The 72,089-nt window shown below is 41.0% G+C and overlaps 2 protein-coding genes and 1 pseudogene across 2 annotated transcripts in view; 2 read left to right on the plus strand and 1 right to left on the minus strand.

The window, feature by feature from the left end:
• The first annotated feature begins 28,297 nt into the window (after positions 1–28,297).
• On the plus strand, positions 28,298–35,367 carry LOC150006796 (SLA class II histocompatibility antigen, DQ haplotype D alpha chain-like). The gene is made up of 5 exons (XM_090282172.1): positions 28,298–28,452; positions 33,487–33,735; positions 34,193–34,474; positions 34,721–34,895; positions 35,070–35,367. Exons 1-4 carry the CDS (start codon positions 28,374–28,376, stop codon positions 34,873–34,875), a joined length of 765 nt encoding a protein of 254 aa, XP_090138298.1. The 5' UTR covers positions 28,298–28,373; the 3' UTR covers positions 34,876–34,895; positions 35,070–35,367.
• A 1,770-nt stretch (positions 35,368–37,137) lies between these two features.
• Positions 37,138–37,237, plus strand: LOC150006797 (U6 spliceosomal RNA; annotated as a pseudogene).
• Positions 37,238–70,290: 33,053 nt separating this feature from the next.
• The window catches only part of LOC150006798 (HLA class II histocompatibility antigen, DQ beta 2 chain-like), a 7,004-nt gene continuing 5,205 nt past the window's right edge, over positions 70,291–72,089 (minus strand). The window contains exons 4-6 of the mRNA XM_090282173.1: positions 71,690–71,800; positions 71,212–71,235; positions 70,291–70,618 (exon numbers count right to left, since the gene is read on the minus strand). Of these exons, the coding sequence (XP_090138299.1) occupies positions 70,605–70,618; positions 71,212–71,235; positions 71,690–71,800 (149 nt within the window). The 3' untranslated portion in view covers positions 70,291–70,604. The remainder of the gene's footprint in view (positions 70,619–71,211; positions 71,236–71,689; positions 71,801–72,089) is intronic.

The raw sequence follows: 72,089 nt of genomic DNA on the forward strand, positions 1-72,089 counted from the left end.
ATCACAAAGGTCCAAGGGGGTCTGTTCCACATCCGATATAGTTGCTAGGAGAGAGGAGACACTAATTTTCAAGCTTCTTTGTTTTTAGAGACTTGTAAACTGGCCCCAAGAATCGTGTATGAGTAAGGGTCCAAGGGTCTGCACCATTTGACGTTATCACTATGGGAAGGAGGCTTAGGTCTTCAGCCCTCTTTGTTCCCTTGATTCTGTGACTTAGCCACCAGGAGCCGCGTGCAGCTGCTGGTGCCTGCAAGACTCGTTTGCAAGTTCTTGCAAGCTGAGGTCACAGGACACCTGGGCGGGGTGGGGGCGTGCCCGCTTGCAGGCCCCCCCAGCAGAGGACTTGTGACTTTCACCTACAAATGGTATTGGGAGATCTGGACAGGTACATGCAAAAAATGAAACTAGACCATCAACTTACACCATACACCAGAATAAACTCAAGATGGGTCAAAGACTTAAATGTAAGCAGTGACACCATAAAAGTCCTAGAGAAAAACAGGCAGTAAAATTTCAGATATCCCATACAACAATATTTTCACCAATATTTCTCCTGGGGCAAGGGAGATAAAGGAAAGAATAAACAAATGGGACTACATCAAATTAAAAAGCATCTGCTCAGCTTAAGAAAACATCAACAAAATGGAAAGGGGACCGATCATACAGCGAAACATATTTGCCAATGATACCTCAGACAAGGGTTTGAACTCAAAAATATATAAAAAACTTGTATGACTCAGCACCAGGAAGACAATCCAATTAAAAACTGGGCAAAGGACCTGAACAGATACTTCTCCAGGGAGGATATACAGAGGGCCAATAGACATATGAAAGGATATTCAACATCACTAGCCACCAGAGAGACGCAAATTAAAACCACAGTGAGATACCACTTTACACCAGTCAGAATGGTTATCATCAACAAATCAACAAACAACAAGTGTTGGTGAAGATGCAGAGAAAAAGTAATCCTAGTGCATTGTTGGTGAGAATGAAGCCTGGTGCAGCCACTGTGAAAAAGAGTATGGAATTTCCTCAAAAAACTAAAAATGGAACTGCCTTTTGATCCAGCGATTCCTCTGTTGGAATTATACCCTAAGAATCCTGAAACACTAATGCAAAAGAACCTATGTACCCCAATGTTCATAGCAGCTTGGTTATTTACAATAGCCAAGTGCTGGACACAACTTAAGTGCCCATCAGTAAATGAGTGTATCAAAAAACTGTGGTACATTTACACAATGGAATACTATGCAGCAGAAAGAAGGAACCTCCTACCCTTTGAGACAGCATGGATGGAACTGGAGAATATTATGCTAAGTGAAATGAGCCAGGCGAAGAGAGACAAATGCCATGGGATCTCACCAATAAGTGGAACCTAAGGAACAAAACAAATGAACAACCAAAATAGAACCAGTGGGGAGAGGGGGTGGGGGGGGATTATGGGGGAAAGAAGAAGGGTCTAGTCAAGGAACAAGTACAAAGGACCCATGGACAACAGGATGGGGATTGTCTGGGGGAAGGAGGGTGGGGCAGGGGAGAGCAATGGGGGGAAACTGGGACAACTGTAAAAGAACAACAACAAAAGAACAGTATTCATGAAACTTTATTACTCTTTATTTGTAAGATTGACTCACCATTAGCTGCAGAAACATTGGACACACACACATATAACATGCTACAGTTACAACCAGACTGATGCATTGAGTCTTTTTTTTTATATATATATATATATATAAGCTCATGGACCACTCCTGGAAATGTCGACCTTAACCTTTGACTGTGTGTCAGTGTTTTCAATTCTTGTCTAAACTTCACAGGAGCAGATTTCTTCAAACAAGTAACAGTTCCATGTTGACTGCTAATTCTTTCTCACTTTCCAACTTCTCAACTAACTTTTGGGGGATTCAATATTTGGATAAACTTTCTGAAAAGTGTCAGGAAGGAATACCCACATGAAATAATTATCTGTAATAGGTGTTTATTCTTCTCTTGATATTCATAATCTTGACACTCTTGAAGACGATAAGTCAGTTATTTACAAAATAATCTCTCATTTGAGTTTGTCTAATGTTTCTTCATGAATAGATTCAGATTATATACCTTTCACAGGAATATTGGAGAAGCAATTCCATGTTCTTCCATCACATCCTTTCAGAGGATACATGCTTTCTATGTGTCCCATTAAAACTGTTCATTGATTACTTGATAAAAGTGGTGTCTCCCAGTCCTCTCCACTTTTAATATATCATTGTCATGTGGTAATACTGAATATCTTGTGACAAGGGTCTCTAAAACTAAGTAAATATACTATTTCTTTTTTTTTAATTTTTTAAATTATTTATTTATTTATTTTTAGAGAGAGGGGAAAGGAGAGAGGGAGAGAAACATCACTGTGTGGTTGCCTCTCACTTGCGCCCCCAACTGGGGACCTGACGTGCAACCTAGTCATGTGCCCTGACTGGGAATCGAACCAGCGACACTTGGTTCACAGGTCGACACTCAATTCACTGAGCCACAGCAGCTAGGGCTGCTATTTCTTATAAAACATTTTATTTACTCAAACATTCATTTATTTATGGGTATATAGACTCATGTTTTTCTATCTTATTCAGTGGGTTATAATCCATTGCTATCATTATTTTCACAGTCAAATTTTCCAAAATTTGGTCAGTGGGAGCATTTTCACGCTGTCTTCTGCATTGTTTTGACATGTCCCCATCATGTTTTGAGAACTTCCCTAATTCCTGTCACAAAGACATCCCAGACTTCTTTTGTACTTTTCATGCTTCATACCTATAATCAGTCATTTCTTCAAGTAACCTTGGGTTTTATAAGTTGGAAATGGTATTTAGAAAGCAAGATTTGGATATTAGGTGTGTTCATTACTATTGGAATGCTGCTGCTCTCAAATTCTCTCAGTGCACATAGGAAATACAGGCATTTATATATATATTTTTATAATATCCATACAAATATAAAAATGGTGTGCATGTATATGTACATGTTATATATATTACACACACACACACACATATAAAAAAAAGTTCTCAGACCTCAGATTCCAACACAACATTACGAAGATCGGTCTAGTGTTTTTCCTTTCCTATAAGGCATACATCAGAGATATTGTGAGATTGACTAAAGACCACCACATAAAATAAATACTATAATAAAACCAGTCACATAAACTTTTTTTATTTCCCAAGGCATATAAAAGTTATAATTTATTATAGTTTATCATGTTTGCAATAATATTCTGTCTAAAACATACAAATATCTTAACTTAAAAATACTTTACTGCTAAAAAATGATACTCATTATCGAGCCTACAGTAATTCTAATCTTTTTGAGGGTGGAGGGTCTTACCTTGATGTTGATGGCTGATAACTGATCAGGGTGGTGACTGTGGCAGGTTGGGCTGGCTGTGGCAATTTCTTAAGATAATAATAAAGTTTGTGGCATTTATTGGCTCTTCTTTTCACAAGTGATCTGTCTGTAACAAGTAATGCAGATTGATAGCATTTTTCCCACAGTCCAACTTTTTTCAAAATTGAAGTCAGTCCTCTAAACCCTGCCACTGCTTTTTCAGCTAAGTTTATGTAACATTCTGATTCCTTTGCTGTCATTTCAACATCTTTACCAGAAATAGATTCTATCTGAAGAAACCACTCTCTTTGTTCATCGATAAGATTCCTTATCCGTTAAAGTTTGATCATGAGACGGCAGCGACTCAGTCACACGTTCAGGCCCCACTTCTAATCCCAGTTCTCTTGCTGTTCCCACCACTCCTGCAGTTGCTTCCTCCACTGAAGCCTTGAGCCCCTCAGAGTCATCCGTGAGGGTTGGAGTCAACTGCTTCCAAACATCTATTACTGTTAACATTGTGAGCTTTTTGCATGAATCACAAATATTTTTAATGGCATCTAGATGGTAAATTCTTTTCAGAAGGTTTTCAATTTACTTTACCCAGATTCATCAGAGAAATTACTTTCTATGATAGCTATAGCCTTACAATACATATTTTTAAATAAGACTTGAAAGTCAAAATTACTTTTTGATCCATGGGCTGCAAGATAGATGTTGTTTTAGCAGGCATGAAAATAACATTAATATCACTGTACATCTCTGTTAAAGCTCTTGAGTGACCCAGTACATTGTCACTGAGCAGTAATATTTTGAGAGGAATATTTTTTCTGAATATTAGGTATGAACAGCGGGCTTAAAATATTCAGTAACCATGTTGTAAACATATGTGCTCTCACCCAGGCTTTGTTGTGTCATTTATAGAGCACAGACAGGGGAGATTTAGCACAATTCATAAAGATGCTAAAATTTTCTCAATGGTAAAGGATCATCTGCTTCAACTAAAGTCACCAACTGCATTAGCCCTGAACAAGAGAGTCAGCCTGACCTTTGAAGCTTTGAAGCCAGGCATTGACTTCTAGCTATGGAACTTATAGATGGCATCTTCTTCCAATACAAGGCTGTTTTATCCACATTGAAAATTTGTTAATCAGTGTAGCCACCTTCATTGATTATCTTAGCTAGATCTTCTGGATAACTTGCTGCAGCTTCTGTTTACGTTAGCACTTGCTGCTTCATCTTATACTTTTATGCTATAGAGATGGCTTCTTTCCTTAAATTTCATGAACCAACCTGTGCTAGCTTCAAACTTTTCTTCTGCAGCTTTCTCTCCTCTCTCAGCCTTTGTAGAACTGAAGAGAGTTAGGCCCTTGCTCTGGGTTAGGCTTTGGCCTAAGGGAATGTAGTGGCTGGTTCGATCTTTTGTTCAGACCAATAAAACTTCCTTCATATCAGCAGTAAGGTTGTTGCTGCACTTTCTCATTGTTCACTGGGGTAGCACTTTTAATTTCCTTCAATAACTTTTTTCTTTGCATTTGCAACTTGGCTAACCATTGGCACAAGAGGCCTGGCTTTTGACCTGTCAGGTTATCAACATGCCTTCCTCACTCAGCTTAATCATGTCTAGCTTTCTGTTTAAAGTGAGAGACGCATAAATCTTTATTTCACTTGACCCCTTCCAGGCCATTGTAGGGTTATTAATTGGTCTAATCTCAATATTTGTGTGTCCCAGGAATAGGAGAGGGAAAGACATGATGTAACAGCTGGTTGGTGGAGCAATCAGAACACACAACATTTATTAACTGCCATTTTATATCACCATGGTTCATGGTACCCCAAAACAATTACAGTAGTAACATAAAAAAATCAGTGACTACAGATAACCACAACAAATATAATGATAATGAAAAGGTTTTAAATATTATGAGATAACCAAAATGTGACACAGAGAAATGAAGTGAGCAAATGCTGTGGAAGAAATTGTGCCAAGAGACTTGCTTGATGCAAAGTTGCCATAAACCTTTATTTTGTATTTAAAACAATCGATATCTGCAAAGCAGAGTAAAGTGGAGTGCAATAAAATGATGTATGCCTGTACACCTTCCTTCACTGGCGATGAAGAATCTGGATCCTGTTATTCTTAATTGTTTTATTTCCTTGAACTGTCCTTCAGTATATAATCAAGCTCCCATCTCCTCCCCAGAGCTTTCCCGGCCAAGACACTCTACCCACACTAAGACTGAGCCACCATCTCACACCCTGTGCGGGCCCTGACACCCACAGCAGGCCACACCCAGATGCCATCTTCAAAGTGTTAAAGTTTATACCCCAAACCAGACCGACCTCACCTCACTTGGGCTCTGGCTCCCTAAGCCAGGCCACCTATCAGCACACACTCTCTTCACATTACTTTGACTCTGACACCCTCTGTAGACAACATGTCTTCTCCCATTTAAACACAGGTGGCCACTGTATTCTGTCCCCACCCTCCAATGGCTTCAGGACTGAATACTTCAGGGAGAGAAGAGGGAAAAAAGGAAAAGAATAGTGCTGCTTCCCTTAAATAACCTTCCCTTTTCCATTCATGTCCTACCAGGCCTGAAAGGGCATGAGCAAGTTCCTTAGCATCTAGAAAAAGTTCCTATTGAGAGGCCAGTGTGGCATTGATGACGCAAGGGAGGAAAATGAAATTCATGTTCCAATAAAAGTAATATATCATCCCTCTCTGTTTTAATATTATCTCATGTCTAGGAAAATCAAGTCCCAAAATTTTTATCAGTTATTAGGTTTTCTTTTCTTACCTACCAGGGCTTACTCTACACGGTTGGAGAAGTCTTCTTACACTGAGAGCCTTATACACAGCATTGGAGTTTTCACTTCCATCTTGGGGTTTCCATATTTCTAAGCTGGGAAATGTTGGCCTTGGAATAAAAACCCTAATATGTGACTCTGAGAGCACGGAGTTTACTTCTGTTGGAATCAAGCCCTGATGTCATTATATGCCATAGTAAACCCAAACTGAGGTGTGGAAAAGGTAAGGAAGTATCAAACTAGTTCCCCATGATGACCCCATCTAGAGAAGAAAGGACCCAACTGCACCCTTGGGAGAGTGAGTGAAAAAATACAGAAGAGGGTGAAATTACCTCAGTAGGAATGTCCAGTCATTACCTAAGGGGCCACTTCCCAAGCACCTATGTTAAAAGGGAAAAAAAGAGCATTTTAATAGTAAATGAAATGATTCCCATGTGTTGGAATGCAGTCAGAATTGAAAAATACTCCTGCACTGGGACAAGGGAAGGTCCATGTTTGAGTGAATCCCAGCTCCTCAGTGCCATCAAGGAACATACAGGAAGCAGGGATATATTTTTTTAAGTGTCTAGCCTACCTAATACACAATGCCGTAGTTGTTTATCTCTCACTCCATGACCCAGGGGCAGGGATGCTTATCTACAGAGTAGGTCGTGCTTTATGGAAAATATAGACCTCTCTTTGTGGCAGCTGGCTCCAACAGCCCTCCTGAGTCAGGGCTGTGTCCCAAATTGGTACTGGTATTGGCATTCAGCAATCTGTCTCTGGAGTAGCCAATATAAAAACTTTCAGGAGGAGCCACTAGCAGGTTGTGGTATCGTGGACTCCGTGTTAGCCTGGGAGACAATTAGTGCAAACAGCATTGCAGGGCACAGCAGCCAGAGGAAAGGTGAGTGAGAAATATGAGGCAAGTTGGCAAGTTTCTCTGAGGAAAATGGGTCCTTGCTGCAAAAGGCATCATTGTCAATAGGGTTCTAGCATTCAGAAGAGATCCTGGACTTGTTATTAGAAGGTCTGGGTATAAATCATATCTTAACATCTTGCTAGCAAGTCGGTCTAATTTCTGAGCTCTGAGGAAAGATACCTCTCTCAAAATTTTACTCAAAAATAACTAATAAATATAAGTGCAAATATTTTTGAGTCTATTTCTAGACTCTCTCTTCTGTGTCATTGATTTATCTGTCCTGATGCCAATACCAAAATCTCCTATTTACTATACCTTTATAATATCTTGCATCAGATACTATAAGTTCTTTAAGTTTTTTTTTAGAAATGACTCAGAAATTTCTGTAGAAGAGAAGATAATGATGAAGACAAAGATAAGGAGGAAGAGGAAGAACAGAAAAAGGAAGGGGAGAAGAAGGTCCAACACTGCTGGGATAGTAATTAGGACTGTATTGAATCTATAATTCAACTTAGAAGAATTAACATTGTAATGATAATGAAACTTCTATTTAATATTATATTGTCAACAAAAGAACATTCAGCCTATAAGAAAGTCTTATAAGAGTTTATTTGAACCAAGTTTTGAGGACATGCTAAGAAGCAAAATCTCAAATGGATTGAGAAAATGCTTCAGAGAATGACAGTCCTGCAGTTTATTTTATACATTAGAATAAAGAAGTTCAGAGAAGGAAAACTCTGATTCCAAAAAACCTCCGCTGCCTTGCGGCATACCTCTTCAGGGGAAAGGCTAAGGGAGTAAACCCCGACAGAAAATCCGGAGCCGGAGTCCCTAAGGCGGTTTGACGTTGTAGTCAACACCGTCAACTCCTGCGGCGCACCTGAAGCCAAGCTGTATTGACTCCGTCTTTCCCTTGGATCCTTCAGCTGCGAAGAGAGGGGGGGTCTGCTGCATGGGCAACAGCAGACCCTCCATATCACCCTGCCCAGGCTCTGTAGCTTCAGCTTCACTGGAGAGGACACTCCAGCGTCATCGCAAGATGTCGATTCAACACGGGAGGAGACAGATACCGTGTCACTCCCGAGTCGGACTGCACAACCATTCTCGGCGGTGCAGATAGACTCTTAAGAAGCTACACCATCGTCTCTCGAGACGGACGGCTGCCGACGACGAGAATAAAGAAGTTATAAGGAGGGTTACATGAAATCCTTTGATGGTAGATTAAGGAAGCAGGAAAAAGCATGGAGTGCGAGAATCTCTAGGATTTGATGAAAGGCAAATGGAGAAACACATACTTTTACACTGGTGGGTGTGGGATAGTTAATTATGTTTACAGCACAGAGAGATGGTACTGGGAAGCAAGATAGCAATGAGGGGCTCTGTGGTCTCATGTTCTGGTGGTCTTGTTCTCTGATGCTGGGGGCTGTGTCTTCGAGGGGTAGGTAAAAATTTACTCTAACATTTTAAGGGAATGTTATCTTAGATGTATAAGGACAGTGAACAGAGCTCACTTAAGGCAAAGATTAACCTTTGCTAAGGAAGTTATAGGCCTGAGACATGACTACCTGCTGTGACCTGTCCAGTTAGGAATTTGTGATCAGACCATTCTGTGTAGCTACTTCTGGTCACTGAGCTTGTCACATCCTCTGTGGGGGACCCCTGAGCTTGTCAGGCTTATTGTATCATCCCTTTGTCATTCCCAGTATATTATATCTATGTATTTAGATTTTATTGAATTTCTCTCAGCTGTATTTTGTGGGTTTTGATTTAGAGGTCTTCCATATTTTTTATTATAATTATTTTCAATTATATTATGTTTTTTGATAACTTCATTACTGGCATTTTTTCATTTTTATATTAAGGTACAGTATATGTACACTGAAATTCATCCTTCTTAGTTTACAATTTTGTGAGTTTTGGCAAACGTATACAACATATATAAACATAACCACAATCACGATACAGAACAGTTTTAGGTTCCAGTACAATAAGGCAACATAAAAGGATCCTGAATTCATTTCCTGCCACAGACACACTGAATCTGGTTACATATGGAACAATTTCTCTGAAAGAAAGCCCCAAACTAGGTGAGCAAATCCTATACATTGGGCAAACAAGGAAAGAACACATTGAAATAAGTAGGAAAGGCTGAGACACACTCTCACAATAAGCCCCACCTCCAGTGCAGCAACTCACACTCAGGAGGGAACTTACAACCTGGAGCTTCTTCCTGAGCAGGGAAGAGAGTGAACCTCACATCTAGCACCCCAACTTTTAAGACCTGCACCTGGGAGACACACCCCAGACACCTAGCTTTGAATGCCGAAAGGATCTTTGTCCACAAGACCCTCAGGCTATAGCAAACTGAGAAACAGTTCATAAAGAGCTCATGGGGCCCAGTCCAAAGGCATTCAACAGAAAGCACCCAGACCTTCCTATGAAAGAGGCTAGTTTGCTCATGTTAAAGCATTGGCCTGAGTGACAGGCATCTGATTTAGCACAAAGGGTCTGCTGAAATACTCTCCAAAAATGGAGGCGTCCTCGCACCATCCCTCTGCCTGGCTCCAGGTCACCAGTGTCCATGAAGAACTGCACCAGGGCTGGGGCTTGTGAGAGTGTGTCTCAGCCTTTCCTACTTATTTCAATGTGTTTTCTCCTTGTTTGCCCAATGCGTAGGATTTGGTCTGCTCACCTAGTTTGGGGACTTATGAGCGGAGAAAGGAAGGCAGAACAAAGAAACCAGAGGGGGCTGTGGGCTCTGCTGAAGGTGCTGTGTGTGAGCCCGCACAGTCTGCTCCCATAACAGTCTCGAAGACTGTCAATAGTCTGGTGGGGGGGTTCCGTTTTTTTCTTTTTCTTTTCTGCATCTTCACCTGAGGATATTTTTATTGATCTGAGAGAGAAAGCGAGAAAAAAACACTGATGTGAGAGAGAAACATCAATCAGTTACCTCCAATACGAGCCCTGACTAGGATCAAACCTGCAACCTTTTGGTGTAGGGGAGGACGCTCCAACCAACTGAGCAATGCCGCCAGAGCAGTGGTCTGGATTTTGTTGGTCCAAAGTGAAAAAATCTGGAGCTGAAATGCCTGAAGGCTGGAGGCTGCTGCTTCTTTGAAGTTAGCTCCTAGAATCCTTTAAGCAAACAAGCAGTTTACCCATGGCTACCTGCGAATTTACAAATTATTATTTACAGAAACAATGTTACTAGAATGGTGGACTGGGTTACAGACTTGTCAGGCACCTCTGATTTTTGCAGCTGCTGCCCAGGGATCATGTATTCATCCCCTGGCTCTAGTATCAGGGCTTATGTTCATAGTGCCTACAGAACTTTAACAAACAGAGAAAGAGTCCTTAACCACCTACCACCCCCCAGGACACAACAAGAGGTAACAGATTGAGGTACCAAATCTTTCTGTGAAAAAGGCCTATGGCTTATCTTCATAACTTCAACCTAAGGGGAAGCTCCTAATTAAACACACATCTAAAGGCCAACTGTAATCTTGTCCAAATGCCTTACAGGCTGGGTGTTATCTTTGTGCTCTCTCTGCCTTGTTTCAGTTCGCTGGTATCTCCTGGAGGGGAGCTGGTGCAAGCATCTGACACCTGGTGGTTACACGTGATGCCCTGGTTGTTGTGGGTGCTGCTTAGGGAATACCCCGTGATCACCTGGCTCTTGTGGAGCTTGCATCGGTAAGTGCCACGTGACTATAACAGAGAGACAGTTAGTTGTTGGCCGGCCACCACCCTCAGGGCAGAGCACAGACACAGCTGACTGAGACACACTCCCAGTCTTTCTGAAAGACCGTTTGTTTTGGAACATCAGCCTGAGGGGTCCCTTCTGGTGTGGCACATATCTAGGGTCATGCTGAGCTGCTCTCCAGGCAGAGGCTAGTGTGCACCACATCTGTGCTTGCCCTCTGCCTCACTCCCAGTCACCAGTATTTCCAGGGGGAGCTTGTGCACTCATATAGAGCCCCAATTTTTGCATCTGCCACCCAAGTGTTAGGGATAAAGAAGCAAGCCAGTGACTCTCAAACCAGTAGGAGATAATTAACAGATGAATCATGGAAAAGGGGCAAGGAAATGACATTCCACAGCTCCTCATGCATATCTCTGGGATCAAAAGGAGGAAGATTGCCATCGCCAAACACAGAGAAATAGGAAGATGTAGCTAGATAACTTTGCAAATAAATTGGAGATAGACCTATAACTAGATTACCCTTAGTTAATCACACCCTGAATTAAGTAGTTAATTGCATTAGAATGTGAACCTGGTTTAAACAGCAATGGAGAAACGGGGGAGGAGAGGGGAGAGGGAGCTAATTGTGTTAGGGAGGGGGAGATAATCACAATATTATAACTTCACGTGCACATGCTCCTGGCTGACTGCATGCCCGACTCTGCAGACTCATGAATAAACGCCTCGCTTTGCTGCTCAAGTCCTGTGTCCCGGTGTTTTATTGGGAGTGTTTCTCACACAAGAAACACCTCTTGATTATCTGCCTCTGGTGCCCACAGTGTTTGTACTTGATCCTGTAAAACTGTGAGATGGAGGGGCAGGTCCTACCTGGCTACACCCCAGGCAGAGGAGAGAAGGAACATACTAAAATGCTAGTCTTTCTGTGAAAGAGGCCTGTTAGCTTATGTTCATAGCTGGGGCCAGAGGGGCAGGCTTCTAATTACACACACAGCTAAGGGATAACTAATCCTTTCCAGAGACCTTGGAGGGCAGGAGCTATCTTTGTGCTCTCCTCTGCCGTGCTCCTAAGTACCATATCTCCTGTAAGGAAGCTTTTACCTGTCTAGTGACCCATTTTTAGGCCTGATGCCCTGGTTGTTGTGGGTTCTACACAGTGATATTTGATCACTTGGCTCTGGAAGCCAGAGGGCCTTGCCTTTCTGGATCCCATATGGATGCAACAAACAAAGATACAGTATGTGCAATTCCAGTTATGGGTATTTATTCAAAGAAAGTGAAAACACTAACTCAAAAGATATATGCACCCCATGTTCACTGAAACATTATTTATAATAGCTAAGACATGGAAACAACCTAAATGGCCATCAATAAATGAACAGATTTTAAAAGTTATATATATATACGGTGATCTCTCACTTTTCGAGGGTCATCATCATCGGCAGCCGTCCATCTCGAGAGACGATGGCGTAGCTTCTTGAGAGTCTATCTGCACCACCGAGAATGGCTGTGCAGTCCGACTCGGGAGTGACAATCCCTGCCGCACTTGTTACAGGTGAAGGCAGATGGCTGTTGTTGCTGCTGTTGACGCTGCTTCCGCCTCGATCTTTTCTGGACCGCCTCCTCGTTGCACGCAGCCTCTGCGCGTGACGTACCTTGTCTGACCGCGAGCCTCCAGGCTAGGCGGTCGTCTGCTTGAACTTCCCATGTGTTGAGATTGATGGAGCATTGTGTCATATCCTTTTTGCAGATGTCTTTGAACCGCAGTTTTGGGCGCCCTGTCATCCTCTGGCCTTCTGCTAGCTCGCCGTAGAGGAGGTCTTTGGGAATACGGCCTGCATCCATTCTTTTGACATGGCCGAGCCACCTGAGGCGTCTCTCACTAAGAACTGCATGCAAACTGCTCATGTTGGCTCGCTTCAGCACCTCGGTGTTGGGGACCTTATCCTGCCAGGCGACATGCAGGACGCGTCTCAGGTACCTCATGTGGAAGCTGTTGAGTTTCCTTTCGTGCCTTGCGTAGGTGGTCCACGTCTCGCTGCCATAGAGGAGAGTGCTGAGTACGCAGGCTTGGTAGATGCGCAGTCTGGTTTTCTCAGTGAGGCTGGAATTGTTCCACGCTCGCCGGTTCAGTTTGGCCATAACTGTGGCTGCCCTGGCGATTCTCCGATTGACCTCCAAGTCAACTGACAGAGAGCTCGAGATGGTGGACCCGAGGTAAGTGAAGTCGTTGACAACCTCCAGGGTGTATCGGTCGATGGTGATGCATGGGGGAGTCCCCGTGCCTTGAGCCATAACGTTCGTCTTCGTCAGGCTGATGGCTAGTCCGAACTCCTTGCATGCGTGGGAAAGGCAAGTGACTAGCTGCTGGAGTCCCTCTTCGGAGTGCGATGTCAAGGCTGCGTCGTCGGCGAAGAGCATCTCACGGATGAGCACCTCTTTGACTTTGGTCTTGGCTCGTAGACGGGCCAGGTTGTAGAGCTTGCCATCGGATCTGGTGTGAATGAAGACACCCTCGCTGCAGTCCTTAAAGGCGTATTGGAGGAGCATGGAGAAGAAGATTCCGAACAGCGTAGGGGCGAGGACGCAGCCCTGCTTTACTCCGCTGCTGACTGGGAAGGCCTCAGAGGTTGCGACGTTGTAGGACACTGTGCTGTGCATGTTGTCGTGAAAGGACATGACCACAGCAAGCAGATGTGGTGGACAGCCAATCTTCCGTAGCAAGCTGAAGAGTCCGCTTCGACTGACCAGATCAAACGCCTTTGTGAGGTCGATAAAGGTGAGGTAGAGTGGTTTATGCTGCTTGTGACACTTATCCTGCAGCTGGCGTAGGGAGAAGATCATGTCCACTGTTGATCGGCCAGCTCTGAAGCCACATTGGGACTCTGGGTAGACGCAGGAAGCAAGGGTCTGCAGGCGGGCAAGAGCGACCCGGGCGAATACTTTGCTGACGACGCTGAGGAGAGAGATGCCCCGGTAGTTGTTGCAGTCGCTGTGGTCTCCTTTGTTCTTGTACATGGTGATAATGTTGGCGTCTCTCATATCCTGGGGGATGTAACCCTCCTTCCAGCAGAGACAGAGTAGATGGTGGAGCGGCTGTAGCAGGACTGGTTTCCCGGTCTTTAGGATTTCTGGAGGGATTCCGTCGCTTCCTGGTGCTTTCCCGCAAGCGAGGCGGTCGATGGCTTTGCCGAGCTCTGCCGCAGTAGGTGGGGTGTCTAGCTCCTCCATGACTGGTAGGTCTGGGATGGCGTTAAGAGCAGTGTCTGTTACGGTGTTCCTCGTTGCATACAGCTCGAGGTAGTGCTCGGTCCACCGCCGCATTTGCTGTTCCTGGTCAGTGATGACCTCACCTGTCTTGGACTTAAGGGGGGCGATCTTGGAGGGGATTGGGCCTGTTGCCTTCTTGATACCCTCATACATTCCTCGTGCGTTGCCTATATCGGCGGCTTCCTGGATGCTTCTGCACAGGTTTAGCCAATAGGTACTGGCACAGTGGCGGGCGGTCTTCTGGACTTTGTTCCTGGCAGCCCGTAGAGCTTGAAGTGTACTGGGAGTGGGCGTGGCCTTGTAAGCCAGTAGGGCCTTCCTCTTAGCCTCGATCACGGGTTCCATTTCTTCCCAGTGAGCCTCGTATCAGTCAGCGTTCTTCCACTCTTTCTTCCCGTAAGCAATAATGGCGGAGTTGTATATGGCGTCGCGGAGACGTGGCCAATTGGATTCGATAATGTCATCTGCCGCCATTCCCTCGCCGAGTGCATCTTCCATCCTGTTGATGAATTGCTGGGTCTTAACCGGGTTGCTGGCACAACTGGTGTTGATGCGTGGGCGACCCTTCATCTTGGAGTGGTGCAACCTCTTCGGCATTATGCGCACCTTGCTTACCACGAGGGCATGGTCCGTGTCGCAGTCTGCACTGTGGTAGCTGCGGGTGAGGAGGGTGCTGCCAATATCCGTTCTTCTGGTGATGACGAGGTCAAGCTGGTGCCAGTGGCTGGAGCGGGGGTGCCTCCATGACACCTGGTGGATCTCTTTGCACTTGAAGAATGTGTTTGTCACGCACAGGCCATGGTGACACGAAAGCTCAAGCAGTCGCTGACCATTCTCGTTGATCTTTCCTCTCCCAAAGTTTCCGAGGCAGGTGGGCCAGGCCATGTGGTCGGCTCCTACTCTTGCGTTGAAGTCTCCAAGGAGATAAAGAGCGTTACTTCTGGGGATCTTGGATAACACTTCGTCCAGTGCATGGTAGAACTGTTCTTTCTCTTCGGTGGTGGCGCAGAGGGTTGGGGCATACGCGCTAAGAATGCTGACTGGGCCGAAAGTTGTTGACAATCGGGGGGTAAGTAATCTCTCTGTGCCTCCTGTGGGTGGCTCTATGGAGTTAACAAGCGTGTTCTTCACAGCGAACCCAACACCGTGCTGTCTTGGTTGGTCCGGAGACTTCCCTTGCCAGTAGAAGGTGTAGTTGGTTTCTCTGATAGTTCCGTTGTCGGCCAACCGGGTCTCCTGTAGAGCCGCAATGTCGATGTTTAGTCGTGCCAGTTCCCTGTCGATGACGGCGGTTTTCCTGGCACCATTGATCCACGGAAGGTCTGCAGTAAGTCCGGGACACATGGTCCTGATGTTCCAGCTAGCGAGGCGAAGAGCTGGAGGCTTCTTTCTTGTTGTTTGCTTGGAATTGCCTGGTGCGAGTGTTTTGTGGCCTACTTTTCAAGAGACGCGTCTCTGATCCCCACGCACCCAGTGGGGCAGGCGAGCCATGGCGAGACGGCACCTAATTGGCTGGGGGCTGCCCAGCTTGAGGCAGGCGGTAGCTCTCCAGTGAGGTGTGATGACCTCTCCCACCGTCAGAGGAGACCCCTGGCGCTCGTTTCCTTCGCCAATCGGATGAGCTTATAACTGGTATCTGTCTCCTCCCGTGTTGAGTTGACATCTTGCGATGACGCTGGAGTGTCCTCTCCAGTGAAGCTACAAAGCCTGGGCAGGGTGATATGGAGGGCCAGCTGTTGCCCATGCAGCAGACCCCCCCTCTCTTCGCAGCTGAAGGATCCAAGGGGAAAGACAGAGTCAATACAGCTTGGCTTCAGGTGCGCCGCAGGAGTTGCCGGTGTTGAATATAACGTCGAACCGCCTTAGGGACTCTGGCTCTGGATTTTCTGTCGGGGTTTACTCCCTTAGCCTTTCCCCTGAGGAGGTATGCCGCAAGGCAGCGGAGGTTTGGAGTCAGAGTTTCCCTTCTCCTTAGCCTTTCCCCTGAAGAGGTATGCTGCAAGGCAGCGGAGGTTTTTTGGAGTCAGAGTTTTCCTTCTCTGATGTGCCCTGACTGGAAGATCGAACCAGCGACACTTAGCTCGCAGGCCGACGCTCAATCCACTGAGCCAAACCAGCCAGGAGGTTTTTCGAGGGTATTACATTCTAAACCCCCCCGCGACAGGTGAAAATCCACGAAGTAGGAATCTTACATTTATTTTAGTATTTATATATTTTTTAAGGCTTTATAAACCCTTCCCGCACACTTATAAACCATTCCCAGTCACTTATTAACCTTTGCCACTCTCTTATTATCCTTTTCCACACTTTTATAAACACTACTTATATTCTTAAACATATTCTACACTCTTAAACCTACATAAAAAATCATTAAAATCATAAGTACTACTTACATAAATACGTATACAGTACTGCAAAATCCCACGATATAGTGAAAAATCTTCGATAAATAATTAAATATAATATTTTTAAAAATTGCACGATACAGTGAGGCTGCGATAAGTGAACCGCAATATAGAGAGGGACTACTGTAATGTAAAGTTTATACATATATTTTCAACTCTGTACACCTGAAATAGAGAAAATACCTTCTTTACAAGTGGTCATGAAATGTTTATGAAAACTGACTATTATGTCACAAAGAAAGCCATTATGAATTTGATGAAGTAGAAATGTTACAGAAACAGGGGTGTCCAAAAAGAAACCCCAGAGTTTGTGGCTGGGGGATGGGGAAAAGGAAGCAGCTTTTAAGATGCCTTTGCATGCCTGGGGCTAGTTGCTAGTGTCTTTGTTGTGCAAAATGGCTTTGATACTTCCAAGGCCCAGGAAGATGGGAGGAGTCTTGGACTGTGGGATGGTACAGAAGGAGCCTACAGAGCCTGCGTAGGGTTCTGTGAATGGTCAGAACTGGTTGCAACACCCACGGCATCAGAGGACGCAGTCAGGGATATATAAGCAGCTGTGAACATTTTAGCTGGGACTCGCTCACTCGGACTCTCTCCCACTGGGTCTCTCTCTCTCTCTCTCTCTCTCTCACGCGTGCGTGTGGGCGCGCGTGCACCCCCTCCATGCGGCTTGGTGAAGGGGCCTTCTCCATGCGGATTAAAGAAGCTGAGTTCTCCATGCGGTTTTGAGAGGGCTCTCCAGGATGCTTTAAGAGGCTCTCACCATGCAGTTTTGAGAAGGAGAGAAGATCCACGTGGTTTGCAGGAAGAAGGCAGCTTACAAGGAGGCTGAGAATCCAGGCGGTTCTGCATTGAGAGCTGGAGGGCACCACAGCACAGAAGGACCTCCCCAATCAGATTGAATGATTGGCAACTGCTGGTAAAGCTGAACTGTGCCTAGGAAGTGGGGAAACAGTGTTTTTAACTTTTCTAAGGCTGGCCTGGTTTGGTAGGGGGAGGCAGAACTATATGTTTGTGGGTATTTTAAAGAACATAACACTCAACAGCAGAAATCAGCAAATAATCTAAATCTATTTAACTGTTAAATAAACAGTTCTTTTTCTTTTCACTAAACTCTAGTACTGAGAGTTGTAATTCTGGCGGCGGGCAATGGGCCCCTAACTAAACGGCCTGTGGGTTCTGATTCAATCACAGCAGCCTAGTGGTTCTGTTACAGAAATAACATACAGTATTCTCTGTATACACAGTAGAAATTAGAAAATGATAAACAACAACAACAAAAAGCCCTAAGTGCCTCGCTGCCTAGAAATGTAAGAGCTTCTGAAAAATAACTCTTGTTTCAAAGACAAATACAAAGTAAAAATGTTTTATTTCTACAGAAAATGATAAAAACATAGTATTTTCAATGTGGTATTTAAAGCAGTGTTTAGTCTAAAATTAATGATATCTTACAGACATAAAGCAATAATCAAATTTCTAACTCAAAAGCTACAAAATGAATAAAAAACAGTAAACTGAAAGACAGAGAATAAGAAATTAATATGAAGCAGACAGCTGTCTCAGCCTCCCCTATGAAGTTCCCTCAGTCTGGTCTCTGTCTGGTCACAAACCTCTCCCTTTCAGCAGATACAGGATGAATGAAAGGTAACATAACTATCCTTTCTGGTGAGGAGCTCTGCTATTATTTTAAGTTCCGTTAAATCTTATCTTAGATCTGGAATTGTAGAGAATTGCTTTTCTTATATCCAGTCTCATAGCCACAGAAAGAGTTTCAAAAAAATAGAATTCCAGACAAGAAGCTGCCTTCACTTACTAGAAAGTTGTCTTCCCTCACCCTGAGTACATTCGGCTCCATCTGCTCTGCATTAAAAAAAAAAGTCCTTAGGTACCTGCAAATGTGTTTTTCCAAATATGAAGAGGATAGCTGAGAAAGAAAGCTAACAGCCTGGACAACTCCAACAGAATGACCAATATTCCCACATCTCAAAGGTAAGAATTAGTATGTGGTTCTCTCAGGGCCCAGGCAGAGGAAGAGGCCACATGGGTGTGGGTGCACCCCGCTGCCCACTTCTCTGTCCTCAGCACACACTCTGCACTTCACAAGCTCTGCCCTCAGTGAGGTGAGACACTGTCCCTGTCCACGTATGGCTATAGAGTTTTTTAATGCCATAGTTTTAGAGATAGTCTCTAGCGAGACTAATATATAATCAACTTCCATTTTAATCACAATTTTAAAAAATATTTCTTTCATTTGAAATATTTTTCAGAATTCCCAAACTTTACATATATGTGGATTATTTTTGTCTAGTGTTGTTAGTAATTGAAACATTAGAATTCCACTTGTGTTATCATTTATACTTTTAAAGTTCTGATTAAATCACAATTTAAAATTTCTAGGTAAAATGGTCTAAGTATATATGTTGACATTTGCTTTAAAATACAGGGTGGGGCAAGTGTAGGTTTACAGCTGTCTGTATACAAAACAGTTTATTCTTGTATTATTATTTATTAACTATTGAATTATTTTCCATATAAACAACGACTTTTGCCCCACCCTCGATGTGATTTATTTTAAACTGTATTTAAATTTTTAATATAATATCATTTTTCATTTGTTTTACTGACTAATCTAAGTAAAGCTATCTGTACAACAAATGCTCAGAGATAACTACCTTAGAATTGGAGAGTTTGTGGGAAGAGACCCAATCGCCCCTGGGCACAAAGAACATCATCTGTCTCCAGGCAGTCTATTCTGTAACTTGATTCAGATGAGTTAAGAGCTTCAGTTCAATTCACAAGCATCTGTTGATTGTACCACATAATCTCAGCACAAAGTCCTCATCAAAGAACCTGTTCAGCTTAGCAGAAGATTCCCTTGGGCTAAGGTGAAATGAAAGCAGACCTGTACCTAAAGGTAATTTTTCATTGAAAACCATTAGGGAGCAGTTTATTTAAGATAGTCATTGAAAGTCACTAGTTCATACACACAGGAGCTGTTTGTGGCAAAAAAAAAAAATTCATGGGAAATATATTTAATGAAAAACAGAATCATTGTCTTTGCAAGACCCATCTGTTTCATTAACTTTGCAAGGTCATGTGACAGGACATCAGTACACAGGCCTTGGCAGCAGAATAACATAGAAGATTACTTATAATTCTCCAACTTTCTGTATTTTCAGCTGAAAAACCAAGGAAGACTTTTGTGGGAGAGCATGCTGGAATTCAGCAGACCGTAGTTCAAATCTTCCTTGAGAAAGCTGTGCTGTGCTTTCAATGGGGATAAAGTAAAATGGTGACAGAAAGATGAGTGAGATTCATTTCAAACACAGTGGTGGCCCTGGCTGGGTAGCTTAGTTAGTGAGAATATTATCCCTATACACCAAGGTTGTGGGTTTGATCCCTGGTCAGGACACATACAGCAGTCAACCAATAAATGCATAAATAAGTGGAAGAACAAATCAACAAATTGTTTTCTCTCTCTCCCTCCCTCTCTCTCTCTGTGTAAAAAATACGTAGGTCCTCCAACTCTCACACACCAAACTCATTTGCATACACTAAAAAACCAGAAAACATTGTGCCAAAGGCAAAAATAGCCACAAATACTTTGCAGCTCATTCTGTCAAGAAATGCAATCTGTGAACCCACCTGTTGATCTGAGCTAGTACTGTGCCATGCTTTAACTAAGAGAATGTAGTGGAAGCAATGCTATGAGTTCTAAGTTTATGCTCAAGAAGCCCTACAGTTTTTTTCTTGCACCAAGGAGCCTTCCAGCACCCTCTGAATGAGCCTCAGTCACCCTGCTGGATAATAAACCCACATGGAGAGAGGCCAGCAGTCTCAACTCACCAACTGAGGCCACAGGTATGTGAGGGAGCCCATTTAAGAACACTTAAGCCCAGCCCAGAGCATAAAGCCTGTCCAAGTGGGCCTAACACAATTTATCAAATACTATCTTACAGAATCATGAGAAAATAATAAATCATTGTTTGAAGTCATTAAGTTTTGGAGTAGATTATTGCATAGAAAAATCTGACTGATGTAACCCTGTTCAAAGAAATTCTATTTCCCAGTGATTTCTTGTGCTTCTGTGGCCCACATACTTAGACTGCCACAAGGAGAAGGTTGAACACATCACGGAAAATTATGGGCTGTTGCTGGGCTAGGTATGATGTTATCAGTACCATTATTTTTATTAATATTTGTTATTATATAACAGTTATCATCTGTGAATACTTGCTATGTGCCAGGCACTGAACCATATTTAAATCTTATAATTTGTAAATAATTATGATTTCATGTCATCATCTTAACTATGATGAGCAAATGTAATGTCCAACTTTCTTAAAAGAAAGTTTTAGATAGTATTTATTAAATTTGTTTCTCTCATAATTTTTTGATGTCACAGTGACTAATGTATACCTTATTTTTTCAGATTATCAAAGTATTGTTCATAATCATCCACAATATTTGCACCCATGTTCGTCCCATCTAAGGACCACATTAGAAATATTTTACTCTATGAGTTTCAAAAAGTGCCAATGCAAGTACAGTAGCAGAGTCTACTCAGAGCGCTTATGGGGACAATGCAGTGGCTGAAAGAAGTTGCAGGAGGTGGTTTTCCCATTTCTGAGGAGGAGATTTCAGTTTGAAAAATAAGCCAAAAGAAGGTCATCCAAAAAAAACTTGATTCTGAAGTGTTGGAAGCTGTTGTCACAGAAAACCCCACCATTACCTCCAGGAAACCTGCAGAACAATTTAATGTAGCCCATACAACCATGCTACACCAACTGAAAAGGATCAGAAAGGTTTCAGTAGTTGGAAAATGGGTCACACACGAACTGTTTCAGAGAATCTGCAACAGCGTGTTGCTTATTGTGAATCATTGTTTTCACAACACCTTCGGACACTATTTTTAGGTAGGCTTGTTGCAGGTGCTGATAACTGGATCCTTTACTATAATGTTACATGCCGCAAATCGTGGATTAGCTGAGGAGGAAGAAGAGTTCAACAACCAAGAGGAGGACTTCATCTAAAGAAGATCATGTTGAGTGTATGATGAGATATGAAAGGAATTGTCCATTATGAACTATTAGACAACAATCAAACAATTACTGCTAATCTTTACTGTGAACAACTTCATCATTCGAAAGCAGCTTTGAACTAAAAAGCAACCCTCCTTAGTCAACAGAAGGGGTGTCTTCTTCCATCACAATAATGCTCGTCCTCACACAGCTCGACTCACCAAAAATTTCTTGAAAGACCTTGGTTGGGAAATATTGCTTCATCCTCCATATTCTCCTGACCTTGCTCCTTCTGATTATCACTTGTTTCGGGGACTACAGAACCATTTTGATGGTCTTAGGTTAACATCAAGAGAAGACGTTGAAAATGAGTTGGAGTCATATTTTGCTTCAAAATCTAAAAAATTTTGTAAGTGTGGCATTTATGTTAGAGGAAATCAGGCCTCTTGAAGAAGGACATGTTCCCATGTCCTTCAGCCCGGGTGTCTTGTGTCTCAGATAAGCGAGCTGGCCTTGCTGATGCCTGCAGCTGCAAAGCTGTATCAGGTCGCTGAGCCGTGGTATCCTGCGTGCAAGGAGACCTTGCTGAGTACTCCATCTCCTTGCCTTATAGATAACTCTTGTCTGAAACCAGACCTAAAGACAAAGCTATAGATCTTTAGAAAGTTAAAGCCTCGACATATGTTATTTTGCTTAACTTTTAGATAATGATTATGCTCTGTAAAATTTTAAAAATTCTCTACCTTGAGCCTGTTTTCATTAATCTATTTTTAGTATCATGTTAAACTCAATAAAAGGATGGACTTCTGCGCTGCTCTTGGCTGATCTGCCTGAGCGAGAGGCAGCCTCCCATTCGTCCAATAATTCTGTCTGCCGGAATTACCTCAGTGTCGCTTGATTACATCTACATCTACAACTACACATTTATAAGCTAGTTGACAGATGGAATGAGGTTCTAGAAAGCAAAGGAGGTTATGTTAAAGAATATTTTCATAATCATGGGCTTTTTCATTTTAAAAATAGACCTCTAAACCAGACATTATTTTTGCACCAACCTTATATCATGTAATAACTTCCATCTCATTTTATAAGAACCCTAAGGTTCATGTATTTTGAGTGATTTGCCCAACCTGATACAGCTGATAAAAATCAAAAGCAGTATTGAATATTTATTTATTTGATTCCAATGTCCATCCTCTTTTTACTTTGTTACTCTGGACAGTTATTGTTGTGAAGTATTTTTAACTGCTGCAAGATAGGAGAGGTCTTGGCCTTTATGGTAAAAGCTCACCAATGTATCATAACTAGGGCTGTGTCATGGCAAAGTAGTTGAAATTCAGAACTAAAAATTTGAAAGTGAACAGATTTTTAGGAACTGTTATAAATGTTAATTAGAACTAACCTGAGTACTGACCATATAACTTCTTAAAGGGCTCTCAGTGATGAAAATTATAATGGCACATCCCATTTATATTGACAATTTTGATAATGAGATAGGTGGTATGTAAATCAGTATTTTTAAAGAAAATGTTGGTTAAAGTAGTATTTTAAAGTCTAAATTTTATTTCCACCAATAACTTATAAAAGGGCTTTTAACTTTCCTATTAGGCAAAAGTGACAAATTAGGATTTTTAAAATCAAAATGATGCACTATTCCTCTATTTGAATTTAATCCACTAATAATTTTATTTATGTTAACATTATGACTTGAAGACAGAACTAGAACAAAGTTTATTGTGTGATACCAGATGAAGCAGGAAGAAGAGAGGAACAGAGTCAGGTTAGAGACAGGGAGCCCCCCTACCACCGCTGGGTTAATGACAGTGCCCTGCTTGAACTTTCACTCTACCCACAGGATGTGAATCTGAGACTGGACCTTCAACTTCCCCCATTCAAGATACAATTCTGATCCCACATGTTTAACACCCTAACTTCCTAATTTAAGTTGAGTTTTTTAAACTGTTATATTAATAGGAGAAATTTTTGAACACCATCAAAAAAGTTTTTATTCATTTGCCAAGATCTTGAGTAGTTTCTGCAAGATACGAGGCAGGTAAGTCTGGATCCAGGAAAAAGCATTAGAACACGTTAATTACTGCAAGAAAGGAGGGTCCTACACAGTAGATGGAGCACATCTCAAGTGAAACCTCTTGATTCACAATGGCAGAGATTAAAAAGAGTGATAAGGTCACCTACAGGGTCAAATATCCATCCTAATTATTTCAGAGCACTGGATTCTTAATCTACACAAGTCCTTAATGAGGACTCATAGCTTGTCCTTGTCACATTTCATCTCTGCCACTTACCAGCTGTGTGAACCTGGGTCAATTTCTTCACCTCTCTGAGCTTCAAGGTCTTCTTTATAAAATAGGGCTGATATTAAAGTATGACAAGTATATTTAACAAGTCCTAAGAATTCTTTCCAAGTGCTGTATATGTATATTCCTCACAACAACCTGATGAGGTGCTGTCAATGCCCCCAGCCAAAGGCCACCAGGAGCACACCTGTGATGAACCAACTGGTTTATTGTTTGCAGTGAGGGAGAAAACTCGCTTTGGGGAATTGTGAGGCATCTTAGTAAGAGGGCGTTGGACCAAAGAAGCAGAATCAATAGATGATATCTATTCAGAGAATTATTGCAAGGAATTAGTTTACACATTTGTGAGGATCTAGGCAAATCCAAGATCCACAGGGCAGATCATTGTCATGAGGGACAGGCCAGAACTCTCAGCACAGACTGAAGCTGCAGCCCAAATGCAATCTAGTCCCTCAAGGAGGCCACAGCTCTGCCCTTGAGACTTTTTAACTATTGGATTCAGCTCACTGAGATTATCCAGGATGAACTCTATTACTTAAAGTCAACAGATTATGTACTTTAAGCATATCTACAAAATATCAATGTTTAATTGAATAACTGGGAACTATAACCTATCTAACACATAGAACTGATCGTTAAACTCATAGGGTTTGAGCTTGTGCTAGGTGTTCTTGAGAAGGATTTAAGAAATAGGGGTTTTATTCTTAATTGGCTTCTGTTAGGAAATGGGTGGTGGGGTAGGTATTCCTATAATTGAATATCTTAATAAATCTCACCTGGAAGGAAGGAAGACCATACTGGAAATAAGGTCTTAATTGGTAAAGAAAGAGCAGTCAGCCCTGGCTGGGTAGGTCAGTTGGTGAGAGCATCCTCCCAATGCAGTAAGGCTGCAGGTTCAATTTTGGGTCAGGTTAGGGCACATACAAGAAGCAACCAATGAATGTAGAATGCATAAATAAGTGGAACAACATCTCTCTCTCTCTCTCTCTCTCTCTCTTACTCCCCCCTCCTCCAAATCAATACATAAAAAATAAATTTTTAAAAAGCAGCAGCCCATTCATGTTTTTTGGGAGAGAGGTGTGCTTGGTCATTTTTGTGGTTCGGACAATGTTCATGTTTTTTTCATGTTCAGACATGGTTACTGAATGACTTCATTTTCTGTGTTGACCCATCATGGTCACAGAGTGACTGTCCATACTGACATTCTATTAAATGCTTATGTTCAGCAGGAAAACACCAGAACCTAGCTGTAAATACCAGGCCAGCTCCTGGTAACACCAGGCCGGGTTCATAGCACCAGGAAGCTCCCAGATGGAAACCTTTTCTGTCACCCCCTTCTTTACAGTCACTCTAACTGTGAGGTAAGACAGAGGGCTGAGAAACTGAGGGCCAATTCACAGGGACAGGGTGGCTGACTCCAAATGGAACCTCCATTAAGTCGTGGTTTCCATAATAAACAGAAAAATCAATTCCTCTGAAACAAAGTAAGTCTCTCTCTTGTGACTTTAGTTCATTCCCTAGTCCCTCACAAATATATAAAATTTTCACTTGGCGGTATAAAGAATAAGGAACAATACAACAAATTAAAGGAAAGAAGTCAATTTTCTAAGTCACAGCAATTCCTCTCATTCTATCATCAACATTTTACTTGGCATTATTAATTTAAAAAAAAAATCATGGAGTGAGCCAGCAGAGCTTTCTTTAATATAATCAACGTCGACTTCCAGCCAAGATGGAGGCCTAGACAGACACACTGGGTCTCCCTCCACAACTAAGAAGGAATACAACTACCTCAAAACTGGAGACAACCAGAAGTTCCAGAAAATCAAGCTGCATGGAAGTCCAACAAACAAAGATATAAAAAATAAATACTCATCCAGACAGGTAGGAGGGGTGGAGCCAGGGCAGAAAAGACCGATATGGTGGCAGTGGCAGCAGTGGTAGTGGCGGCAGCAGTGGCGGTGGTGGTGGTGGTGGCGGCGGCAGCAGCCGTGGCGGTGGTGGTGGTGGTGGCGGCGGCAGCAGCCGTGGCGGCAGCAGCAACAGGATAGCAGAAAGCAGTCACACATTTTAAAAAGTGGGGAGGGACACCTGGGGAGCATTCCCAGCTCCTGACCAGACTGTGCAGCTCACAGTCCAGGCGCCAGGGAAAATCAAGCCTCATTGCTTCTGACTGTGAAAACCAGTGGGGGTAGGGGTGAAGGAAAAAACTGCCAGTCTCGCAGCAGAGTCCACTTGTTTAAAGGGCCCCCACGGTCCTAGAACATCCACAGACCCACCCATGCTGGGAACAATGGCCAGCGCAACAGCTAGAGAGGTGCCAGCCCCATACAAAAGTGAGAAAAGTGCCTGGAAATGGGCAAGTGCTAGGCAAGTGGCATTGTTCCCTCTCTGACCCCTCTCCCACATACAGCACCACAACGTGGTGAAATGGGTCGCCCTGTACTGATGCATACCTAAGGCTCTGCCCCTTACAATGTTAACAGGAGTGACAGCTCTACCTAAGACACAGAGGCCAACAAACACAGGAGCCTGGCAAGATGAGAAGACAAAGAAGTATGGCCCAAAAGGGAGAATGGATCAAGATTCCAGTGAGAGAACTAAGCGATGAGAAGATAGCCAACCTAACAGATGCAGAATTCAAAACACTGGTGATAAAGATGCTCATAGGTTTGACAGATATGCTTGGGTACAGCAAATGCATAAGGGAAGAAATGAAGGCTATGCTAAGTGAAAGAAAGGAAAATCCATACAAAACCAATGGTGAAGAGAAGGAAACCAGGGTTCAGATCAATGATTTGGAACATAAGGAAGAAATAATCAGTCAACCAGTACAGAATGAGAAAACAAGAATTGAAAAAAATGAGGAGATGCTTAGGAATCTCTGGGACAACTTTAAACGTGCCAACATCCGAATCATAGGGGTGCCAGAGGAGAAGAGGAAGAGCAAGAAATTGAAAGCTTATGTGAAAAAATAATGAAGGAAAACTTCCCAAATTTGGCGAAGGAAATAGACATACAAGTCCAGGAAGCACAGAGAGTCCCAAAGAAGCTAGACCCAAAGAGGACCACACCAAGACACATCATAATGAAAATGCCAAAGGCAAAAGATAAAGAGAGAATCTTAAAAGCAGCAGGAGAAAAGCAGAGTGTTACCTACAAAGGGGTGCATATAAGACTATCAGCTAATTTCTCAAAAGAAACTTTGCAGGCCAGAAGGGACTGGCAAGCAGTATTCAAAGTGATAAAAAGCAAGGACCTACAACCAAGATTACTCTATCCAGCACAGCTATCATTTAGAATGGAAGAGTAGATGAAGTGCTTCCCAGAGAAGGTAAAGCTAAAAGAGTTCATTATCACCAAGCCATTATTATATAAAATGGTAAAGGGACTTATTTAAGAAAAAGAAGATCAAAACTATGAACACTAAAATGGCAACGAACACCCAACTATCAACAACTGAATCTAAAAAATAAAAACAAAATCCAACTAAGCAAACCAGAATAGGAACAGAATCATAGCTATGGGGATCATTTGGAGGGTTATCAGCTAGTAGTGGATGAGGGGGAGAATTGGGGGTATGGTGCAGGGACAAGAAGCATAATTGGTTGGTACAAAATAGACAGGGGAAAGTTAAGAATAATATAGAAAAGTGTGAAGCCAAAGAACTTATATGCGTGACCCATGGACATGAACTAAGTGGGGTGGGATCACTGAGGGAAGGAGGATACTGGGCAGAGGGGAGCAAAGGGGATAAAATTGGGACTACTGTAACAACATAATCAATAAAATATACCTTAAAATATATATATAATCAATGCCCCCAAATTTCCTTTAAAGGCACAAAGGCATCAACAAAACACAGAACCTGAAAAGCACTCAAGCAGGAAAATTCAGATGCAAGATCATGCAGTTACTGTAGGCAGCACTACATTGTAAGTCCTTTTATTGCCCCAGGTGCAAATATTGGAGCATTTGAGAGTGTGAGGAAAAATAAATTACTCAACAGGATTTATATAAGTAGAAAAGGCAAAAATATTCCTTGACCACCTCCAGCAGAGATCTCTTTGGTAAGTGAGTGGGTCACCTCAAAATTTAGAAGATTCCATATGTATTGTGTATACAAAAAGGACAGCTAAGCCACATATGGAGACCAGGGAGTGGGAGGGGGCAAATTCTTGGAGGTTGTCACCCAGAAAATCCTGAAAGACACCATATTAGTAATGACTGCATCAGTCCATGCAGCTGCTCAGAAATTCCCGCCCCTCTCCCCACCAACAGGCATACACATATGAGAGAAGATTGTAATTTAGCACCCTCCCTCCTTTCACAGAAAATTACTTCGGGTCCACTCTGAGTGGAGGCTGCATCAGAACCAGGGGATTTCCCAATCCCTGCCAGGGCTCTGAGTACAAACTCTTCAACTGGCAACTGAGGTGTCATCATAGGGGATTTTTCTGATTGGCCAGAACCTGATCTCTGGGGTTTGGTCTGGGTGATTTTAGATTTCCTTCTCAGCTTGGTCCTCACCATTGCTCTGCAACTCAGAACAGCAACTGCTGAGACCACCCTGAGAAAAGGATGATCCTAAACAGAGCTCTGATTTGGGGGACCCTTGCCCTGACCATGATGTGTCTTTGTGGAGGTGAAGACATTGTGGGTGAGTGCTAAACAATGTGGGGACTAGACTTGGGAAAAAAAGAATTGGAGGGTAAAAAAGATAGAGATTTGCAGAGAAATAGAAGATATTCCTAAAGGCATTCCAAAAATTATGGTCCTCCTCGTTTTTAAAATCAGAGTCCCAACCTACTCCCTTTGCTACCTGTGCTATTACTCACTTCACCGAAGACATTACGTCAATACAGCCTGCAGGGCTCTATGGCATTCATGCATGATTGCCTCAAAGATTAGGGATGTTTGCACAAGTGGATGTTTTATTACTAAAAATTCATGAACTATCATTCCCAAAGCCCCTGGCTGGTTTGGCTCAGTGGATTGAGCGTCGGCCTGCGAGCTAAGTGTTGCTGGTTCGATCTTCCAGTCAGGGCACATCAGAGAAGGAAAACTCTGACTCCAAAAAACCTCCGCTGCCTTGCGGCATACCTCTTCAGGGGAAAGGCTAAGGGAGTAAACCCCGACAGATAATCCGGAGCCGGAGTCCCTAAGGCGGTTTGACGTTGTAGTCAACACCGGCAACTCCTGCGGCGCACCTGAAGCCAAGCTGTATTGACTCCGTCTTTCCCTTGGACCCTTCAGCTGCGAAGAGAGGGTGGGTCTGCTGCATGGGCAACAGCAGACCCTCCATATCACCCTGCCCAGGCTCTGTAGCTTCAGCTTCACTGGAGAGGACACTCCAGCGTCATCGCAAGATGTCGATTCAACACGGGAGGAGACAGATACCGTGTCACTCCCGAGTCGGACTGCACAACCATTCTCGGCGGTGCAGATAGACTCTTAAGAAGCTACACCATTGTCTCTCGAGACGGACGGCTGCCGACGATCATTCCCAAATTTTCCTGAGAAAGTTTTGGAGCTTTTTATGTTTCTCCTGTAGTTTATCTTGTAAGCTATATATACCATGTGGCTGTAAAGAGAGTTCTTTGCTTTGTCTCAGATTTCCGTGCGTTTCCGTGCTGAGAACAGGCACGAGTGGGGAGTGGTCCTCACTTAATCTCGGTCATTTCTTATGTCACCTCACAAAAAATCAAGTAAAATAGGTATGTAGATATCATCATCATCGGCAGCCGTCCGTCTCGAGAGACGATGGTGTAGCTTCTTAAGAGTCTATCTGCACCACCGAGAATGGCAGTGCAGTCCGACTCGGGAGTGACACGGTATCTGTCTCCTCCCGTGTTGAATCGACATCTTGCGATGAAGCTGGAGTGTCCTCTCCAGTGAAGCTGAAGCTACAGAGCCTGGGCAGGGTGATATGGAGGGTCTGCTGTTGCACATGCAGCAGACCCCCCCTCTCTTCGCAGCTGAAGGATCCAAGGGAAAGACGGAGTCAATACAGCTTGGCTTCAGGTGCGCCGCAGGAGTTGACGGTGTTGACTACAACGTCAAACCGCCTTAGGGACTCCGGCTCCGGATTTTCTGTCGGGGTTTACTCCCTTAGCCTTTCCCCTGAAGAGGTATGCCGCAAGGCAGCGGAGGTTTTTTGGAATCAGAGTTTTCCTTCTCTGATGTGCCCTGACTGGAAGATCGAACCAGCGACACTTAGCTCGCAGGCCGACGCTCAATCCACTGAGCCAAACCAGCCAGGGACTATGTAGATATACTTCCTAAGTAATGAAGACCTAAAAATGTCAATGATTTTTTTTAATGATTACTATTACAAGGTAGCTTTATAATTTTTCATTAACAAAGTGGAGGATATCTTAAAATTGTGACCTTTGTGATTAAAACTTGGTGAATTAAATTATATTAGTCTCAAAGTGTCAGCCCAAATGGCCTGTTCTTCATCCTAAGGAAGCTCTGTAAAAGTGTTACAGAGCCCCTGGGCTACTCCAGTTGAAAACAAACCCACGGGCTCTTTAGTTAGGGGCCCGATTGCCTGCCGCCAGAATTATAACTCTCGATACCAGAGTTTAGTGAAAAGAAAAAGAATAGTTTATTTAACAGTTATATAGATTTAGTTATTTGCGGATTTCTGTTGTTAAGTCTTATGTTCTTTAAAACACCTATAAACACATATCCTTGCCTCCCTCCCCCCCTACCAAACCAGGCTAGTTTTAGAAAAGTCAGAGAAACCCTTTCCCTACTTTCCAAACACAGTTCAGCTTTACCAGTAGCTGCCAATCATTCAATTCTGATTGGGGAGACCTCGTCTGTGTTATGGGATCCACCAGCTTTTAATCCAGAACCTCGTGGATTCTCAGCCTCCGTGTAAACTGTATAGTTAGTCCTTTTGTAATCTGCACAGTCAGCCTCAGCCTCAGTCAAATCCACACAGTCAGCCTGGCTAAAATGTCTGCCACTTATTTTTAAATCCCTGACTACGTCCTCTGATGCAGTGGGTGCGGAACCAGTTCTGACCATTCACAGAACCTCATGTAGGCTCTGTGTGCTTTCTCCATACTATCCCCTGGTCCAAGTCCCCTCCCCTCTACCTGAGGCTTTAGATGCATTAAAGTCATTTTGCATAAAAAAGACACTAGCCACCAGCCTCAGGCATGTGGAAGCATTCTAAAAGCTGCTTCCTTTTCCCCATCCCCCAGCCGCAAACTCTGGGGTTTTTTGGAACACCCCTGTTTCTGTAACAAAAGGAAGAATGGGCGAGCATTGAGTGATTATTTGGTCCCCTGGTCCCCGCTACCTTTCCTGTTTACCTCTCCACCCACCTTCATACATTCCTTTATCCTCCTTTCTTTCCAGGATCCATCTCTGGCTCTTTCCCTCGTTTCATTGGCATGAAGAGAGGGTTTATAAAAACCAAAGTAGAAAAGACGAATAGTTCAAAGGGGAAGTGAAATGGAGGTCACTCTAATCCTCAACAACTTTATTAACCATGGCTGCTCCCATTCCTTCTTTGTTTGGCAGTGGAAGTGTCATCTGCTTCTCCAGAGTACGTCCAAATTTCCTTTTCAACGTCACACCAGGGTGCCCTGGTCATACCCGTTAACACTGTGGGCATCAGGCCAAGGGTCTGTGATGCCTGCAGGGCCCCATGAACAGGTTTTAATTTCTTTTAAAATAAGAATAAAAAAAATGAACTTTTAGGGTAGATGAAACTATTTTAATTTAGCCTGGATTATATTTGTCTTTATACCAATATGATCATAAAATATGACTTTTAAATATTTTCATGGGAAAAACAAAGGCCTACTTAAGCACCAGTGTTTAGGGATCACAAATCATAATGCAGTCCTGGTCACCGCTGAGTCTAATTTTCATAAGATTCTTCTACCTCGGTGTCTGTCAGTCTTCCCCAAAATCTCTGTGATCCTTAGGAACAGCAATTGGTATTTAATACTCAGGTTGAGCACACAGCAAGTTAAGTGTTTGTGATTGGAAGCTGAAAGACATGCTGATTATGAGCACCCCTAGAGGGCGCTCATATTAGCGGTGGAGACCTGCGGTGCCGGAGGGCAGCACAGTGGACCCAATGAGGCTGAAGCTGTGGAAGTGAATTCGTTCCAGCTGGCCCAGCGGTGTAACATTCTCCCGCAAGTTGGCTGCTCAGGGCAAGTGCCAGATGAAAAGAAAATTCGCGTGTATTCATGTTTGGAAAAGGAGTCAGAAGATTTCATTACAAGGATAAGGAGGTTTTGTTGGAGGGCCTTTTAAGTGACCAGCCGAGGGGGTCGTGCCGGGTAGGAATGAGAAACAGATAAACTTGTAGACAAGGACATTTGGATGGAGATCGGAATGTGGTGAAAAATATGTTTAATGACAGAACTTAGCTAAAAAGTTGGTAACTGAGCAGAAACGTCAAGAATGAACTAGATGTGTCCAGGATATCGAAAAAAAATGATTTCAGGGAGAAAAACAGACCTTTGTAAAGATCCAGGAACATGAAAGTATAATATCATTTGGTTTGATTGGCAGATGAGGTATTTGTGGAGGTCTCAGCACAGTACATCCTATTGGCTCCTTTACTCACGTGACGCCCCCTCTCCCCCCCACCTCCATTCAATAAGATCCTTGATGGCAGAAACAATGCATGATCCATATTTCAGCCCCTGCTCCTTGCAATGTCTGAAAGCTTGCTGACACTCGGTATATGAGGAAGGGTGAAAAGAGGAAATGGTAACAGGCTCAGATGTGTCTTGACAAATTGTTCAGTGAGGTTCATTTGGGCGGAGTCAAGCAAGCTGCGCCAGCTGCCCATCTGCTTTCCATCCTCAGAGAAGTACGCTGTCAAGTCAAGGAAAGGGCCAGAATTTACCCTGAGTCCTCAGCAAATGTCAGTGTTGACGCAGAAAAAGGAAAGGTTTAGTAACATTCTTCAAGAAAAAAAGGGGGTGGGAAAAAACAAATCCAAAACCTAATAAAATTTTCACTTTTATTTCAGAGGTAATTGGATGCTCTCCTCTAAGAATCACTACTGTTACAAAAACAGAAACCTTAGAAGCATTGTTTACATTTTATATATTTTGCAATATTGCCACTATTCTTATTATACTCTTTCCTATACCCTAAAATAGTTAAAGGAAACTTTTTAAAATAATAAGATCTTGTGTGCTTTTGTTTGGTTTTTTAATAAAAAGGAGGAAGGAATCTGTATAGAAGGATTCTGTTCTGAGCCAGCCCTGAGGGGAGAGGAACCATAATGAATGTGCTATTAACTGATGAAGAAATTGAGAGAGAAACTTAGGAAACAAACAGACATAAACTGAATCTCTGGAAAACAAAGCTAATTCCATGGTCATTCAGTCATTCCTTGCTTCATCCCATTACAGTATTTATCATAAAACCACAATGAGCCAGAAGCTGACCTAGGCCGGCAGTGAATAGTAGTAAACAAGCCTCTGAGATTCTGTTCTTGCAGAGCCTACGTTTGAATGGAAAGTCAGGCTGGATTCTAACTGGACAACCAAGGGGAGGAAGCAGGCGCTGGGAATTGTGTCTAGAAGCTATGCCAAAGGTGGAACCCACAATGTTTGAAAGTCCATTTCTTCTGTCACTTAGTTAAATAAGATCCTTTTCTCTCCCTTGTTTTCCACCTTCCTGATCCCCACCCCCGACTCATCAGCTGACCATGTTGCTGCCTATGGCTTGGAGGTCTACCAGTCCTACGGTTCCTCTGGCCAGTACACTTTTGAATTTGATGGAGATGAGGAGTTCTACGTGGACCTGCAGAAGAAGGAGACTATCTGGCGACTGCCTGAGTTTAGCAAATTTGGAGGTTTTGACCCACAGGGTGGACTGAGAGAAATGGCTACAGCAAAATACAACTTGGAGTTCCTGATTAAGGACTCCAACTCTACTGCTGCTATCAATGGTATGTGTCCACCAATCTGGCTAGTCACTGAGTTTATCCCTTCATACCAGGCCTCACTCCCTTTTTCTCTCAGATAGATCCCCTTCACTACTCTATAAAATTCTCTCCTTTTCAAGGAGTCCCCAGATTTTCTCATGATAATTGCTGAACCTTCATCTTCTCCCTTTTTACAAATCACATATTTCCATCTAATACAAAGATTCTCATTCCCATATTACAGTCCTTGAATCCTTCAAGGACAGGCCCTGTAGACCTCATGCTTTAGCAAGCAGGCCCTCAGAGAGAAGGGCACGGGGATGAAACACAGACAGTGTATAGCAGTGCACAAACAGAATGGAAACAAGAGCTCTTCTGCTATCAGATGGGGAAATGGTGGAAGGGCTCCTCCAGGACACAATGGGAACCTCAGGGCAGAGCCATTCACAAGTCTAACTCTAGTGCTGTTTCCTCCCCATAGAGGTTCCTGAGGTGACTGTGTTTCCCAAGTCTCACGTGGAGCTGGGCCAGCCCAACATCCTCATCTGTGCGGTGGACAACATCTTCCCTCCTGTGATCAACATCACATGGCTGAGCAATGGGCACTCAGTCACACAGGGTGTTTCTGAAACCAGCTTCCTGTCCAAGAATGATCATTCCTTCCTCAAGATCAGTTACCTCACCTTCCTCCCTTCTGCTGATGACATTTATGACTGCAAGGTGGAGCACTGGGGCCTGGACAAGCCAGTGCTGATACACTGGGGTGTGTATGAGTTCCATGACTTTTGGTGCCTTCTTTTCTCTGTCAGGTCAGAACATCCTGCCTTTTAGCTCCTAAATTTCATGTCCTAAAGCTTGTTATCTAGACTTCAAATATTTCTGATGATAGACTTTATTATTCTCCCTAAACATGGTGCCAAGTCTTTGTAGAACCAACACCACCTTTCCCATCCCACATGCATGTGAACCAACCTTCTATATTCTGACCTCCACAACTTCCCTTTTACAGAGCCTGAGATTCCAACCCCTATGTCAGAGCTGACAGAGACTGTGGTCTGTGCCCTGGGGCTGGCCGTGGGCCTTGTGGGCATCGTGGTGGGCACCATCTTCATTATCCAGGGCCTGCGCCCAAGTGGTGCTCCCAGACACCAAGGGCCCTTGTGAGTCACACTGCAGAAGGGAAGGTAAGGATTCAGATTTGCTAGAACTGGGACCTGGAGACACAGTACAGGAGGAAGGGAAGTGGGAAGAAGTTGTGGACACAATTATGGTTGAAAAGTTGTAGAACTGTAAAGCAGCATGAAGGTATCACAGGATCCCCTACATCTATGAATCTCATGTCTGTCTTATTATTGCAGGTGCATTGCCGACCTTTGAGAGCAGAAGAGTGGAGGTGCTAGATGACCTAGCACTATTCTCTGACCCAGTTCATCATATTCCTTCTCTCCTCCAATACCCTTCTTGTCTGGGACTTAAGGTGCTTTTCTCTCAGAGCTCATAAACCCCTGGAATTTTCCTCCTCACCTCCTGATTTTTTTTTTTCTTTTCTCATTTGTTACTTACTATGTGGGTCCCTGGGATATTCCATCCATCCACCTAATTCCTTGTGACCCTGATCTGATATCTCCATGAGAACAATAAAGCTCCTTTATAAGATCTTTTATTGAATTTTTTCTTTTCTTTCATCACAGGGCTGACTAGGACCATGGCTAAAAATGGCAAACCCTTAATCTTCAGCCTCCTTTGATTTTATTTTCCAGATCATATTTCATGCTCAGTAACACAGGAACAACCAAATATACATGATAATATTTTGATATCTTAGATGAGGTTAAGATTTCTCTCTTGCCGTGGCTGGTGTGGCTCAGTGGGTTGAACATCAGTTTGTGAACCAAAGGGTCGCTGGTCTGATTCCCGACCGAGGCACATGCCTGGGTTACAGGCCAGGTACCCAGTTGGGGGTTGTGTAAGAGACACCAATTGATGTTTCCCTTGCACATAAATGTTTCTCTCTCTCTCTTCCTCCCTTCCCCTCTCTCCAAAAAACTAAATAAATAAAATCTTTAAAAAAAATATTTCTCTCTTCATTTGGTTTCTACCCTTGGCTACTGCCACTCACCCCCACCCCCCAGTTCAGGCATTAGTAAAGATAATATGTACCCTCTGCCATTGATGTGGATTTGTTGCAGCAGAAATACAAAAACCAAGAAAGAAGTCCATACTTATTGTAATATAGCTTTTAAAAGTTATGACAGAGAAATAAGGGAAAGGGAATTTGAATTTCAAAATTACTGAAAGTAAAAAATGTGGTACCCAAAAGTAAAAAATAAAAAAATTCCCAAAACTTTAAATTTGTAAAAAATGAATGATGTTATTAGAAGCTTTCCTCTCTTCTTTTATCATTGAGGAGATAAGTATTCTCTAGACAAGAGAAGAAATGGAAATTAATTAGGAAAGCATTAGAATAAAACACTAATCTGAGAAGGACCAAATTCTTTGTCCTTACTTAAGGTTAGTAACAAAAGGAAAAGGGGTGGGAGTAGAAACCACAAGATATATCTCGGGTCCCCAGAATATAGTTGTAGTTCCCCTCACCACCCAGATGAAGTCTTGCTATATAGCCGCGAAGATTTTTTCCTGTGCCACCATAGTGTGTCAGGGGCAGGAAAGTGAATGTGGCTGCAGGATGTGTCCAGGCAGATAAGCTGAGGTGAGGCCCACTGAATCCCTGGGTGTCCCTGTGCACCCTGGGAGCAGCAGATCAGCCTGACATACCCAGCACCCTGGCCCTCTCTGCTCCTGGCTAAGGAAAGCCTGAGCCTATGAGAGAGAAAGTACAGGCGGACAACACAATTGAGACAATGTAGCAGTAGCTGTGGGTGCTGGGTCCTCCTCTACATTCAGTCTCCCAGTGAAAACCCTTGCAGAGGAAATGGCATCACAGAGGGGATTCTCTGTGTGTCCGAGGCCTTACTCTTGAGAGTGTGTGACCTGACTTGAAGCCATTTTGCCTTTTGAAATTGTTTTTGGCACGTTGCCTCAGTCTTTCCACTCTAATTACTGCATCCATACCTTGCATCTAGGACGACATTATGAAAGAGCTACAAAATGTATGAGGCTGTCCCAGATCATGTCAGCTGCCTTAGTGAGCTTGAAATGAACTGGGGGAAAAGACAAATGCTAACATAATTGATACAGCATAGTTTGGTACAAAGAAACCTAAATCCAAATCCAGGACTCAGTACCCTCCAGCTAGTATTCAAAACTCTGTAACACTAGGTTAAGTATCTAATATTCTGAGCCCCATTTTTCTCACCCATAATGAGGGAATGCTTACTTTGCAGAGGTATTGACAGAATTTGAATAATCCTGATACACAGGCAGTGCCTTACAGGTCATATACAAATACATAAGAAAACATTGCTAGTGCTCACTTGGGCAGCACATATACTGAAATTGGGGCGATACAGAAATTAGCACAGCCCTTGCACAAGAATGACTTGCAAATTCAATTATGTGAATGTCTAACCGCTATGCTGTATACCTAAAACTAATATAATATTGAATGTCAACTGTAATTGAAAACTAAAAACTTTAAAAAAATAAACATTGCTAGTTACATGCATAATTTATTAAAAACACTGGATCACATTATATGAAAAGCACTTTTGCTTTTTGAGCCCTTTAATGATTTAGGAGATTCAAACATGGAGCTATAAATGAATTTCTTTTCATACACTAATTGGAGGAATTTTTCTCTCTAGAATGAGAAAGACTAAGATTGGATTAGGCTGAGAGAATAGACAGGATATAATAGTCAGTGACATAATATTGGTGAAGAGATTGCTAAGAACTCTTAGAACAAAAATTTCTAATTATAACTCTAGGTTTTTACTCTCAGATAAAAGATATGTCCCTTCTTTACGTCCCATAAACTTTTAGTCAAGGTATATGTGAAACAGATCTTTATGCATGTCCACTTTCAGGAAAAGGTGGGAAAGATTCAAGGAGAAAAAGTTACCTGACATAGAAGAGAATAATTAAAAATGCAGACTGGGAATTAGTATTACATGAAGGGTATCTGAACCAGAGACAATCATGATAAGCTCAGCAACAGAGCACAAAGGATTTTTAGGCAGTAAAACAACTCTCTATGATACTATAGTGGTAGACACATGTCATTATACATTTGCCCAAACCCATCTAATGTACAACACCAAGAGTGAACCTTAATGTAAACATTAGACTCTGGGTGGTAATAATGTGTCAGTGTGGGTTCATCAATTACAACAAATTTACCACTCTGGTAGAAAGTGTTAACTATGCATATAAGGCCAGGGCGTATTGTGAGGTTCCCTGTCCTGCAGCTTCCTTGACACAGATGAAAGAACTGACTCAGAAACTAATTGTCTGAGGACAGAGAAGGGTGAGTGTCTCTCATAGGAGATCACTGATCATTCCTTTCTCAGTCAGGGATTTTATTGAGTTTGCTACATGCAGAAATGCACAGGGTAAGCATGCAGACCCCCACCAAATGGTTGGGAGTAAAAACAAAGGGAAGCATAAATCAGCATAGAGAGATAGGCAGCAAGACTGTGAGGCACCAAGGCATATCATAGAAGTTCAGAAGCCTCTTTTTCCTTAAACATTTTGTTTCTACATCCTACTGATAAGAATTTGGGGCTACAAAGAGCAAGTAGGTTTTGTCCACTTCAAAGAGTACATTGCATTCCCATTCTACTTCTAAACGCCTCCTGGAGTGTGGAACTGGCAGCATGGTATGTGGGGCACATTTTGCCAGCCCGTTAAGTCTTATAGGTCCATATCTCAGGTCCAGGCTCCACTCGGTGGCCACAGCCTTTTATACCATACATACCAATCTCCCATAGCGTATAAAGGAAATCTTTGCACCTTCTGCTCAATTTTCCTGTGAACCTGAAATTACTCTAAAATAAAGTGCATTTAAAAAGACAACAAAAGATCAGCAATTACAAGCCCAAATGTATAAATAAAAATATTAGCAAGGAAAAATATATAGGTCAGCTGAAAATGCACAAATGTGCTGAGAAGAGTTTTCAATTTCAATGATTCATGAGATAAGAACTTGGCATTTTGGAGGGGGTGTGTGTGTGTGTGTATTACTGTAATATAAGCCTTATAATGAGTGTCATTATGACCAGTGTCCCAGAAATAACAAATGCTGCTGTACTCAGACTCCTAACCTATGAAGTACTGAGAAAAGCAAACTTACTTGTAGTTGCATTTTATTCAAGGAATCCATTTATAAAATAGCAAAATTATTTCATTTTAAAATAACAAAACTAATCTAAAACTATGAGTAATTCTTTATTTTTATCAGCTAGAAATTAAAAGATCATCACATAACATTACTATTAAAGTTTGAAATCAGTCTTCATCATTTTGAATTATGTGATTCTTTTTTCAAATTAATTAATTTATTTATTTTTAAGTATATTTTATTGATTATATTGTTACAATAGTTCCAATTATTTCCCCTTTGCTCCCCTCTGCCCAGCACCCCCCACCCCCCAGCAATGCCCCCCCAAGTCCATGACCATGAGTCATACATACAAGCTCTCCCACTTCTCCCTTTCATATATTCTTCTTTTTAAAAAAATGGTTAATTAATTAATTATTTTAACAATTAAAATAACAGTTCCTCCCTCTAAGACTTAAGACCCTTTATAATCTTATAAAGAACAATGGGCAAGATCCTCTAGCTGCTTCAAGCTGGACATGGTCATCATCCTACCTACCTTTGGGTCCAGAATTCCCTAATAAGAGTGGGGGTGTGGAGGGGAAGGTGGCCTTCCCACATGGAGAAGGATCGTGCAGACTCCAGATCAGTTGACTGTCCCCAGACAATGGCGTGCTTGGTTTAACAGGCTGGCATCCTTGTCTTATTCTGGGGGCAACAAATTTGGCAACAAGGTTAAAAGACATCATTCAATCCATAACCACTAGATGACAAACAGCAGGGATTAATTTTTCAATGTCCCACATTAGGGAAAAAAAGGGCTTCTTTGGAGGAAGGTGTGCTAGGCACATCTCACCTGTCCAAAACGCTTTTGCCCATTATACTTAGTTTAAGCTGAGGGGAATATTTTAGGTTTCCCCCCTCTCAGACCTCTGGGCCCTTTCTGTACAAGCCTTTAAGACAGAAAAGAGAAACCAGTTTTAAAGTGAAGCCCACAGACCACCCCATTCTTCACCAACCCAGCCACTTAGTTCAGCCAAACCATTGTGTCTCAGGAGGCAGCAATGCAGACAGGATTAAGTGAGGCCTATATGTACAGACAATCACTCAGGTAATATGATCATAGGCTTATGCCTTTTGAAAAGAGAAAATATATGTTAATTTATGTAACATAACCCACAAACAAGTCTCTAAATCTGTGGGACTGTCTTATCGGAAAGACATTCAGTTGCAAGGCATTTGACATTCTTCTTGCCTGTAATTAAACATCTTTGATGATACCACAGACATAGTTTAACTTTCAAATGAAAACAAATTTTAAATTAAAAGAAACTTTAAAGACCGTTAGCTGCACTACTTTATAGTCTACCACTGAGCATTGTGATTTTCCTTGAATCACAATTTTTCTCCCTAAGATTACCCTCCTTGTCATTTAAAGGGACTGCATTAAGTCCATTTTTAACTTATCCTGTTCATTTGCATAAACACAACAAGAGCAGCAAATGATCACTTATGACCTTTAGTTCTGCTTTGCTGGAACTTACACAAGAAACATTTAGGGTGACCTTCAGTCTGCCCTTCAGGGCACAGAAGCTGAGCCACATACCTGGCATTCAGCCTTGCCTGTAAACTACTGTCTTTTCCAAGTCCTTCTGGTTTTCCATTGTGCCTTAAGGTCCCTTCTAGCCATCTTTCAGGAAAGCAACCTTCATTCCTTCCCTGGAAAGATTGCTGTGAACCGCGCAACCAACCAAGGTACCAGGCCTTTTATCTCGTGGGCTTTTATTACCTTCAAAAGTCAATCCCTGTTCCTCAGGGTTTTTTGATAACAATCAGAGCCCAAGCATGTCTCCTTTAGGGATGACATTCCAGTCAAAGTCTTGGTCAAAAAAACCTCTATTAACGACTGGTCTTACTAGTTTTATGCAAAGAAACTTATGTCATTACTTACTTCTTTAGAATGCCAAACTCTGGAGGGATCAGATAGGGAGAAAAATATACAGTGTGAAGGAAAATCCTTATCCTTCTAATATTCACTGAACTTACATTTCCATTCTTTATATTTTCATTTTTCCCCCACTAAAAATTTTTTTGTTTGTTTTTCCATTACAGTTGTCCCACTTTTCCCCCCTTACTTCCCTGAACCCTGCACCCCCTTCTCCAACAGTCAGTGCCCACCCAGTTGTTCATGTCCGTGGGTCACTTATACATGTTTTTTGACTAGACCCTTCCCCTTCTTACCCCCTTCTCTCCCTCTCACCTCCTCCCTTGTTACTGTTAGTTTATTCCTTGTTTACATACCTCTGGTTCAATTTTTCTCATTTGTTTGTTTTGTCCATTAGTTTCCTGTAATAGGTGATAGCATAAGGTATTTTTCTTTCAATGCCTGGTTTACTTAGTTAAGCATAATTCTCTCTATTTCCATCCTTGTTGTTGCAAATGGTAGAAGTTCCTTCTTTCTTTCTGCTACATAGTACTCCATTATGTAAATGTACCACAGTTTTTTGATCCACTCATCTACAGATGGGCACTTAGGTTGTTTCCAGCACTTGGCTATTTTATATAGTGCTGCTATGAACATAGGGATGTATAGGTTCTTTTGAATTGGTGTTTTAGGATTCTTCAAATATAATCCTAGCAATGGAATTGCTGGTTCAAAAGGCAGTTCTATTTTTAGTTTTTTGAGGTAATTCCATACTGTTTTCCATAGTGGCTGCACCAGTCTGCATTCCCACCATCAAGGCACCAGGGTTCCCATTTCTCCGCATCCTCGCCAGGACAAGTTGTTTGATGATTTGTTGATGATGGCCATTCTGACTGGTGTGAGGTGGTATCTCATTGTGATTTTTATTTGCATCTCTCTGATGGCTAGTGATGTTGAGCATTCTTTCACGTGTCTATGGTCTTGAGGTTGATTTCCAATTTTAAGCCATTGTAATCCGAGAAGATGCTTGATATAATTTCAATTTTCTTGAATTTGTTGAGGCTTGTTTTGCTTCTACTATGTGGTATATCTTTGAAAATGTTCCATGTGCACTTGAGAAGAATGTATATATTGCTTCTTTGGGGTGAAAAGTTCTATATATATTGACTAAGTCCATTTGATCTAGAGTGTTGTTCAATGCCTCAATATCTTTGGTGTTTCTTTGCTTCAAAGATCTGTCCATTGTTGACAATGGGGTGTTAAAGTCCCCTACAATGAGTATGTTGCTGCCTATATCTTTCCTGGAGTCTTTCAAAATTTTCCTTACATATTTGGGTGCTCCTAAGTTGGGTACATATATGTTTATAAGGGTTATATCTTCTTGATGGAGTTTTCCCTTAAGTATTATGAAATGCCTTTCTTTGTCTCTTTTTATGGCCTTTGCTGTAAAATCTGTATTGTCTGATATAAGTATTGCTACCCCAGCTTTTTTTTCATGTTCATTTGCTTGAAATACTTTTTTCCATCCCTTCACTTTCAGCTACCTTATGTCTTTTGATTGGAGCATTTAATCCATTTACATTTAAGGTTATTATCGATAGGTACTTATTCATTGTCATTTTCCCCCTTTGTACTCGTGTTCCTCTCTGTCTCTCTCTGCTTCTTCATCTTCTTAAAGAAGACCCTTTAGCATCTCTTGCAATGCTGGTTTGGTGGAGATGTATTCTTTTAGCCTTCTTTTGTCTTGGAAAAATCCTTATTTCACCTTCCATTTTGAATGAGAGCCTTGCTGGGTAGAGTATTCTTGGTTGTAGGCCTTTGTTTTTCATTGCTTGGAATATTTTTTGCCTTTCCCTTCTGGCTTGTAGTGTTTCTGCTGAGAAATCTGATGATAGCCTTATTAGAGCTCCCTTGTATGTTATTGTTGTAGAGCAAGTGCAAGAACCAAATGATCGGAGACAACCAAATTAGAATTTAAAGAGCCTTTATTAGCTGGCCAGCGATTGCCCACCCGTCCACAAGCCAGACTTAGGTAAACAGCCCCAACCTTAGGGATTGTGGGGTTTATAAAGCATTTCAGGTGCATTCTTGTTCCTGCTGGTGCAGGAACTTGAACAGAAATAGAGCTTGTATAGACAAAAATTTTCCACTATTCCCCAGGTCATTGCTCAAAGGAATAGGTCATTGCTCAAAGGAATAACAGTTGGGTCAAGTTCCTTGTTCTGCTTGGTTGAAGCATGCAATTGCGGGGGTCCTGAGTCCGGGACACAAGTTCAGCTGATTACCCTACTGGCTGGAGATCTAAGAAATAACCTTAACAGTTATTAGTTGTTTCCCTCTTGCTGCTTTTAGGATTCTCTCTTTGTCTTTGAATTTTGCCATTTTAATTATGATGTGTTTTGAAGTGGGTCTGTTGGGGTTCCTCTTCATTGGGACCCTCTGTGCTTCCTGGACTTGCGTGACTCTTTCTCTCCTCATGTTAGGGAAATTTTCTGTCATTAGTTTTTCAAAGAGGTTTTCTATCCCTTGCTCTTCTTCTCTTTCTGGAATTCCTATGATACGGATATTACTATGTTTCATGTTGTCCTGAAACTGTCCAGAACCTCTTCATTCTTGTTCAGTCTTTTTTCATTTTGCTGCACTGTCTGGGAGTTTCTGTCTACGTTGTCCTCCAGCTTGCTGATCCGATCTTCTGCTTCCTCTAGCTTACTTTTAATTCCTTCTACTGTGTTCTTCAATTCAGAGATTGTATTCTTCATTTCCTTCTGGCTCTTATTGATAGCTTCTATATTCTTTCTCATGCTGATGTAATTCTCAGTAAGTTCCTTGTAGTTTCCCTGGAGTTCTTTGTAGTTTCTGCTGAGCTCATTGAGCTTCTCCATAATCCATGTTTTGAATTCCATATCTGATAGTTTGCTCCCCTCTATTTCATTTAGCACTCTTTCTGGTGATTCTACCTTTCCTTTCAATGGGGGGTTGTTTCTCTGTCTCCCCATTTTTGTGACTCTTATTGTTTGTTGGTGCTTCTTAGAATGATCTGCACTTCCTGGATCTGCCCCTGGTGGCATCAGATTGTGTACCAGTCTGGGCCTAGGCAGCCTGTTGGAAACTTCCAGGGATCTACTGTCTTTGTCTGTCTCCTTTAGTTGTTAACCTATTCAATCTGTGATTAGCCGTCAGGCTTAAGGACCAAGGGTATGGCAGCTTAATTCCTGTAGGCAGGGCTTTTGCTTCCCCTCAGGCTGACACCATTTGGAGGAGAATGGTCTGCCTGCAGTATGGGGAATGAGTCAGCACTGGGACCCGGTCGGCTGCTCCCCCAGTTCTCCCCTCAAAGCCACCCTACCAAATTCTCCCCAAGCGTCTCTAGTCCTCTCTGCCTTCCCTCTGCTTCAGCCCAGAGTAAGTGGGGGCCAAAATATTTTGTATGTGATCCGCTTAAACGCTCTTTTTCTCCAGCTGTTTCTCTCTGGCTAGCAAGAAACCCTGTGGCTTTTTACTTTTCACAGCTGGATACTATTTTACTTTTCACTCTGTTGCTGTAGGTTGGGAAGCCCAGCTGGGGGTTTAGACCCTGCCCTTCTCAGGGGGAACCCCCAACTGCTGAGCTGTTTCACAGTCCCTTCAGCTGCCATCCGTGGGAGCCCAGCCAGCCCTTCCGCGTCTCTGCACTCCCTACCAGTCACGTTGTGATGTAGCGGCCTTTTCTGTCTCTCCATGGTTATAAGACTTCTCTCCAGCTAGTGTTCAGTTGGTTATTCCAGATGATTTCTCCAAAATTAAGTTGTAAATCCAGGCTGGTCCTGGGAGGAGGTTAGTGTAACTTCCACTTACTCCTCCGCCATCTTGGATCTCCAAATTATGTGATTCTTGAAAATTATTTGAGTTACTTGAATTATTTTAAACTGTGTGCATAAAGTAAGGCATTATTAGTACTTACTGTCATACCATTTAAAAGTCATGTAACTCTAAAATTACATAAAATAGATCAGGTTTTTACTTACCACATGCAAACTAGGGATTTTTGAAGGATTAAACATTTTCTTACAGATCAAGCACTTCACACACAGTTTGGTGTTAATAATTGGTGTTACTGTTATTTTCTCAGAAAATTACAGACACAAATCTCAGAGGAAATGACCTCACAGGCATACAACCAACAAAATCCAAAATTAGGGGGAGTTCTACTAGGCAAACAACTATTCCTTCAGCAAATAGCTTGCAAGAAAAAAATACAGAATAGAGAAACCATGCATTTTAAAACTGCAAAAACATCGACCAACTGCTAGACTTTGTTGGGACTCATTGAAGCAGAAAAACTGTTATAATTTGTTTGTGGGAATCGCTGGGTCAAAAGGCAGTTTCAGTTTTAGTTTTTTGAGGAAATTCCATACTGTTTTCCACAGTTGCTACACCAGTCTGCATTCCCACCAACAATACACTAGGGTTCCCTTTTCTCTGCATCCTTGCCAGCACTTGTTTGTTTTGTTAATGATGGCCATTCTGACAGGTGTGAGGTAATATCTCATTGTGGTTTTAATTTGAATCTCTCTGATGGCTAGTGATGTTGAGCATTCTTTCATGTGTCTATGGGTCTTCTGTATGTCTTCCTTGGAGAAGTGTCTGTTCAGGTCCTTTGCTCATTTCTTAATTGAATTGTTCATTTTCCTGGTGTGGAGTCAAATAAGTTCTTTATATATTTTTAAGATCAAACTGTTGTCTGAGGTTTCATTGGCAAATATGTTTTCCCATATGGTTGGTTCCCTTTTCATTTTGCTGATGTTTTCTTTAGCCATGCAGAAGCTTTTTAATTTGATGTAGTCCCATTTGTTTATTCTTTCCTTTATATTCCTTGCCCTAGAAGATATACATGTAAAAATATTGCTGCGTGAGATATCTGAAGTTTTACTGCCTGTGCCTTCTTCTAGGACTTTTAGGGTGTTGTGACTTAACATCTTTTATCCTAAGCATCCTGAAACACCAAATCTAAAGAACCTATGCACCCCAATGTTCATAGCAGCATTATTTATAATAGCTAAGTTCTGGAAACAGCCTAAGTGCCAATCAATAAATGAGTAGATCAAAAAACTGTGATACATTTTCACAATGGAATACTACACAGCAGAAAGAAAGAAGGAATTCCTGCCTTTTGTGACAGCATGAATGGAACTGGAGAGTATTAGGCTTAGTGACATAAGCCAGGTGGTGAAAGATAAATACCATATGATCTCACCTATAAGTGGAAATTAATGAACAAAACAAACAAACAAGCAGAACAGAACCAGAGACATGGAAATAAGGAAAAAACTTACAGTGACCTGAGGGGAGTGGTAATGAGGGGAAGAAGGGTAAGGGTCTAGTCAAGGAACAAATATAAAGACCTCAGGGACATGAACAACCGAGTGGGGATTGACTGTGGGAGCAGGGGTGGGAGGGCAGGGCAGGGGAGATCAATGGGGGAAAACTTGGGGTAACTGTAATGGAAAAACAATACAATTTTCAAAATAAATAAATATAAAACGTGCATACTTGACTATTTAGTCAGTGGCTCTGACTTCTTTTCCCTTAGATTTCAAATAAAAAAGTGACAACAGCCAACACACACACACAAATAATATTTTGTAAGACAGGAAAATTGAATATTTATTGTATTAAGGGATTATTTATGTAATTTTAGGTGAGCTAATGATGTTATATTTCTAAAAAGTCATTATATTTTACATTTGTATAATAAAATATTTCTGAGAAAAATGATATGCTGTCTGAGATTATCTTCGAAATAATCCAGGAGCATGTGATTTAATTAGGGGTATACAAATATACTCACAAATTGATCATTGTTAAAGCTAGATTATTGATACATGGCATTATTCTCTCTATTACTTTATATAGTTGAATTTTCCAAAATATAAAAAATTTGAAGTACTCTAGGAAAGTCAAAATATAGGCAAAGAACCACTTTGTCTGAAGATATTTTGGTTTTGAAGACTTTCCTAATTTTTATCACACTTAGTAAACCCTGAGTATCCAAATTCTGCTGTAGACTAAAGAACCTCTCAGAAATGTAACTCTAAAGAATGTTTATGCTACAATGAACAATAACAAAGAAAAGCAAAGTAGCATTCTCTTTATTATTGGCTGAACTAAGCCCCAAAGTTTCTCAATATATTCACTAATTCAATCAATAATGCAGAACTAGTCATTGAATACTAGTGTTGTAATACATATCATATTGTGTGTTCTGAGTGTATTAACTTAATGTGAAAACAAATACATTCATTGTCTTTACAAAACTTACACTCTCAAGGGGGAAATATACATACATGAAATAATTTGACAACATAAGATTACAACTCTGGGTTTTGGACTTCTGGCCAAGATGCAGGCCTAGACAGATATGCTGCGTCTCCCTCCACAACTAAGAAAAAATATAACTACCTCAAATCTTGAGACAACCAGAAGTTCCAGAAAATCAAGCTGCATGGAAGTCCAACAAACAAAGATATAAAGAAGAAATACCCACTCAGGCAGGAAGGAGGGGCGGAACTGGGGCAGAGAGAATGGGGTGTGGTGGTGGCAGCAGCGGCAGCAGCAGAAGGCCAGAGGAAAGTGCAGTCACACATTTAAAAAAGTTGGGAGGGACAACTGGGGAGCACTCCCAGCAACAGACCAGACCATGCAGCTCATGGTTCCAGTGCCAGGGAAAATCAAGCCTCATTGCTTCTGACTATGCAAACCAGTGGGGGTTGGGTGGAGGAAGAAACTGACAGTCTATCAGCAGAGTCTGCTTGTTTAAAGGGTCCCCATGGTCCTAGAACGTCAGCAGACCCACCCACTCTTGGAATGATGGTCAGGGCAACAGCTAGAGAGGCACCAGTCACATATGGAAGAGGGAGAAGTGCCTGGAAAAGAGGCAAGTGCTGAGCAAGCAGTATTGTTCCCCCTCAGACCCCTCCCCAACACAACCCCACAATGTGGTGAAATGGGTCGCCCTATACTGACAAATACCTAAGGCTCCGCCCCTTACAATGTAACACATGCAACAGCTCTACCTAAGACACAGAGGCAAACAAATACAGGAGTCAAGACGAGGAGATAGAGAAGTATGGCCCAAAAGAGTGAATAAATCAAGGTTCCAGTGGGAGAACTAAGTGACGAGGATGTAGCCAACCTCACAGATGAGGAGATAGCCAACCTAAGAGAGGAAGAGTTCAAAACATTGGTGATAAAGATGCTCACAGGCCTGACAGATGTGCTTGAGTACGGCAAACGCATAAGGGAAAAAGTGAAGACTATGTTAAGTGAAATGAAGGAAAATCTATACAAAACCAATGGTGAAGGGAAGGAAACTGGGGTTCAAATCTATAATTTGGAACATAAGGAAGAAGAAAACAGTCAACCAGTGCAGAATGAGAAAACAAGAATTTTAAAAAATGAAGAGAGACTGAGGATCCTCTGAGACAACTTTAAACATGCCAACATTCAAATCATAGGGGTACCAGAAGGAGAAGAGGAAGAGCAAGAAATTGAAAGCTTATGTGAGAAAATAATGAAGAAAAACTCGCCAAATTATCAAAGAAAATAGACATACAAGTCCAGGAAGCACAGAGAGTCCCTAATAAGCTAGACCCAAAAAGGACCACACCAAGACACACCAGAATTAAAATGCCAAAGGTGAAAGATAAAGAGAGAATCTTAAAAGCAGCAAGAGAAAAAAAGAGAGTTACCTACAAATGGGTGCCTATAAGACTATCAGCTGATTTCTCAAAAGGAACTTTGCAGGCAAGAGGGGACTGGCAAGAAATAAACAAATGGTGCTGGGAGAACTGGACAAGGACTTGCAAAAAAAAAAAAAAAATGAAACTAAACCACCAACTTACACCAGAATAAACTCAAGATGGACCAAAGACTTAAATGTAAAATGTGACACCATAAAAGTCATAGAGGAAAACATAGGCAGGAAAATTTCAGATATCCCACATGACAATATTTTCACTGATACAGGTCGTAAGGCAAGGGAAATAAAGGAAAAAATAAACAAATGGGAGTACATAAAACTAAAGAGTTTCTGTTCTACTAAAGAAAACATCAGCAAGATCAAAAGAGAATCAACCAAATGGAAAAACATATTTGCCAATGATACCTCAGACAAGGGATGGATCTCCAGAATATATAAAAAAACTTACATGTCTCAACACCAAGAAGACAGACAGCCCAATTAAAAAACAGGCAAAGAACCTGAAAAAACACTTCTCCAAAGATGATATACAGGGGATCCATAGGCATATGAAAGAATGCTCAACATCACTAGCCATCAGAGAGATGCAAATAAAAACCACAATGAGATACCACTTTACACCAGCCAGAATGGCCATCACCAACAAATCAACAAACAATAAGTGCTGGCGAGGATGTGGAGAAATGAGAACCCTAGTGCACTGTTAGTGGGAAGGCAGACTGGTGCAGCCACTATGGAAAACAGTATGGAATTTCCTCAAAAAACTAAAAATGGAACTGCCTTTTGAACCAGCAATTCCACTGCTAGGATTATACCCAAAGAATCCTAAAATACCAATTCAAAAGAACTTATGCATCCCTATGTTCACAGCAGCACTATATAAAATAGCCAAGTGCTGGAAACAGCCTAAGTGCCCATATATAGATGAGTGGATTAAAAAACTATGGTACATTTACATAATGGAATACTATGCAGCAGAAAGAAAGAAGGAACTCCCACCATTTGCAACAACAGGGATGGAACTAGAGAGAATTATGCTTAGTGAAATAAGCCAGGCAATGAAAGAAAAATACCGTATGATATCACCTGATACAGGAGACTAATGAAAAACACACACAAATGAACAAAACTGAATAAGAAACAAAATAACAATTATAAGGTAGGGGAGGGGGAGAAGGGGGTTCAGTAAGGGAAGGATTTAGTAAAGGAACTAGTATTAATAACCCATGGACGTGGAGAATAGGGTGGGTATTGACTGTGGGAGAAGGGGTGGACTGGGTGAGGAGGAGCAATGAGGGAAAAAATTGGGACATCTGTAATAGAATAACAATAAAAGTAAAATTTTTAAAAATTAAAGTTCTTATTTTAAAAATTATTACAAACTATACTTTCTCCTCCGTAACACATACATATTTGGTATACAAAATTAACTAAAAAAAAAAAAAGTATTCAAAGTGATGAAAAGCAAGGACCTACAACCAAGATTACTCTATCCAGTAAAGCTATCATTTAGAATGGAAGGGCAGATGAAGTGCTTCCCAGACAAGGTAAAGCTAAAAAAGCTCATCATCACCAAGGTAGTATTATATGAAATATCAAAGGGACTTGCTTAAGAAAAAGAAGATAAAAAATATGAATTATAAAATGAAAAAATATGAACCATAAAATGACAACAAACTCACTACTATCAACAACTGAATCTAAAAAATAAAAACAAAATCCAACTAAGCAAACCAGAATAGGAACAGAATGATAGGAATGAGGATCATTTGGAGGGATATCAGCTGGGAGGAGAAAGGAAGAAAAATGGGAAAATGGTGCAGGGATTAAGAAGCATAATTGGTAAATACGAAACAGACAGGGGGACATAAAGAATAATATAGGAAAGGGTGAAGCCAAAGAACGTATATGCACAACCCATGGATGTGAACTAAGTGGGGTGGGATTGCTGGAGGGAAGTGGGGTACTGGGCAGAGGGGAAAAAAGGGGGAAAAAGTTGAAACTACTGTAACAATATAATCAATAAAATATACTTAAAATATTAGTCCTTATCTATCAATAAATACTATATATAAATGGATTAAATTCTCCAATCAAAAGACATAGAGTGGCCAGATGGATTAAAATATATATACAGAAATTTCATTCAGCAGAATACTCATTCTAATCAAGAGCAAATAGAACATTCTCCAGGACCAATCATATGTTATAATAATAACAAAACAAATTTTTAAAAAGTGAAAAGGTTAAAATTATATCAAGTATTTTGTCTAACTATAATGTTTAAAACTAGAAATCAAAAAAACAGGAGGAATGTGGAAAATACACAAATATGTGGAAATCAACACACTCTTGAACAACCAGTTTGATCAAAGAAGAAATCAAAAGGGAAATCATAAAATATCTTGAGACAAATGAAAATTGAAATACAACACACCAACTAATAGAATGCAGCAAAATCAGTTCTCAGAGAACATTTATAGTGATAAACACCTACATTAAGAAAAAAGAAAGATCTCCAAAAAACCCTAAATATACACCTCAAGGAGCACAATCCAGAAAAGAACAAATTAAATCCAAAGTTAGTACAAGAGAGGAAATAGCAAAGATCACAGTGGAAACAAATTAAATAGTGGTTTAAAAGACAATAGAAAAGATTAACAAAACTAAGAGTAGGTTTTTGAGAAGATAAACAAAATTGACAAACCTTTAACAACATTAAGGAAAAAAAAGAGCTGACTCAAATTAGTAAAATTATAAACGAAGAGGAAACATTCCAACTAATAGCACAGAAATACAAAGTATCCCAAGAATCTGCTATGAATAATTATATACCAACAAGTTATTAACTTAGAAGAATTGTGAAAATTGCTGGAAACATACAACTACCAAGACTGAATATTGAAGAAATAAAAATTCTGAACAGACCAATAAGAAGTAAAGAAATTAAATCAGTAATCAAAATCTCCTAACAAAGAAAATCCTAGATGACTTAACTAGTGAATTCTGTCAAATTTTATAGTAGAATTAATGATAATCCTTCTCAAATTGTTACAAAAATTTGAAGAGGAGGAAACACCACAAACTCATTTTATAAGGCCAGCATACACTTACACCAAAGCCAGATAAGGACACTACAAGAAAACTAGAGGTCAATATACCTTATCAAACTAGATGTAAAATCCTTAACAAACTATCACCAAACAGAATTTAATGGAACCTTAAAAGGAGCATACAACATGACCAGGCAGGATTTATGCCTGGGAGGTAAAGATGGTTCAACATATGCAAATAAATAAATGTGATACACAGTAGTAGAATAAAAGATAAAATTAACATGACCATCTCAATAGGTGCAGAAAAGCGTTTATTAAAACACAACGTCCTTTCATGATAAAAAAAAAAAAAAAAAAAAACCTCTCAACAAATGGGGTATAGAAGCATACTCAATGTTGAAAGGCTAATAGCTTTTCTTATAAGATCAGAAACAAGGGCGCCCACCCTAACCACTTCTATTTGAATAGTACTATAAGTCCTAACCATAGCAATTGGGCAGAAAATAAAGGCATCCAATTTAGAAAAGAAAAATATATGATATTATATGTAGAAAATCCTAAAGACTCCAGCAAAAAACAAAAAAAACAAAAAAAACCTGTTATATCTAATCAAGGGATTCAGTAAAGTTGCAGAATATAAAATAAACATACAGATTAGCTGCATTTCTATATATTAACAATTACCTATCTGAAAAAGAAAACAGTCCCACTCAAAAAAGCATCTAAAACAATAAAATACATAGAAATAAATTTAACAAGGAGGAAAAAATCTTCACATTGAAAACTATATGGCCTTGGAAGAAGACACAAATAAATGGAAAGATAATTTGTATTCATAGATCAGAAGAATTGATATCGTTAAAATGGCCATACCATCCTAAAGCCATCCATAGGTTCAATGTAATCCCTGCCAAGTTTCAATGGCATTTTCACAGAAACAGAAAAAAATAGTTATAAAATTTGTGTGGAACCACAAAAAACTCTAAATAGCTCTCCAAATCTCCTTTAAAAAGAACAAAGCTAAAGGCACTACAGTTCCTGATTTCAAGCTATATTACAAAACTACACTAATCAAAACAGTATGGTACCAGCATAAAAACAGACACATGGACCAATAGAACACAACTGAGAGCCCAGAAATTAATCCATGCACATAGGGTCAACTAATATTTGACAAGGGAGCCAAGAATACTCAGTGTAGAAAAGACAGTCTCTTCAATAAATGGTGCTGGAAAATTTGGATATTCACATGTAAAAAAAATGAGACTACATTTTTATCTTAAACTGTTTATAAAAATTAACTCAAAATGAATTAAATATTTAAATGTAAGACCTGAGACTTAAAAGTCCTAGAAGAAAACATAGGGGAAAGCTCCTTGACATGTTATGTGGCTCTGACTTTGGATGTGACCCCTAAAGCACAAGTAACAAAAGCATGAACAAACAAGTAGGACAACATCAGACTAAAATCTCTGCACAGCAAAGGAAACCACCATCAAAATGAAAAGACACCCTATAGAATGAGGGGAAATATTTGCAAACCACACACATTACAGGGAACTAATATCCAAAATATGCATATAAGGAACTCATACAACTCAATAGCAATAAAACAAATGTTTATTTTTAAAATGCGCAAAGGATCTTTTGCAAAGAAGATATACAAGCGGTGAATAAGTACATTAAAAAATGTTCAATATACTAATTATCAGGGAAATACAAATCAAAACCACAATAAGATATCACTTCACACATGTGAGAATGACTATTATCAAAAGGGCAAGAGCGAATAAGTGCTGCTGAGGTTGAAGAGCAAAGGAAACCTTTGTGCACCATTAGAGGAAATGGAAATTGGTACGGAGACTGCAGAGAACAGTATGGCAGTTCTCCACCCCACTTCTGGGGAAATGAAATCAGGATCTTGAAGAGATATCTGCATTCCCCTGTTCATTTCAGCATTATTCGCAAAAGCCAAGATAATACAGATACAACCTAAGTTGCTATTTATGGGTAAATGGATAAAGAAAATGTGGTATTGCAATGATTCTATGTATATTTTTCAACCACAAGAAAGGAGGTAATTTTGCCATTTGCAACAACATGGATGAACCTTGAGGGCATCATGCTAAGTGAAATAAGTCAGACAGAGAAAGACAGGTACTGAATGTTATTAGTTATACATGGAATCTGAAAAAGCCAAACTCATAGAAACAGTGAGCAGAATGGTAGTTGCCGAAACCTAGAGGGTGAGAGAAATGGGAAGATGTTGATTAAAGGTGCAAACTTCCACTTTACAATGAGTAAGTTCTTGGGAATCTAATGTACAGCATAGTAATTATAGTTAACAATCAATATTGTATTATATACAATAAGTTGCTAGGAGGGTAGATCTTAAATATACTCATCACCCAAAAAAAAAAAAAAAAAAAGGTTATGAGATGGTAGAAATGTTAGCCAACCCTATCATGCTGTAAATCATTTCACAATATATAGTGTATCGAATATCATGTTGCACACCTTAAACTTATACAGTATGTTAGTTATATATCATTAAAGCTGAAGAAAAGAAATAGCCACAAACAAACAAACAAAAAAAGATTTTCCTTATAGAGTAGTTCCCCCTTATTCATGGGCAATATGTTCCAAGACCCCCGGTGGATGCCTAAAACCAAACCCTATATATACTATGTTTTTCCTATACATACCTATGATAAAATTTAATTTGTAAGTTAGGCACAGAGGTTAATAACAATAACAAGTAATAAAACAGAACAATTATAACAATATACTTTAACAGAAGCTATGTGAATTCAGTCTCACTTCTCCCAAAATATTTTTCAGATTGCTTATTTCTGAAATTTTCTCTCCTTTTTTTAATAGATTTTTTAAATTGTTATTCTATTACAGTTGTTCCAATTTTTTCCCTTTGTTCTCCTCCACCCAGCCCACTCCCTGATCCACAGTCAATCCCCACATCATTGTCCATGTCCATGGGTCATTCATGTATTTTCTTTAATCCCTTCCCTTCTTTTCATCATTCCCTGCCACACTCCTCCCATCTGGCTGCTGTCAGTCCATTTCATGCTACTATGCCTCTGGTCCTATTTTGCTCATTAGTTTATTTTGTTCATTAGAATCCTCTTATAGGTGAGATCATATGGTGTTTCTCTTTCATTGACTGGCTTATTTCACTTAGCATAATATTCTCAGGTTCTATCCATGTTGTAGCAAAAGGTAGGTGTTCTTTTTTTCTTTCTGTTGCACACTATTCCATTGTGTAAATGTACCACACTTTTTTGATCCACTCATCTACAAATGGGCACTTCAGTTGTTTCCAGCACTTGGCTATTGTAAATAGCACTGCTATGAACATAGGGGTGCATAGGTTCTTTTGAATTTGTGTTTTGGGGCTCTTAGGATATATTCCCAGCATTGAAATCACTGGGTCAAAAGGTAGTCTCATTTTTAATTTTTTGAGGAAATCCTATACTGTTTTCCACAGTGGCTGTGCCAGTCTGCATTCCCACAAACAGTGCACTAGGGTTCCCATTTCTCTGCATCCTCCTCAGCCCTTGTTGTTTGTTGATTTGTTGATGATAGCCATTCTGACAGGTGTGAGGTGATAGCTTGTTGTGATTTTAATTAGCATCTCTCTGATGGCTAGTGATGTTGACCATCTTTTCATATGTGTATGGGCCCTCTGTGTGTCCTTCTCAGAGCAGTGTCCATTTGATTCTTTGACCATTTTTAATTGGATTGTTTCTCTTCCTGGTGTTGAGTCATATGAGTTCTTTATGGATTTTGGAGATTAAACCCTTGTCCAAGGTATTATTGACAAATATGTTCTCCCATACAGTCAATTCCCTTTTCATTTTGCTGATGGTTTCTTTAGCCATGCAGAAGCTTTTTAATTTGACATAGTTCCATTTTTTTTGGTTTTGGTTTTATTTCCCTTGCCCTAGAAGATATATCAGCAAAAATATTACTACATGAAATCTGAAATTTTAATGGCTATGTTTTCTGCTAGGACTTTAATGGTGTCACGACTTATATTCAAGTCTTTTATCCATTTTAAGTTTATTATGGCGTATGGTGTAAGTTGGTGGTCTAGTTTCATTTTTTTGCATGTACCTGTCCAGTTCTCCCAAGACCATTTATTGAAGAGACTATTTTTATATCATTGTATACTCATGCACCCTTTGTCAAATACTAATTGACCATAGAGACATGGGTTTATTTCTGGGCTCTCTATCCTGTTCCATTGATCTATATGTCTCTTACTACACCAGACCCAGGCTGTTTGGATTATAGCTGTCTTGTAGTATAATTTGGTATCAGGTATTGTGATCACTCCAACTTTATTCTTCTTTCTCAAGATGGCTGAGGCTATTCAGGTCTTTTTTGGTTCCATATAAATTTTGGGAGTATTTGTTCTAGGTCAGTGAAATATACCATTGGTATTTTAATAGGAATTGTGTTGAATCTATAGATTTCTTTGGGTAGTATGGACATATTAGTGATGTTAATTCTTCCAATTCATGAACATGGTATACAAGGTCTGTCTGGTAAGAATTCAGTCATTGTTAATATAACGAGAATGATTTGTGCACATTGATGTAACCTAGCGGTCAGGTAGAGTGGACTGGGATGCACTTGCATGAACAAGGTTGACTTCACTGTACTAGTCAGGGGGGTGGTAGATGCCACTGAGTGAGCGCATGTACTGTGTGACCATCGCATTTGAAATGACTGAGTCAGTAGAGCAATGAGTCTGCATAAAATTTTGCATTAAGCTCAAACATTCCTCCGCAGAAATTATTTAGACTATTCAGAAGTCTTTTGGGAAAGAGGCAATGAGTGCAATGCAAATAAAAATGTGGCACAAATGCTTCCCAGATGGTAGAGAATCTGTTGAAAATGATCCATGATCTAGAAGGTCTGCAACAAGCAAAACACCTGAGAATGTTGAACATGTACGGGCTGCAATCAACAAAGATCAGCGACTGACAGTGTGAGAACTAGAGACTGATCTGGGGATTCAAAAAACTGCTGTGTCTCAGGTTTTGATGCAAGTTTACATAAAACATGTCAGTAAAATTTATTCTGTGTCTTCTGCTATCAGAAGGAACATCATGCTGCAGTTGCTAATGACTTGATTCAATCTGCTACCAATGAACCAGATTTCCTAAAGAAGGTCATAAGCAGATATGAATCATGGGTCTACAGAGATGAGTGAGATCCAGAAATAAAAATCCAGTCATTCCAATGAATGTCGCCTGGCTCTCCATGACCTAAGAATGCAAAGCATTGTTCTAGTTGCTGAGAACACATATACATTGGGGGTGAAAGAAAACAAACAAAGAAATAAATGCTTTTAGAAATTTATCATCTCTTAATTTCCATTAACTCAATTGACTCACCTTATTAACTTATAAACTCTCTTTCTTAAGTTAAGCATTCCTAGATAGTTGAAGGGCAAGGTTATGTTGCAGTAAGATATTAACCTGCAGCAAAAATTAAATCTCAGGGCTTAACTCAATAAATGAGACTCAGTTCTACAGACATTCAAGGGACTCAGGTTACAGAGTCTCCTACATCTCACACACCTTCACCTCATTAATGGCTTTCAGAGTTGCAGTAATAGGAAAACACAAAGCAGACAGAGCTCACATCCACTTTCAAGTTCTATTGGCTGGTACTAGTTACATGACCCCAACCTAATCACAGAGGTATCTGAGAAGTATACAGAAGCTTATTAAATATTGTTGAGCACCATTAGTAGGCTTCTCTCTAGTATACCCTTACACTATCTCCAACATATATGACTACTAAGACTCAGATATTTTTTGTTAGAAAACTTGTTTATACTGTGTCCAGTCCATGTTCCTGCTAAGGGAGGCGGTGAACGTAGGGCTGTCTGTCTGTATCCCATGTACATGGTGATGTTTCTGAGAGGTGTACATATTACTGAGACATGGTCAATCATAATCTTTTCTAAAATTGTTTAAACTTTGGTAGACACTCTAGAAACACACAACAGAGACAGACACACACTTGCACAGAAACAAAGGTAAGTTGTGAGGTAATAAGAGAAATGCAGGAAATAAAGAGGGTGCAAAAAGAAAGACAGATGTATTTGTTGTTTTGATTAAATTATCAGTTAAAGATTATATTACCCAATAAAATTTGGTTGCAAAAAACAATAGTTGTCTCCATAAAACTGTCACTGGAAGGAAGAACCTCTCATTAAAAAGAATCTTCTAGCATGGGACCCGTACGACAATGTGAAACTATAAGAATGTCCCAGAATATGCTCTACCACTTACGCTTGTAATTGGGCTTATGTTTCAACTAGAAAAGTCAGATCTCAGTGTTTCCCTAAACTCTGGGTCTGGTTCAGTATCCAGCCCTGCCTCTTGTCTTTGCAGGGTCAAAAGCAAAGAACTACGTGTAAAGACTAAAGGCTTCCTGGACAACCAGCACAAATCCCCCATTTCCCTAAGCATCACTCCATTTTGACTTTTATGGTAAATGACAATGTCTTCCCCAAGGAAGACAACAAAAATCAGGACAAAACCTCTGACCACTCAGCACCTTGTTCTGAGCAGATTCAAACTGTGACCTTGGGAAGCAGAATCCTCCTGAGTGTATTTGTGCACACATTCATAGTGCCTATGTCTGGTGACCCACATTACAGCCTGGGGTACAGAAGACAATGGCCCCAAGAAAGCCTAATTCTCCATTCTGACTTTGTCCAGGAGAGGGAAGGTGCTGCTGTTGGCTCCTCAGCCCCAGTGAGTGGGTGGGGGAGCAGGGAGGAGGGGATGCCTGCTCCTCAGTCGCACAGCCTTCCATCACCTCAAAGATAAGCTCCCAGAGACTAAGATGGAGACCAGCTTTCAGTACTGGGCTCAGGTCATGGGTGCCTCAGTGTGTAGTGACCTCCTTAACCCTGTTATCAGGAATCAACAGGTCACTGTCCACCGACAAGGAATGCTCTATCATCTAGAATTCTAGCTCAGCAGTGCCATCACATGACTGTGCAGGAGACAAGGGAGGGGATGAGTGTGAATCAGCATCACCAACAATGCACCCTAGAAGCAGAGGAAACTGCCATTTATCTCCTGGGGTCCACAGGAAACAAACCTCTGTAGATGTAGTGTTGTATGTAATCAAGTGACACTGAGGTAATTCCAGCAGACAGAATTCTTGGACGAATGGGGGGCTGCCACACACTCAGGCAAGTCAGTGGAGAGCATGAGACCCCACCGTCCTTTTATTAGGATTTCAAAAGTTACAAAACATAGAACGGGGGGGGGGGGGTCGGGGGGGGATTGGCTCTACAGCCAATAGTGAAAGAATTCTTACAATGTATCATTAACATGTAAAATACAGCTAGGGTAACTTATGACTTAGATAGCACCTATCAAGGACACAAAGCAGACCCACTAGTCCTCAAGGCCAGCTCCAATTAAGACTTTATTTACAAGGAGGCAGATAGAGTACTTAACAGACTTCTTTGTTCTCAGGATTCCATAACTCAGTGGCCTGTTAGCCTAAAGCCGCAGGCAGAGACAAGGCCAGCTTATCTCTTGAGCCACAGGACACCTGGATGGAGGAGCATGTAAACATGCCCCTACCCAGAGATCTGAGTTCCTGCTACAAACCTCCCCTTGTGATACTCCACTGCAATGGGGTTAGGAGGCTGGTGCAGACACCTTCACACTGGGGAGTCATGTACAGCATCACCAAGGTCTGGAAGGTCTGGAAGGTCCAGTCCCTGTTCCTACTAAGTGGGGTGAACATAGGGCTGGCTGGCTGTATCCCATGTACATGGTGATGTTTCTGAGAGGTGTACATGTTACTGAGGGGTGGTCAATTATAATCTTTCCTAAAATTGTTCATACTTTGGTAGACACTCTAGAAACACACAACAGAGACAGACACACACATGCACAGAAACAAGGATAACTTGTGAGGTGATAAGAGAAATGCAGAAAATAGAGAGAGTGCAAAAAGACAGACAGAGAGGTCAAAAGATGCAGGTAAATAGGGACAAAGGTGCAGCTATAGAAAAATAGACAGAGACAGAGATGCAATGAAAGAGTGAGAGACACAGGGATGCAGAGACAGACAAAAATATGCAGAGAGATGCACTAAAAAAAATACGCAGGAAAAAAGAGAGAGAGAAAAAGAGAAAGAGGCATAGATAGAGACAAACAGAAAGAGGAGAGAAAAAAAACCTCATTGAATATCTGAATCTAGTCTCTTCTGAAATCAACTTGACCCCAGGCTTCCTTGTAATATGAACAAACTAAACTTCAGGTGGGTTTCGATCATTTGGAACCAAAAAATATTGCTTTTAATGTTGGTTATACTTTTCCAAAAATAAAAATTGACTTTCACCAATGTGACTTGCCAAGATATATTTGAAACATCAGTTTGGTTCTTTGTGACATCAGGGGCCACTCTTATTGTGCTCAGATAATTCCATTATGCTGACATACATGCTACACACCAAACTGAAAAGGAGGGCAGCACATCCTAACACCACTGCACTGGACATCAGTACTGAAGAGCCAGGAAGGATGACAACTGAATTGATTTTCTAACTCCTTTGTCCACTTTATTTGTCCATTTATTTTGTGTTTTTATATTCCACATATAAATGGATCATACAGCATTTGTTGTTCTCTGTATGACATATTTCACTTGGCATAATACCTTCCAAGACCAACCACATTGTTGCAAACGACAATATTTTATTACTTTTTATTGCTGAAAAATATTCTTCTGTGTGTGTGTGTATGTGTGTGTGTACAAATCCCATTTTTTTTACCCATTCATCTAATGATGGATGTCTAGGTGGCATCCATATCTTGGTTATCAGTATTGCTGCAATGAACATAAGGGTACATTCAAGATATTTCCAGAAAGTATTCAGCTATGTTATATGAAAAATAGAGATTTATTGAAGATGATACATAAACATTGTACACACGACAATCATGCCTCAGTCCTCTTCAAAGTAGACACCCATGATTCACCTCCAGTTATGAACTTCTTGAGGAAATCTGGTTCATTGGTAGCAGTTGCATCAAGTCTTTAGCAACTGCAACACAATGTTCCTTCTGCTCTGGTAGCAAAAGCCATGGAACAAATTTTGCCATGACATGCTTCATGCCAGGATCCTGAGTCAAAATCTCCGACACAGTAGTTTTTGGAATCTCCAAGTCAGCCTCTAGCTCTCACACTGTTGGTCACTGATCTTTGTTGATTGCAGCCTATACATGTTCAACATTCTCAGGTGTTCTGCTTGTTGCAGGCCTTCCAGAAGGTGGATCATCTTCAATGGATTCTAAACCATCTTTGAAGCATTTGTGGCACCCTTATTTTTTTATTTTACTTTTATTTTTATTATTTTTTATTTTGTATCAGTTTCAGGTGTACAACATAATGGTTAGACAATCATATACTTTACAAAGCAGTCCCCACGATATTTCAAGTACCTACTTGGTGCCATCACAATTATTACAATATTATTGACTATATTCCCAGCTGTACTTCACACACCTGTGACAGTTTTGTGTCTACCGATTTGTACTTCTTAATCCCTTCAGTTATTTTACCCAGTCCCCTAATCCCCCGCTTCTCTGGCAACCATCAGTTTGATTTCTGTATCTATAAGCCAGTCTCTATTTTGGTTTTTTTCATTTATTTTGCTCTTTAGATTCCACATATAAGTGAAATCATATGATGATACACTTACTCTTTACTGTTTGTTCCATCTTTTCAAGATCATGTTAGAAAAAATCTTTTATGATGTTTTATTTATTTTATTTTATTTTTTGGTTTTTCAATTACAGTTGTCCCATTTTCCCCCCATTGCTTTCCCCCATCCAGCCCACCTCTTCTCCTGCAATTATATACCTCCCCGTTGTCCATGTCCATGAGTCATTTATACACGTTCCTTGACTAAACCCTTCCCTCACTTATCCCCTTCTCTCCCTCCCCCTTCTCCCCTATTGACTGCTATTCTGCTCCTTGTCCTATTTAGTTTGTTTATGTTGTTCTTTAGTTTCCTGTATTAGGTGATATCATATGGTATTTTTCTTTCTTTGCCTGGCTTATTTCACTAAGCATAATCTCTCTAGTTCCATTCATGTTGTCGCAAATGACAGGAATTCCTTCTTTCTCTCTGCTACATAGTATTCCATTGTGTAAATGTATCACAGTTTTTTGATCCACTCATCTACAGATGGGCTCTTAGGCTGTTTCCAGCACTTAGCTATTGTAAACAGTGCTGTTATAAAAAGAGGGGTGCATAAGTTTTTTTGAATTAGGGTTTTAGGATTTTTCGGGTATAATCCTAGCAGTGGAATTGCTGGTTCAAAAGGAAGTTCCACTTTTAGTTTTTTGAGGTAATTCCATACTGTTTTCCATAGTGGCTGCACCAGCCTGCATTCCCACCAACAGTTCAGTACAGTTCTTGTTTCTCCACATCCTCTCCAGCACAAGTTGTTTGTTGATTTGTTGATGATGGCCATTCTGACAGGTGTAAAGTGGTATTTAATTGTGCTTTTTATTTGCATCTCTCTGATGGCTATTGATGTCGAGCATTTTTTCATGTGTCTATGGACCTTCTGTATGTCCTCTTTGGACAAGTGTTTGTTCAGTTCCTTTGCCCATTTTTTAATTGGGTTGTCTGTTTTCTTGATGTTGAGTCATATAAGCTCTTTGATATTTTGGAGATCAGTCCCCAATCTGAGATATCATTGGCAAATATGTTTTCCCATATGGTTGGTTTCCTTTTCATCTTGCTGATGTTCTCTTTTGCTGAGCAGAAACTCTTTAGTTTGATGTAATCCCATTTGTTTATTTCTTCCTTTATTTCTCTTGTCTTAGGAGATGTATCCATGAAAATATTGTTATGTGGGATATCTGAAATTTTCCTGCCTATCTTTTCCTCTAGGACTTTTATGGTGTCACGGCTTATACTTAAGTCTTTGATCCATCTTGAGTTTATTCTCGTGTGTGGTGTAAGTTAGTGGTCTAGTTTCATTTTTTTACACGTCCCTGTCCAGTTCTCCAAGCACCATTTGTTAAAGAGGGTCTTCTCACTCCATTTTATGTTCCTCCCTCCCTTATCAAGTATTAGTTTACCATATATTCCTGGATTAATTTCTGGACTCTCTATTCTGTTCCATTCATCTATATGTCTGTTCTTATGCCAGTACCAGACTGTTTTGATCACAGTGGCTTTGTAGTATTGTTTAATGTCTGGTATTGTGATTCCTCCTACTGTGCTTTTCTGTCTCAAGATTGGTTTTGCTATTCGGGGTCTTTTTTGGTTCCATATGAATTTTTGGAGTATTTGTTCTAGGTCTGTGAAATATGTCGTTGGTATTTTAATAGGGATTGCATTGAATCTGTAAATTGCTTTGGGTAGTATGGCCATTTTGATGATGTTGATTCTTCCCATCCAAGAACATGGTACTTGCTTCCATTTATTTGTATCTTCCTTAATTTCTTTCTTCAATGTTATGTAATTTTCAGAGTACAGGTCTTTTATCTCTTTGGTTAAGTTTATTCCTAGGTACTTTATTTTTCTTGTTGTTATAGTAAATGGTATTTTCTTTTTTGCCTCTGTCTCTGATATTTATTGTTGGTGTACAGAAATGCCTTAGATTTCTGTATATTTATTTTGTACCCTGCTATTTTGCCAAATTCACTTATTATATTGATTAGTCTTTTAGTGGAGTTTATAGGGTTTTCTAGGTATACTGTCATCTGCATATAATGATAGTTTTACTTCTTCTTTCCCAATTTGGATGCCTTTTATTTCTCTTTCTTGTCTGATTGCTGTGGCTAGGACTTCCAACACTATGTTGAATAGGAGTAGAGAGAGTGAACAGCCTTGTCTAGTTCCTGATTTCAGGGGGAATGCTTTCAGTTTTTGTCCATTGAGTATGATGTTGGCTTCAGGCTTCTCATATATAGCCTTAATTATGTTAAGGTATGCTCCCTCTATTCCCATTTTGCTGAGTGTTTTCATCATAAATGGGTGTTGTACTTTATCAAATGCTTTTTCTGTATCTATTGATATGATCATGTAATTTTTGTCTTTCATTCTGTTTAGGTTATGTACTATATTTATTGATTTGTGAATATTAAACCATCCTTGCATCCCTGGGATGAATCCCACTTGATCGTGGTGTATGATCTTTTTGATGTATTGCTGGATCCTGTTTGCCAATATTTTGTTGAGGATTTTAGCATATATGTTCATCAGTGATATTGGCCTGTAGTTTTCTTTCTTTGCTGTGTCTTGACCTGGTTTTGGAATTAGGGTAATACTGGCTTCATAAAAAGTTTGGGATTTTTCCCTCTTCTTGGATTTTTTGGAATAGTTTGAGGAGGGTAGGAGTTAGTTCTTCCCTAAATGTTTTGTAAAATTCGCCTGTGAAGCCATCCGGTCCAGGGCTTTTGTGTGCAGAGAGATTTTTGATTACTGTTTCAATTTCTTCTTTGTTATTGGTCTGTTGAGACTTTCCACTTCTTCTTGATTCAGTTTTGGAAGGTTATATGTTTCTAGAAATTTGTCCATTTCTTCTATGTTGTCAAATTTCTTGCCATACAGTTGTTTGTAGTAATTTCTTATAATCCTTTGTATTTTTGTGGTATCAGTCGTGATTTCTCCTTCTTCATTTCTGATTTTGTTTATTTGGGTCTTCTCTCTCTTTTTCTTGATGAACCTGGCTAAAGGTTTGTCGATTTTGTTTATTTTTTTCAAAGAACCAGCTCCTACTTTCGTTGATCTTTTGAACTGTTTGTTTGGTCTCTATGTCATTTAATTCTGCTCTAATATTGATGGTTTCCTTCCTTCTTCTTGCCCTAGGCTTTGCTTGTTGTTGTTGTTCTAGTTCTTGTAGCTGTAGGGTTAGATTTTTTATTTGAGATTCTTCTATCCTTTTCAGATATGCCTGTATTGCTATGAACTTCCCTCTTAGGACTGCTTTTGCTGTGTCCCATACGTTTTGGGTGGTTATGTGTTCATTATCATTAGTTTCCAGAAATTTCTTGATTTCTTCTTTGATGTCATTGTTAACCCATTCATTATTTAATCATGTTATTCATTCTCCATGAGTTTGGGTGTCTTTGAAATTTTTCTCTGAGGTTGATTTTTAGTTTCAAGGCATTGTGGTCTGAAAAGATGCTTGATATGATTTCAATTTTCTTGAATTTGTTGAGGCTTGTTTTGTGTCCTGTTATGTGGTCTATCTTTGAAAATGTCCCATGTGCATTTGAAAAGAATGTATATTTTGCTTCTTTGGGGTGAGAAGTTCTATATATATCATTAAGTCCACGTGGTTTAGTGTGCTGTTCAATGCCTGAATATCCTTGATGTTTCTTTGCTTTGAAGATCTGTCAATTGTTGATAATGGAGTGTTGAAGTCCCCTACTATGAGTGTGTTGTTGTTGATATCCTTTTTGCGGTCTTCTAGTATTTTCTTTATGTATTTGGGTGCTCCTATGTTGGGTGCATATGTGTTTATCAGTGTTATATCTTCTTGATGGATTGTTCCTTTTAGTATTATGAAATGTCCTTCTTTGTCTCTTTTTATTGCCCTTGCTTTGAAATCCGTTTTGTCTGATATGAGGACTGCTACCCCAGCTTTTTTTCATGTCCGTTTGCTTGGAATATTTTTTTATATCTCTTTACTTTCAGTCTATGTAAATCTTTTGTTTTGAGGTGTGTTTCTTGTAGACAGCAAATACGTGGGTACTGTTTTCTTATCCATTCTGTTACCCTATGTCTTTTAATTGGAACATTTAATCCATTTACATTTAAGGCTATTATTGACATGTATTTATTCATTTCCCTTTGTACCTGTGTTCCTCTCCTCTTTTTTTCTTCTTTTTTCTTAAAACATTCCCTTTAACATCTCTTGCAATGCTGGTTTGGTGGAGATGTATTCTTTTAGTCTTCCTTTGTCTGGGAAACACATTTCACCTTCCATTTTGAATGAAAGCCTTGCTGGGTAGACTGTTCTTGGTTGTAGGCCTTTGTTTTTCATTGCTTGAAATATTTTTGACCATTCCCTTCTGGCTTGTAGTGTTTCTGTTGAGAAATCGGTCATTAGCCTTATCGGAGCTCCCTTGTATGTTATTTGCTGTTTTTCTCTTGTTGCTTTCAGGATTCTCTCTTTGTTTTTGAATGTTGCCACTTTAATTATGATGTGCCTTGCAGTGAGTTTTTTTGGGTTCCTCTTCATTGGAACTCTCTGTGCTTCCTGAACTTGCATAACTTTTTCTCTCATCAGGTTGGGAAAATTTTCTGTCATTATTTCTCCTATCATCTTTTCTATTCCTTGTTCCTCTTCTCCCTCTTTAATTCCAATGACTCTGATGTTGTTTTTCCTCATGCTATCCTGTAATTCCCTTACATCTTCTTCATACTTTTTCAATCTTTTTTAATTTTGTTGTATTCTCTGGGAATTTTTTTCTCCACTATCTTCTAGGTAACTGATCCAATCTTTTGCTTCGTTTAGTCTGCTTTTAATTGATTCTACTGTGTTTTTCAGTTCTGAGATTGTAATTTTCATTTCTTCCTGGTTCTTGTTACTAGTTTCTATGTCCTTTTTTATGCTGGTGTAGTTCTCTGCAAGTTCCCTGTAATTTTCTTGGAGCTGTTGGTAACTTCCTTGAAGGTTGTCATAGTTGTTTTTGAGTTTCTCGAGTATATTGAGCTTCTTCACCACCATTGTTTTGAATTCCATGTCTGACATTTGGGCTATGTCTATTCTATCTATCTCTCTTTCTGGGGATTCCTCTTTTCTTTTCATTGAGAGGTTATTTCTGCGTCTTAGCATGTTGGATTCTTCTTGTTTGTTTTTGTTTTTTGGATTTGTCTGCTTTGACTTACCAGCTTTGTGGTATGAGATTTTTTATAGGAGATCTGGGTGTTTCAGTGGTGCCGTCTCTTTGATCTCCTGAGCCTGATGTTCTTGGGGTACCCATTATGTCGTTTGTTTATGCTGTCTGGTTATATTTCAGATGCTCTTTGGTAGGATCTTCCCTCTGGCTAGTTGATTGAGAGTCACTCTATCCACTTTTTCTTGAGTTCTTTTGTGGAAATGCTGTTAAAAACATAAACACACAGCCCAGGCAGGAGACCCTCACCCTCAAAAATATCCCCCACCCTCTATCCTGCTATTGTCAGTCAACGAGTATTAATATAAATGTAGAGAGATTAGAGCTTTTATACTATAGGAAGAATATATAAGAGTTGTTTTTAAGGAGGAAAAATATGATTTTTGAGAGAGGGAATGATAGATTAATAATAGTAGCGAATAGTGTCGAGACTATGCAAGACAGTAGGTAATATTTACATTGTATGTTAATAATAATTAAAGAAAGAGAGGGAAGAATGTAGAATATAGTAAGAAAGTGGGATTGTATAGTATTAAATTTATATAGTAGTTATATTCTATTTATTTAGTGTGAAAGGGAAGCTAAACTAGACTCACAAACAAATAAAAATTAAAGAGGAAGGATGAGAAGGAGAGATTGTATGAAACAAATTAAAGATATAGTTTTTAAGAGAAAAAAATTAAATTTAAATTTAAAATTAAAAATAAGAAATTTTAAAAAATTTAAAAAAAATAAAATACAAATTAAAAATACTAAAATAGAAATAAAAAATTTTAAAAATATATAAAAGGAATGTTTTTACTCCATTCAGCCTTTGTGTGTCATCTTCTTTTTCTGCACCCACAGCTGGTCTAATGAGGTGGGCCAGAGGCTCCTGTTCCTTGCAGCAGCGGTGTGCACAGTGCATTCCTTTGGCGCCTGTTGGAGCCAGCCAAGGTGCTTTTGTGTGCCTGTGCGTGCACAAGGTGGCCTGAGCACTAGCCTCAGGCCTGCTGAGCTGCACTCCAGGAGTTGATCTCTCACCTCTTGGGGCGGGGCCCCGAACACTTGTGCACAGTGGAAGTGAGTATCTGTGAGTCGCTGCCACCCACCATTCCCGTGCCGCAGCTGCCCGCCTTCCCTCACCCGTCTGGGCGGGCACAAGCAGAGCATGAGCTAGTGTTCTGCTTTCCGGCCTGGGGCCTGGCACCCACTGGAGCTGGCTAGGGGTGTCTGCGCACGGTCTTCTGCGTGTTCAGTGGGCCCTCCCTGTGCCCATTGGGGCACTGATCTTATGTCTGTTGGGGAGTGTCCGAGGGGCGCCTGGACTCACGGCCCTGTGCACCTGGGCCTGTGAATGAGGGCACTTCCCTATGCGCACCCCCGCAACCCAAGGGTAGGGTTGGGGAGTGAATGAGCGCACCTCTGCGCCTGCGCTCAAGAATGGCCTACCACCCTCAAATTTTCCTCCCCTCTCTGCAGTTCACAAGAGAAAAATATAAAGGAAATTATGTTCTCACATGCACAGCAGTACGCTGTTTCTTTTCTCTCAGCGCCAATGCCACCTGGTCGAGTTCTGTCTCTGCCAGGGGGCAGAGATCTGCTCTCCTCCCAATTCCTCTCTGGGGAAGCCTGTGGTCACCAAAAAGCCTTTGTGTACTTCCAGCTGCAGCTCAGGTAGACACCCCAGTCAGAAATCCCGTCTCGTCCCTTTTTCTTCTGCTATCCTCACCAAACAGGTCATTCCCAGGTGATTTTCTCTAATCCAGCAGTGCCAAGGCTTGACTCCTGCCAGTGTCCAGCTGCTCACTAAGATGTTCTGTCTGCAATTAGTCCAAACTACAGACAGGTCTCGAGAGCCTGAAAGCGCAGTCTTCCCTCACTCCTCCGCCATCTTCTATGATGTTTTATAATATTCCATCCTGTTTACTGCTTTCCAGATTTCTATCACTAATTAAAGGGCATTCTATTGCCATCCCCCCATCCTCCCCCAAAATGAACCTATTCCCCAACTGCCTATCAGAGATTAAATAAAAGTCCGTCTATCACAGCAGCAGTCATGGTCATGCCAACTTCACAATGTAATTTGTGCACTCATTTCATTTTGAAAATGACCCTGCCCTCCATCTGTCTAAGCCAAATGTCCTGCTTTTTCAAAGCCAGCACATTAAATGAGGAGGAAGACACAGGCAGCCTCACTCCTGTCCCCCTCAGCTGCCATGCTCACAGATAGGTACCAATACAAGGAAGGGGACCTCAACTGATGCCTGTAGGAATCAGAGAAATTTGAGGCAGAGAAGATAGTCCTTCTATTTTTTATATATTTCCAATGAGCTATTTGAAGGTGAATGCTTTCATGATGCAACTCTGGGGAACAGAGAGACAGACTAAAGATACAAAAGGCAGTATCTTCTTTCTATGTTCTATCATCTTACCTATTTTAAGAGCAACTTACCAAATGCAAACAGCTCCAGAAATAAGGGTTTAAAATACATAAGGATTTTAAAATATTGAGCCTTTTGGATAACTATTTCTTCCAAGAGATGTGTCCATCAGGCAGGCATAAAGACATACAATTAATTCCCTGATGATTAAGCGGTGCTGGCCAGCATCCCTCAAACCATGCACCCCCTTGGGTTAAAGCCAGTAAGAACTGCAGCCAGAGAACTGGTTGGAAAAAACCTCAGAGAAGGATTGTAGTGGTCTTGCTCAGCTACTTTCTCTGAGGGCTCCACTCAACCCTTTTGAAATCAGTGTCATTTGTCCCTTTCTTAGTTTTCATACAGAAGGTTCCTTGTCCAGTCCCAACCAGAACACACCTTTGGCAAAATTCTCAGCAATGGAGAAGAATGCATAAGTATATGAAGTCTGTCACTTGCTTGTTTAGCATTCAGCTGCCTTATTATTGTCTCTTTTTAACTATAACAGGGGACTGGGAACTATACCACCTCTTACTAATCACTTTGTAATGTCTGCTCACAACTGTAACTCAGGTCATGAGGTTCAAATTCTACTTTGTGCCACACTTTTATTTGCACTGCACTCATTACATCATCCTCAAGCTTTCTGAATCATCCAAATAATTTCCACGGAGGAATGTTCAAGCTTAACTCAAAATTTGATGCAGATTTGTTGCTCTACTTGCTCAGTCACTTTGAATGCTATGGCCACACAGTATGTTGCTCACTCAACGGCATCTACCATCCCCCCTGAATAGTACAGTGAAGTCGTTATTGTTCACACACGTGCATTCCAGACCACTCTCCTTGGCTGTCAGGATCCATCGATGTGATGAAAACCATTCTCATTATATTAACAATGACTGGACTTTTTCTAGACAAACCTCATATGTCTTTTACAATTAGTGTTTTTGTTTTCATTGAATAAGTACCCAGAAGTGGGATTACCAGATCATGTAGCAGGTTAATTTATAAGGTTTGAGAAATCTTTAGACTGTTTTTCCATTAGTGGCAGCAGTAATTTAAAATCCTACCAACAGTGTACGAGTGTTCCCTTTTCTCCAAATCCTTATCAGCACTTGTCATAAGGTTTTAAATTTTTGTATTGTATTGTTTATGCTATTTCAGTTGTCCCCGCTTTTCTGCCTCCTCTGACCACTTTTAACATGGCACCCCAAGGTGCCTCTAGTCTTCCTCAAGGAACAAAATATGTTCTTTCATTCTGCAGTAGTTTCCTGCCTCCATCCTGCTAAGAAGCCTCAGAATACATATAACACATAACATGTTTAATTATGACAAAATTCTATAGTCAGGTAAAGGCTTTAACGTGCTTCTCTTGAACAGTCTGTGGGGGGAATAGAAACCAAAACAAACAAAAAATGCCTGGGGGCCTTGAGTAGATTCAGCTGGGAGCCCACAGGCACAGACTCCAGGGTCACAGGAGGTGACCCACCAACTGTGTCAGAGTCACTGTAGGGCTCGGATCTCAGGGAGGGAGAGGCTGACAGGCAGCTGGGAATTCTGGGCAAGGATAAGAAGGCATTACAGAAGAAACAGCCAATCCCAGTCGAAGTGTCCGCAGGAGTCAGTGCAGGAGCCCTGTAGAAGAGAGCATGATCAGCACCCAGCACCCTGAGTACATACCCTCTCCCCTCCTCTCGGGGTCCCTATAGCATCAGAGAAAGCTGAGGTCTGGAGCATAAGGCCATCACCTCCCTAACAGCTATGTAAATGGACACACACTTCAGCTCCACACAGATGTCCAGGAGGCAGGGGAACAGCAGTTATCCTTTGGGGGGGATATGAGCACTTCAATCATTTTAGTGACTAATAACTAACCTTCCTTCTACTAGTAGTAGCCTCTTGCAGTCACATATAAATGCTCACAGGCAGTAGCCACCAATATGTGGCACAAAGTGGGCATCATCCTGGTGTCTTAACACCCAAAATATGACTCTGGCTCCAAGTTTCATAGAAAGATGTCACCAGAGTTAAGTCCTGGTTCTGCCTAAAAACCCCTGGAGCTTCCTACAGAAACTGGGTGAACTTCTCCCTTCTTGATTCCGTGGCAGAGAATAGGCAGGCCATGAACCAAGACCTTTGTAGCCAGGTACACTCTCCTCATGCCCCTCCCTCTTTTACCTCTCCTCACACCACACCACACCCCCATTGAATCAGAGCAGAAATAGTACCTGCTGGCGGAGGTCCATGAGATCCTACAAAAGAAAGTTACACAGAGAAAAGTCCCATTATACAAACAGGCAGTCCCTCACCCACCCCAAAGGGAAAGGAGACAAGCAACTTAATTAGAGTATTTATTCCCTCCCTATCCATCAGCCACAAGCCTTTAACCACCCTAAGCTAAAATCCCCATATGAATGAACATCACCAGAAGGAAGGGAGGCCAATGCTCTGAGGAAAGGGGCCAGTGGGATGATAAACTGTAAGTCCTAGGACACACGCCACCAGTCACATCTGTGGCAGGGCTGCCTTTTCAGCCAGTGAAATCGGAGTCCAAAGCCTCCTCTAGGCTGTCCCGTCTCCTCCCACCTCCAGCCCAGCCTCCTTCCTTCCAGGTCAGGAGGTAAGACTTTCACCTGAAAGCAGAGACCTCATCAACAGAGTGTCTTTGTCACAGCTCATTTCCCCCATTTCCCCAGACTTCTTTACCCTTCTGTTTCCTGTGACGAACAAAAAGGCCCAGCCCGAGGAAGATCAGTCCCAGCACGAAGCCCCCGACGCCACTCAGCATCTTGCTCCGGGCAGATTCAGACTGCGACCCTGGGGAGCAGAGCCTGAGTATCAGCGTTTGTCCCCACACCCACAGGCCCTTTGGGAAACCTAAAGTCCAGTGTGAGGTAGAGGAGGTAGAGGTGCCCGGGGAACCTAGTTCTCCATTCTGACCACCCCTAGGGCAGGGACCAGCCAATATATCTTTAGACACTGTGCGTGGGTGAGAGAGAGGAGGAAGTGGATCCCTGCTCTTTGAGACACATCCTTAACCTTAGCCCCTAAGACCCCAGTCACCAGCTGCACAGTTAATCCTTCAGAGCTCTCAGGGCTGAGTCCT

The sequence above is a fragment of the Furipterus horrens genome, unplaced genomic scaffold, assembly GCF_987537825.1.
Source record: "Furipterus horrens unplaced genomic scaffold, mFurHor1.1.pri manual_scaffold_6, whole genome shotgun sequence".
Classification (NCBI taxonomy): domain Eukaryota; kingdom Metazoa; phylum Chordata; class Mammalia; order Chiroptera; family Furipteridae; genus Furipterus; species Furipterus horrens.

Bases quoted from the DNA above. Each gene is read 5' to 3' on its own strand.
- LOC150006796 (XM_090282172.1), top strand. From the start codon at position 28,374: ATGATCCTAAACAGAGCTCTGATTTGGGGGACCCTTGCCCTGACCATG. The intron at 28,453-33,486 runs GTGAGTGCTAAA...CCGACTCATCAG, and splicing joins TGGAGGTGAAGACATTGTGG to CTGACCATGTTGCTGCCTAT. The intron at 33,736-34,192 runs GTATGTGTCCAC...TCCTCCCCATAG, and splicing joins CTCTACTGCTGCTATCAATG to AGGTTCCTGAGGTGACTGTG.